Source organism: Aristolochia californica, unplaced genomic scaffold (assembly GCF_029961685.1).
Source record: "Aristolochia californica isolate CCGP_79_NKW_82.1479 unplaced genomic scaffold, dmAriCali1.0.hap1 SCAF_13, whole genome shotgun sequence".
Taxonomy (NCBI): Eukaryota; Viridiplantae; Streptophyta; class Magnoliopsida; order Piperales; family Aristolochiaceae; genus Aristolochia; species Aristolochia californica.
Window position 1 is genome coordinate 2,737,029 of NW_027181804.1, and position 55,268 is coordinate 2,792,296.

The window sequence follows — 55,268 nt, forward strand, 5'->3', positions numbered from 1 at the left end:
CAATCCCCGTTACAATATATTGAACACTTTGAGCTGTTGATAACAAAAAAGAAATTCCAAGAAATAGGGTCACGTAAGTCCAAAATAGCAGCTATAGACATAGATAAACATAGAACTAGAAATGGAGATGAATCCAAAAGACGATTGTAACGTTCAAATTGTCTGCAAAATCGGGGAAACAATCCCACTTTTACATAGGAATGGGGTCTCATTTGGTCCTCTCCAGGTGATTAGAGAGGACTAGTGATGCTGTTAGTACACAAACTAAGAAATTATAATTCTATTTAGATGGATCAATAGGTTCCGTTTATCTTTTTCTATACGATAGGAGGAGATCAAACCAATGCTAGTACATACACAAACATAAGATAAAGTTTTATGCCAATAATATGTGCTTGTTTAATGTTGGTGTTTTTTATGTCCTTTTGATACGTGGAAATTATAGGGAAATGCCCCTAAATATCTTTTGAAATCAGGAAATTAAGGTGTATCATATGCTTACACTTAATCACAAACAACCCTATTTGAGTCGTAAGCTCATCCCTAATTTGATTCTTTTTTCCTCGGGATGATTATATGAGTAACAAATGATATTTTCTCGCTTGTGTTTCTTCGTTATATGGACACCAGATCAGAACACTGCTTCCTCCATGGAAAGCAACAAGGGAATGCTTTCACTAGCTTTCTCTTTTATTGGCTTCTAGGGCTGTCAGAGGTAAGACACAGACCTCAACCCACTGACGATTCACTATGGATGAAAATCTCCCAATAAACTGTTTGATGAAATTCATCGCTCAAGAATTCCTACATCTTCATCGACTGTAGAACAATTTTGTTTTCAAGCAGCAACTAGTGTCAAAACGTTTACTGAAATAGAGATATGAGAAATGAAAATCTTTCGACTTTCAAAAGTAACAGATGGTCTTAAACAAGCAAAAAAGAGCTTTCTAAAGCCAATTCAAACTCGCTCTTGATAGATCATCCGATTTCAAAGGGTCATGCTCTCATGTTGGCAGGCAACGATCAGGTAGAAAGGACCCACAAGTGAACCACTCAAGCTACAAGAGAACCATTTGGAGAAGCCTACTGTGCTTCTCTTCGTCCAATCCAAAGTTGCTGAAAATCCCTTTTTCGTTTTCTTCCTATCAATCAATGGCTTCAATGAAATCCCTGAATCCCTTTTTTGTTTTCCTTCCTATCAAGTGTAATATCCAATTATATTTATCTCAATCTCTCCCCAAGAGATTTTCTTACAACTATCTGGTTGTAGTTCACTAATTTGCTAGCAAAATTACAAAGAGACTCAACGATTCTCTTTAAGTCAGGTGTAATAACCAATTATATTTATCTCAATCTCTCCCCCAAGAGATTTTCTTACAACTATATGGCTATAATAGACACTCCCCTTCTGGATTCAAAGTTCTACAAAACCTCTTTAAAATAAAGCGAAAATACAAAAGAGAAATGAAAGTTACACCTTTCTTTTGGAGAGCTAATCCCTAATGAGATCCAAGTTTCCAATTCTTTAAACATGTGTAATGAAGTATGTCAAGCTTGATGGAACTAGGAGTACCAAGAGATATGCAGAGAATTGGGAAAACTTGGCAAATTTGGACTTTTTACTCTTTGAGAGCGAAAATCTAAATGATCGATCGTGCTTTATTAGCAATGATTAATCATATATACACTTGCCAACAACATTCTAGATGATCGATCATATCCATAAAAGATGGTCAATCATGTTTTATAATTTCTACATTGCAACATTCTAGATGATTGATCATGCACATAAAGGATGATTAATCGTATTATGCTGTAAATTTTTGTTGTACATTGGATGATCGATCATAGGTTTAGGATAATAATCAATCATACCTTTTGTCAATGTATGTAATTAAGTACTCTAAACAAGGGTTAGGCTAAAACTAAGGGATTACTTATTTTTAAAACATTTGTATGAAATTTTACAATATGGTTTTCAAAATCATTATATATACTAATGCTCCAAAATAAACTTTTACCTAAGAATTGAAATTTTGCTAGTTGTCCTTTTACATTGTTAGAGTTTTTGAGATTTTCTATGAGACTTCGACTCTAGATCTTCAAGTTTTCATCCTTCCTTCTTTGTAGGTGCTTCTTCAAGATGACTTTATCTTCGCTTAAGGTCTTTTATGTTGGTTGGTCTGGTTCTTCCTCGTAGAATGTGTGTGTCTCTTGAAGGCAATGTCATTTCTTCATCCTAAAATACTCAGTTTACTAATATTAAATTTTATTGATTTAAGTTTTTTTTATCATCAATGTCGATGACCTAAGTTAACCTGGGCCGTTAAACTCCCCATTTTTTTATGATGACAAAACATAGGATATGGAAAATGAAAGTTCCGACAACTTTGTACACGCATGTTAATTTACTCCGCCCTTAATTTGTGCATGCATGGTATTTATTTTTAATGCATTCATATCAAACTTACTCTCCCTTGATCTACTCATAAATCTTTCCCTCCTTTTTGTCAGCTATCAAAAAGATAATAAAGAAGCAAAATACGACATAGAGGCCAAGCATTCTATTAATTTCAAATTGTCTTACAAAATGGGATATGAATTTGATTTACTAAAGTAGCACTATCCATAATGCCAAAATATTAAAAGCTTTCAGGATACAAGTAATGTCAATGTTAGGTCAAAGAGGGTATGGAAAAGAACAAGAGTCTTAGGCTCTACTCCTAAGTTGGAGGTGAAAGTGGTGGAGGGATAATGTGTTAAATATATGCTAGGATGATGTAGAATAATCCTTCAATCTGAGCTTGTTTTGATTTAATCTTGGCCATGTCCTCTTCAAGCTTTGTCAACCCGTCTGTGCTTGAGGATACTGCTCCCTCTTTCTCCTTTCAAAAGCATAGTGCTTGGGTTAGTCCCTATTAGGACTAGGCTCATAAGCCAAACACTCTACTTCCTGGGGTTCTTTTCCTTTCTGGTGCTTGGAGACCCATTGCCCCCTAAAATTTTCAAATCTCAACTTCTTAAACTTGATCTCCCCTATCACCATCTTCTTAGACTTCATAAGAGAGACCTCATGATCAAACTCTATCCCATGGCGCTTAAGAATCAACTCTAATATTGTTCATCACGTCCACCATCTGATACATCATTAAGACCAATAATCAATCTTGATTTTCTGAGTCAAGGCCCATAGTCAATAGATATTACTGTTGTAAAACTTAAGAAGGTTTCCTTTCTTGTATTTGAGTATATGGGTTACTATCTTCATGAAGAGTGGTAACTCCATACTCAATCCTTGATTTTAATCTAACTGGGTTGATAGTATCAGTGATTATATGAGGGTGGTCTTGATCCGAAAAGGTACTCATCCAATTTCCCCTTTCCTTTTCCTCTTTCCCACTTTTGCTCAGTGTGATTTCCTTGTTTCTCTCCCTTGGTGCATTTCATATCCCTCTTTTCTTGTAAGCGTGATTTCCTCGTTTCTATCCATCATTGCTCTTTCTTATCTTTCTTTGAACTCAAGATTTTTGGTGTGGATGTTCTTGCTTCTCTCTGATATGCCCATTTTTTCGCTCTCTGCTGGTAAGTCCTTCCTACTCTCTACCTCTCTCTCTTGTCTGGCTCTCTCAAAGTCTCTCTCAAATCCTCTATTTGGCCCTCTTTCAGCCCCTCTTTCTCTATTAGTCTTCTCTCATTCCAATTTTTTTTCTCTTTCATCCCCTCGCTCTCAACCTCTTGGCCCCTCTTTTAGCGGTTCTCTCTACGTTTCTTCTTTTCAGTTTTGTTTCCTCTCTCTCAACACCCCCCAGCCGCTTTCTCTGCCTCGCTTCTTATCTTGGTCATTTTTCTTGTTTCTTTTCTGTTGCATCTCTCTCAACCCCTTCGGCTACTTTCTCTACTGTTCTTCTTCTCTTGGTCGTCTATCTCTCTTCTTTTTTCTATCTCCCTCTACACTTTTCTCTACATCTCTTCTTCTCTCAGTAGTTTTTTTTGTCTGTTTTGTGGTTTTTCTTTTAATCATTTTCATTATGTGATTCCAAAGCTGTATATTGTCCAATGGAACCGGATTCGAAATTATTACTTCAGGTAGTTTTTCGGATATCCAGATATTTACTAACAAATATATTCAAAATTTCAATATTCGAAACAAATTTGATTCATTTACAGGTGTAGCTTCACATATCTCTGTAGCTTATTCTTATTGAGTACCTAACATATCATTTGGCTCGCTCAGAGTCATTAAGATCTCTACGTGTTTCTCATTTGAGGTGAACCTCAGTTCTTCACCTCTTCTTTCACTAGCCGAGATTGGAACAAAATACTTTTGACTCAATTTGCATAGATCTCACAGCTTACCCTCAATATAGTCTCATAATGCCCAAATATATTTAGTCAAACCACTAACCTTTCTCTTGTAGCAGCTCGAGTCTAGTTTGGTACGTTCAACCATGCTTCTATCCAAGAATAGTTCCATCTAATAATATCCTCTCTCTAGTAGAAGCTCATGTCTAGTTTGGCAGGTTCAACCATGCCTCTCTCCAAGAATAGTTCCATGAAATAACTGATAGAGATAAAGAAGATAAACCCGACATCCTCATCATCGTCACCCCGCTGCCGTAGTCGTTCGCTCTGCCAGCAACTCCCTCGCCAGCACCACACCATAATCTCTCTCGGTCGATCTATTTTACCCCCCTCCCCTCGAAGCCACTATTCACCCCGACGGCCATCTGCCCAGACTCTCCTCCTCCTCCTCCTCCCCCCCCCCCCCCCCCCCCCCCCCCCCCCCCCAGAGATAAAGAAGATAAGGATAAAAGAAGTTGAGTATCTCAACTTGTAACTCTACAGTCATGTACACTTGTAACTCTACAATCATGTAAACTCTCTACGAGATCCTGATCATTCTGTAACTATAAATAATTGTATCAATGAAGGTAAAGTATCGGAAATATTTATTTCTAGTTGGAAAGCTCAGACGGAGGTTATTTTTTTCAGCTTCTATTTGTGGAGGTTATTTTTTTCAGCTTCTATTTGTGGAGGTTATTTTTTTTAACTCGGTCAAACTAACCTCCAAAAATTATTTTAGCTGGCAAGCTCAGATGGAGGGTATTTTTTTGTTATGATCTCCTCAAGTTCGTTGACGGTTCTTATTCTCTACCTTCCGCCACAAAGATGATCAATTAGCCTACTTTTGTCTCAACGTTGGTATATCTGTGATCTCCTTGCTCGCACACGCACGACCAATGCAAAGCCTGTCGCTACACCACTTGCCACATCATTTACACTCAGACTTCAGTTTGGCAAAACACTCTCCGATACATTTGAATATCAAACTGATGTTGGAAGTGTGCAATATTTGTTTCTCACTAGCCCTAACATTGCTTGTGTGGTAAATAAGTTATCTCAGTTTATGCATTGCCCCACTATTGATCATTGAGATGCTATCAAGTGTTTGTTATGATATCTCTGTGGGACTTTGGATCTTACATCGGCAATCTTCTTTGTCCCCTCATGCGTTCTCTGATGTTGATTTGGCAGGTAACAAGGACGATTTCACTTCAACCGGTGCCTCTATTGTTTACCTCGGTCGCAATCCTATCTCTTAGAGCTCTAAGAAGCAACGAACTGTGGCTCGATCCTCTATCGAGGTGGAATATCGATCTGTTGCAACCACTGCAGGTGAGATCCGTTGGATTTGTTCTCTTTTCACTGACCTTGGTGTTTTTCTTTCACAACAACCGGTCTTTTATTGTGACAATATAGGGACTATAAATTTATGCTCTAATCCAGTTTTTCACTCGTGCATGAAACATGTAGCTTTGGATTATCACTTCATTCAAGAACACGTTCAGACTGGTGCTCTTCGGGTGACTCAGGTATCATCTGTTGATCAATTAGCATAAGCTCTCACTAAACCGCTTCCCCGAACACGCTTCCTCTTCTTGAAGACCAAGATTGAAATCTCTTCTCGGAGCTTCATCTTGCGGGGGCATGATAGAGATAAAGAAGATAAGTATAAGAGAAGTTGAGATTGTCTCAACTTATAACTCTATAGTCATGTACACTTGTAAATCTACAATCATGTAAACTCTCTTCGAAATAATCCTTATCATCTTATCATTCTGTAACTATAAATAATTGTATCAATGAAGGTAAAGTATTGGGAAATTATTCATTTATCTATTTCTATAATAACATCTCTGAGTTTTTTATTGAAAATTCCCCTTACAATCTGGAAATTCGGAGGGCTCATTTTGCCCATTTCTTCCTAAGCTAAATTTAATCTATGCCATTGATGTTATAATAACTTTGGGAAAGGTAGAGACCTTGACTCTTATCAAGAAATCCTGTAAGAGCTACTAGGCAAAGTGAAAAGATAAAAAAAAAAAAAAAAAAAAGAGGTCACTCCAGGGCCAAGAGGGGTTTTAGGGTTTTGATAAGGTAAAAATTCGTTGAGAAACACTTCAATCCAGTAGCAATTGATCATTGATGGGAAGATAGGAAGTTTTTGGAGAGTTAGGGATTCAGATTTGTGTTTAGGAAAGTTTTTAAATAAAAACTAAAGCCTATTTAAAAAATTGGTCTTTGCAACAACGATCAATCATACAATGTAAGGTTGTTGATCATCAGTAACATGATCGGTTATTTTGCATGAATGTTGATCAATCAATCTTAGGATGATCTATCATTAACTTAAGTAAATGATTGATCATGGGTACATTGAATTTTCAGGTTTAATACTTTTCAATTCATTTCAAGCTTTAATTTTATTTTAATGGGGATACCTTCATTTATCATTAATTTTGAGCTAGGTAGGCTTAGTAAGGTTGTTCAACCCTAGTTCTCCTCTTCATTTAAAGAATCTATTGAATTCTAAGCATTTTCTCGGTAGGAACAAATTCATTCTTAATTCTCCGAGTTTGAACCAATCTTTCAATGAAGTAATGTCTATTTTCAATGTGTTTAGACTACTAATACTAAATTGGGTTCTTACTTAAGCTTAAGCTAATGAAACTCATATTGTCAAAGGAATTTAATTTTGATTCAACCTTGAGTCTTCTAACTGTTATTTCATCCAATAAAAGTTATACACAACAACTTCCAAAAACTATATAATTAGCTTCATTCATCAGTAATGGAAATGGCCACAAAAATGTTATTTCTTAGAAAACCAATATAGCAATCTAGTATGTGGCAACTACCACTAATACTCTTCCTATCAATTTTACAACCGACAAAATCGGTATCAGAGCACCCTAACAAGTCTATGGTTTCCCAAGGGACCGAATTTATTTGTTGCTTTAAAGGGATGATTTCTTTTTATCTTGGGGGTATATCTTTGCGCCAAACACCCAAAAAATTATGAATTTTAGATATTTCTTTTTATCTTGTGGGTATGTCTTCAAGCCAAAACACCATAAAGTATATGGATTTTGGATACTAAAACTAATGGTATATAAACCATTTTTCTTACATTACAAAAGAAAATTGAAAAATTGAAAAATTCCTTCTCTTATGTGGGCAATTTTGATTATGAAATAAGCCTTCTACCATATTCATTTCATTTAGTTACTAATAATCTTTATATGAGCAAATCTTGTACCATTTATATACAAATCATCCAGATTAGGGTTTAGGGTAGATGACTAATCGATTATGCCGATCTAAATGGAGCCACAACCTGTAAACTTAAATAAAGTTCACGGTCTGTAAGGATTGGAACTTGCTGAAATAGCAAATCCTCGTATTTACTGCTTCGGCCAATCCGTTCTTGCTCTGAAACACACAGGTCGAGTGGATAAATCCGCCCTTCGTTTCTCTATTTTAATCATTTCGATACAACTTTCCATCATAATCTTCATCAAGAGTCGTGAACGAATGCATGGTTTGGTGGCGAGGTTAGAGCAAAGTCGGTATCTCCTCCATAGACAGAAACAAGAAACTCGGCACCGTCTGTTAGGAGGAGATTGTTTTATTCGCATTCCGGAATCGTTACTGGTCATGGATTGTGCTGTTTGTCCGACCCCTTTCACATCAAGCTCTCCGCTGTGAGTTCTTGTGGTAGACAAGGAGGGGATCCGATATTCCAAACTCCTTGGTTTTACTTGATAATGGATCTAATCTGGTGAGTTGTGCATGTCCGACCTCCAATTTTGAGAAACATCTTTTCAGAACTTAATTCAACACGTAAGAGATTCTGGGTTTAATTAACAATCCCAGCAAGGTCAGACAATGACTTAAGGTTCAGATAGTGGTTTAGAGTCCGGACAAAAAGCATCTGTTGGGTAGAAGATGAAGGACGTGCCAAAGATTCTTGTTTCTGAGCTAAACCGAACAAGACAAAGGCATAAACATTCTGCGTTTCTCCAAAGTTATAACATTGACGGCTAGTCCTTTCTTTCTTTGTGATTTTGGAATGGAGGCGACGGTTTTCAACAATGGAGGCGTACTCACGATCGCTGCAGGTAGCAGGAAGTCCCACGACGTAAAAAGACTACAGAGAGTGCAGGCAGTGATGTCGAAGCCCAAGGAGAAAGCTGAGCTGCAGGCGACGGTCTACGACGATGGCTGGTTTAGCCGTACCGCAATCCGTCATCTCTCTCAGAGTGTCCAAGCCACCACTGGTTTGTCTCCTTACTGCGAATTCTCTTTCAGATATGAGCTGCTTCAATAGCTTTAAACGTGAATTAAGCAGCCGAGAATCTCATCGCTGCATTCACGATTTGTTTCTTCAAGACCGACTTGTTATAGAATTGAGATGATACTCATGAATCTATCATGATTCCTGGCCTATCTTCCGTTTTTCCTTGTTTATTGTTTGGCATCCCTGTGGATTTTGGGCTGAAATCTTACATCTCTGTCGTGCATGTATTACTACGATCATCTTCCATTTCTGCTCCCCAGTTCCCTTTATTCCAAACACGAGCACGTCTTGATTCTGTAATTTCCATGAAGCTGCTTTTTGACAATTGAAACTTAATTTTCAGGGATCAGTAGTAGCAAAGAAGGCTACGAGAGCTTTCTGGAGGTTACTTCTCTGATGTGGAGAAACATCAAAACAACAGATCAACAGCATGAACTAGTCCTCAAAGCTCTCCAAAAAGCCTTTCCAAACTACATCCTCTCCCTGGTAAACCATCTCTCTTTTTTCTTTCCCTAGTAAGCAATCCCCATTACAATATACTGAACACTTTGAGCTGTTGATAACAAAAAGAAGTCAAAGAAATAGGGTCACGTAAGACCAAAATTGCAGCTATGGACATTTATAAACATAGAACTAGAAATGGAGAGGAATCCACAAGACGATTGTCACGTTCAAATTGTCCGAAAAATCGGGGAAACGATCCCACTTTTACATAGGAATGAGGTCTCATTCGGTCTTTAAGAAATTATAATTCTATTTAGATGGATAAATAGGTTTCGTTTATCTTTTCTATACGATTTGAGGAGATCAAACCAATGCTAGTACATACACAAGAGAAAGATCAGGATGTCTTTTCATGTAGGATCCATCTTCATTCATATGAAACTCACATAAATAAAAACACTAATTGAGTCATAAGCTCACCCCTAATTTGATTTTTTTTTCTTGGGATGATTATATGAGTAACAAATGATATGTTTTTTGCTTGTGTTTCTTCGTTATATGGACACCAGATCAGAAGACTGCTTCCACCATCGAAGGCAACAAGGGAATTCTTTGCCATCTTCACTACCTTATTCTTTTATTGGCTTGTAGGGCCGTCAGAGGTAAGACACAGACCTCAACCCACAGACGATTCACTAGGGATGAAAATCTCCCAATAAACTGTTTGATGAAATTCATTACTTAAGGTGAAGGCATTAGAGGTTGATGGAAAAACAGAGAGAAGCCTGGTTCATATAAAAAAATGCAGGTAACTTGAGAATTAAGCATGCAATGAATGAAGCTTAATGAGCTGATTACTGTGGTAACATTTAAGCTTTTGTTCAGGTTTTTAGTGGGTAGTAACTGTGTGGGGATGTGTACCAACCTTTGCAAGATTCCTTCTCAGAAGTTCCTCAAGGATTCGTTTGGAATTCCTGTCACCATGGTCCCAAGTAGGTTCCTAAATCCAAAGTTTCAGAAAATCCCTTTTTCGTTTTCTTCCTATCAATCAATGGCTTCAATGAAATCCTTGTCTCCTGACATGTCTCAATCGTCACCCGTCGCCAGCAAATCCGCCATTGTTGCGGCTCTGGTGGCTCTGCCAATTTAGATTGTTTTCAGATTTTTTAAACACAGACAGAAACGTGCTTGTGTTTATGTGTAGGAGAATTTTTATGAAAAGAACACCTGAAGGATGTGTTATGTGTTTGGATGTAGATTTTGAAGATATGAGCTGTGAGATGAAATTTGGTGTAGAACCTCCAGCAGCAGAAGATGACCCAGCAATGAAACAACCTTGCTATAGCTTCTGTAATCACTTAATTCCTCTCTTATTATTTGTTTTTTTTTTTTCTGTTATTCTGGCTTTTGACAAAGAAATCATACTCTTGAAGTCATCCTTATCAAATGAAATGAAACTCATTCGATCTTTTCTTGCAGGTAAATTAAAACGCAGGCATAATAAAGAATGTTCAAATATTTAAAAGAAGAGAAGGTTGAGGTGGTTTGGGAGACAACGTTCTCCCCTCAGTCTAGAGGGGACACTAACACACTCTTCAACTGTTACTTGCAGTTTCATAGTTCTGATCATGTTGATGTCAGATTTCTCATCGATACACAAGTTTTTCTTTTCTCTTTTGTTTCTCTTTTTATAATCAAATTAGATATCTGATGTAGTGATATCTTTGTGTTTGTTCATCCCATGAAATACTGGTTTCTGCTATTGAGGACCAAGAAAAACATCTTGACCCAAAACAGGTATTTTTTTTTCTTTCTCCACCATCTTCTGCCCATCACTACCTATGAAACCCACAAGCATAAATAAATCTAATGACTAGTAAAAAATACACTAGTTGTACCTTTGACGTACTTGGGAATATATTTAATAGCTTGCTAGTGCGACTATCGTGGTTGCTCCATGAACTGACTGACTATCCCAATGTTGTACACAATGTCTAGGCGAGTAGTGGTCAATGGCACTCATTTCTACTCCCCATGATCAGCTTCAGTCTCTCTTTCATAGAAGTGAGACTTTGGTCGTATATTCAACAAAATTCAAATCATCCACATACAAATAGATAAGTAACTTATGTCACACTCATTATTTTAATGTATAAAGTGTGCTCATGTGGGAATTGCTCAATCCTGCCCTCTCTACATAAAATACTCATCAATCCATGTATACTAAGCACAAGGATCCGCTTAAGCCCATAGAGTGCCTTGTTCAACTTAGACACCTTGTGCTCCTTATCAACTTGAACATATCTATTGGGTTGGTCAACATAAACCTCCTCCTTCTCCATGTGCTATTGCTCTTTATCACTCTTCATCAATTGAGTCTGCTAGGCTTGCACAACCTCTTCTTTATTGTCATCTTTTAACTAAATATTACTCTCTCCATTATCAATTAATGGTTTCCCTTAAATTCGGTTATTCCCATGGAAAATCAATGGTTAAATTGGTCAATGGGAACTTGATATTCCAATCATTCGATTTCCCTTTAAAGACGAACTAGCTTGCTTCATGAGAAAACAAGCCTGCAGTTGCTCAAGGGCTAACAAAGCTATTCAGTTAGAAGTAAAATATTAAAATTATCATTACATTTATAGCGTTGTCCTACTCTAAACAACACGTATCAGAAACTCAAAACGATTAATAATGGGATTTTCTCTGCTTCTTCGTTTGCAAATGGCACCTCCACGATAAATAATCATCTTCATGAGAAACAAATTGCATCTTTCTCCTAATTTTGAGAACTAAATATTTTGATCCAACTTGTAGAGAGAGTTCTAACTCATTCCGAATCCTCCGGCCAAACAGAACTAGATATACACTTTATATACATTGTTAGACGTCAATAAATAAAACAGCATAGGAAACATTAGCATCCATGCACTAGATGAGTAACAACCAGCTTCCTTCAGCCATTAGCATGGATGCCGATATATCATACCGAGTATTCGATCATCAGCACCCACAGCTGACCCATCAAATTTGAAGAACACCGTCCATTGTTTGGAATAAAAGTGGAGATATCAGCTGGTGACGAATCAAAGATTTACTGGGTTAAGAGGTACATTGGAAACATTAATTCCTACAACATTGGACCATTGATACATTCCTTCACTGACCTTATACAGGCTACGGCTGCAAAAAGGGTTGAAAGCCAAGACTTTCCGCACTAGATGGTTGAAACAAAAAGCAGAGATGTCATTACAAGTGATCATTCATTCAGCACCAAGAAATGAAATTTTTTGAAACCAGCTAGTACTTCAGGAGGATCAACGGATTTCTCCGTCCTCTCCAAGCTCCCCATCTTCCAGATCATCATTATTCCTACGTGACCCATCTCTATCTCGCTTATGCCTTTTATGTCGGTTTTCACTATCAGACTCAGTTGTGTATCCATGCTGTTCACGGCAGAAGAACAGTTAGACTTCAAATCACACCAAAACCTTTGGAAGACCAACCCTGCAAAAAAACTTTTCCAAAAGCCCAAAACCCTAAGATGCCTAAGGTGCTTAAGATGTGCCAATTATTACTTAAGGTCAAAATATCAGTTTTGGAGAAACTTTTGATCAATGATGATCAATAGAATGAAAGAATACCACCTTGGAAGCTTTCTTGATGCAAGTATGATGTCTTACAGAAGGAAAACCTTGGGCGAGTCTCCACAAATGCCAAAATGCACAAAAGAGAAGAGTTTTACCTTTCTTGACTTCTTGCGGTCACTGCTATGTCTACGGGACTTTTTATATTCTTCCTTCTCATCTTTGTCGGAACTACCATCCTCACCATGGTGGCGCCTCCGGTGCTTTCTATCTTTCTCTTTGTCCTTTTCCTTCTTCCTCTCGTCCTTGCTCTCAGACATATCGACATTTTCAATATCTGTTTCTTCTTTTCTTGAACGATCCCTTCCCCTGTCCCGCTCTTTCTCCTTTTCCTTCCTCTCTTTGTCCTTCCTCTTTTCTTTATCTTCTCTCTCTTTCTCTTTTTTTGCCTGCAAGTAGAAAAGAAGACAAATATATTAGAGAAGATGTTCATGTATCCAACCAAAAGAATCGAGAAAAGGCCTAAATCAAGAAAGAAATATAGTTCCAACAGGAGTAACTCAAGATGGTTATCTTTCACTGGTTTTACAAAGGTGTATATGATGAATCAAATATAAAGTCAAGGACCTTCTCCTCATCTCTCTTCCGTTCCTTCTCTTTCACTTTTTCTTGTAGGCGAGTGACATACTCCTCAAAAATCTCCTCCTTCAAACTCTCTTCACTAATAGATCTGGATAAATATATACAAACAACATATTAAAAAATCACAGTATGACAACTCCTGCGGATAAAGACAACACAAGTTCAACAAATACCTATATTCTTGGGTGTCCTCAAATAGTCCTTTGCTCTCCTCCCAAGTTGAAAATGCAGTTATTTCCTGTAACAAAGATTAATCAGAAAGGATGAACCATAGAAAGAAAGTTACTTGGGGTCCAATAATGTGAAACCCTAAACAGCCAAGCCTGAGATTTTAGCCAAGGCTACCCTGTTTTTGCCAAGTATAGTTGCAGATTGGATTCATTTCTTCAAGTCAGTAAGAACTGTATAGAATTTCAAATTGAATGCTCTGTTCAGTAAGTTCATTTGGTTCACACAACCATAATCGCAATAACTAAGGTCCCCATCCCAGCCCACCCCACCACCACCACCGAAAAGTTACAATAACCAAGTATCCCTAGCAGAATCAGGAATATCAACAGCAAGACAATTCCTGGTTCTCAAATTGAATGGAGCCCTAAGGGTAACTCCGGCCCCTCTGTCTGTGGTGGTGTTTTTCCACCCCCATGAGGCTGAAACCCACCCTACTCATGTCATTTGGGTGTTGCTGGTTCAACGGAAGCAGATTTAAGATAACTTCTTCATGATTAAAGATCTTCATAAGTCATTTAGCTCAAGTTGGAAGGAGATCCCATGGTGGCTAGCAGTTAGTGTTCAACGAAGAGTGACTTCCTAGCATCATTGGAGTTGCTTGACCAAGATGTAAGGGGCCAATAAACATTCACTTAACCATTTGGTAACTGGAAATCTTTTTGGCTTATATTGTATATATGTTCAGCTTCATCTGCTGTAATTTCCTCTAATTCAATAAAATGTTCCCATTTTTCTACAAAAGAATTGGCCATACCTTGATGGTGTTTAGAAGGTCAGAGAAATCATCCACTAGGTGCTGACGCTTTTTAGCTTCCTTCTCTTCTTTTTCTTTAAGCCGCTCAAGCATCTCATCATACACAAGCTGCAATATCAGAATATGGAGGTTATCTTCATCTTGGAAGCAAGGCTACATTCACCTTGGAAAGCATAGAGCAGGAAACAAATCAATGAAAAACTTATTTAGAAAAGGAGAAAATACCAAAAAAACCATCTGAAATAAAAATTGGGTAGAATAAACATAAACATATCTGACAAAAGAAAACCTGAAGCTCCAAACTTTTGTCCAGAGCATCCACAGTACACAGAATTATGACACTCAATATCCACTTCTCAAATAATTCCTCCTCTAGTTGATCACATACAAAACATCTCCACTGCATCTCTAGTAATATAAACGCATTCTAGAACATACTAAGTTCATCAAACAAAAAAAGACAAAAAAATAATTGCAGAAGCAATTCGTGCAGGCTAAAACAACAAAACGACTTCACCTCAACAAATAAGTAAAAAAAGTATGATGAGATCAAGAGTAGATGAAGCAGTACATGGGCCTCCTATTGGATAATCCAGCATTTTTGCTTTTAGACAATATAGACATCATTCCAAAACCCAAAAATTAATGACTTTCAGACCAATCTTCTGATATTGGTAACCATATACCTGATTAGCAAGCTCCTTTTAACATCACAAAAAACAGACTAATCATGTGTATATGGTCAAAATTTCGTTTTTTTCAGTCTTAAATACTCAAAATTGAATCTTCTCATGGCGCATTCCTTACAACAAACCCATATACCAGAAATGCTATTACTCACTGATCTGATCAGCTTGGATTCAATGAAAAGGAAATCTGCTTGAAACAAATCCATTTGGATACTGGAATATAGATCAGACAAACCCTCAAACACCATAGGCAGCAGCCTATACTGTGCCAGATAGGGGAACAAAGGAAAAATAAATGCTAAATTCTTTAAAAATAAACATACCTTCAGGTTGATCTCTGAGATTTTTTGACAGGCAGCATCCTCAGAGATTGCAGCTTTAAAATCTTCAAACATCCATGTCAATGACATATTTATCTGAAGAACACTAAAATATGAGAAAAACTGTAGTTAGGTCTGATATGTAAAAAAGTATCAAGGACATCACCTTCCCCATCTTCAGTGCATCTTTTATTTGGGCCTTGTCCTCGTGGAACTGCCATGATGTATATGGTACAAAAGTGAGTCCACAGGTAAGTAAATCAATACAAGGAAAGATCCAAACTAAATAAATCAGGTATAGGCAAAATTCCCAATTAAAATACAGATAATTTAAGGAAAATGGAGTTCATCAGCGCATCGAATTATGTATTTTTCAACCATGCTCGCTTTTGGCAACATAATCAAGAAATCATGTTGTAAATTTGGCATATAAAGCCAAAGATGGTCCTCAGAGATCTTAAGGGAAACATAACAACAGTATATACAACATACGTCACCCATGAAGAAGTAGACATATATCACCCAGGGAGTGTTCCCCTCATAAAAGTACTCCCATTCCAATAACCATTGCACAAGCTCAGTTTGTACTTATGTGACTATATAAATGAAGAGACTGATGGAACTTAAGAATGGCATTCTCACCTTTTTTCTTTTTAATAGTTTTTTTTTTAAATGGAATACAAATCGCAAGAATGGCATTCTCATCTAAAGAGTTTAAACACTTTTTTTTTTTTAATGATGCTGATTTTTATTAAGACAAAAGCTCAAAATAGCATATTACAAAAGAGGAAATCCTTCCCAAACAATGAGAGATTGCTGGGAAGTTCCGAATTTAGCCAATTTATCAGCCAAAGAGTTGGTTGATCTAGGAATGAGATTCCAATTACAATGCAAAGAAGATACAATGTCAGCAATACTATCAGTGATGGGCCAGTGACGCCAAGGGGGGAGGTTGTCTTTGGAACACCAACTAATAACCGTCTTCGAGGAGTTTAAAGACTTTAAGAAACCATGATTGAGGTTTTGATAACTATGACACCAAAATTACTTTTATTTTTCATCGAAAGGAAAGCTACAACTGGAAAAGACACCAAAAATTTGCTGAATGCAATCTTAACACAATCTAGTTTCGAACAATAGGCATATCCAATTCAATTCCAAGCTCCTAGAAAAGTATGGCCTTTAACTCATCCACATTTTGCACCAAATAGTCCATACCTTTTCTTTTTTTTTTTTTGAGTAAAAAGGTATGGATATATGACTAAAAAAAGAAAAAATAACAAATACAAATACCTTATAGAACAATGGCTTCCTCCACAACAAAATGTTGGAGGGAAACGCCTAATTTAGCCTGATTATCTGCTAGGTGATTAGTGGATCTTGGAATATAATTTCAATTACATTGCAAATAGTCCATACCTTTTTTTTATATAAAGACAAATAGTCCATACCAGCCAAACCAACATGGCAACTAGTGTACTTTTTAACAAGTACTATTTTCAAATCTGTTTTTTTCAAGTGAAAGGCATGTTCTATTCATCCATCTTGACCTTCAAAGTATACAAGAGATTAGAAAAAGCACAAATCATTATAGTTAATTGAAAAAACCAACTTGGCAGTGCAAAAAACTAAGATCTTTCCTTGAAAGCAATTATTTTGAAGTTTTCATGCCAACCCATCCTCATTCCAGGAACCATACTTGCAACCACCCATCAATCATTGATCAAAGAGATCTGGCAATATGTGACATGGGATTTGAATGCATCTACTCAACAGGAGCCTTGAGGAGAAACACTCCTGCTGTGGAAATGTTTCAGCCTTCAGTTACTTCATGTGTGGAAGGGTCATCAGGGGTCATCACTCCTACCATGCCAACATCGTCCAGAACCTCGGGTGCTGTTTGAGACATTTATAATATTTGGGGCCCTACCTGCAATGGAGCCAGGGAGGATTTTGGACTGAATTGGTCATTATCTTTATTGCTCAGTCCTACTAAAGAGGCCCACTACTCATCATCACAATAAGAAAATCTGCTTACTTTGTTAGTAATTATTAGATGGTGGAGATTTCCCCTCCAGAGCAAGATACAGTTATGTCAATGGGTTGTCCCTGCTCAATGTCCAAGCTTGGAATTTTCCCAGTGACCTCTGATTGGTTCAACTTGTTTCTCAACTCTCAAGGTCGAGCACTTCCTAGACCAATTTCTGACCATTGCCCAATCTTTCTCAATTGAAATCATAAGTCTTGGTCCTCCCTTCAGCTTGTAACAGATGTAGCATGAGGATCACGGATTTCACTACCTGCTGAATGGCTGGCAGGAAAGTCTTTGTGTGGTTAACTCCCAACATTTTTTTTTTTGGAATGAAGCTCTCAAGAAACTTTTTGCAGCATGAAGAAAAGGAAGTCTGACATCCTTTCATGATACAGAATGCCTCTTCAAGGCATGATTGATCAAGAGAAAAGAACCCAGTTCAAATGGCCAAAACAATTTCATGCCAACTCAATCATTATTCAAGTTTGAGGCCTTAACCAATGAGACAAGCAAGTCCACTTCCTTGAGAATCAATGGGTCTCTTACCTGTCATAAATCCGCGTCATTGAAAACTTTGATCTACTATTGCGAGGCTGTACTCGTGACTTTCCGCAGAGATGCTTGACATGCAGCCTTCCTGTCACCTCCCTGGCCCTCTCTGTTGCTACCTCCTTAGAGCTTCCATTCACCCAAGTAAAGATTGAAATTATGACCTTCATGATGCCATGCCATAAAGTGTTTAGTCTGCACTAGATCATAGCTGATTTCTATAAGCGAAGTAGAAAATTCTCGAAAAATGGCAAGGTGAATTTATTTAAGGAATTTTAAGACAGATGCATAATCAACAGCATAATGGCTGCCTATATCCTTGTTCTCAAGTCTTAAGGAAAACGAAGTTGAATGCCCAGGTGACTAGCATCCAATTAGTCACATTTGTAGTGCTTATAAAAATAATTTCTAAGGTCCTTTCCTATAGATTGAACATGGTAGCCACAAATACAATTAGCAAGGTCAAGGGTACTATCATCAATGGAGGCACATCTTGGAACCAGTCTTCCCTACCTTGAGCTCCATCATTCCTTCAAGACAAGCAGTCGCCGTGAGGTCATCATCAAGCTTGATGTAGAGAATGCCTTCATAGAGTCAATTGGTCAACTGGTCATGATAACGGTGAGCTTCCAAGAGAGGAGCAAATGGATAAACAGCTGCCCCTTGTACCTCCTCTCTCTTGATTAATGAGTCTGCCCATGGATAATTTCCAATGTGCCCATGGACTCAAATAAGGTGACCCCCTGTTTCCATTGAATTTCAAGGAAAGTTGTATTTTTTTTTTTCGAAAAGGATGTATATATATTAACAGAGAAAATTTACAAAGGCAGAGGGAACATATCCCTAACAACAAGAGATTGAAGGGTTGCTCCCTGCATGGCAAGCACATCTACTGTTGAATTTGCAAATCTCGAAATGTGAGACTAAATACAAGAGAAGAGAGGCAATTTCTAGAATATCCCGAAAAATGTTCCAATGGCGCCATGGGGGAGAGGATGCACAATTGCACCAACCAATAAACACCTTCGAGTCCCCTTCAATGTGGAACGGACCACTGCAATTGTCTCTGAAAACGTAAAGTCCATTTAGGAAGCCAAGGAGTTAAGCTGATGTTGAGTTAGAAATACCTAATGGGCCAGCATACGAGAAACACTAATTACTGGAGGGACCCGAGATAACTCCCCCAAAGCCAACAATCCCGGGATTACCGAGAGAAAAACCATCAAAATTCAACTTTAGGAAACCAGGCTCTGGAGGAGTCCATTTCTGTATGACTTGGACCTTGGTTCCAATCCGCATCTTAGCCATGATTCTCCAATTATCTCGGATAGAGGAACCCACAAAGGAGAAAAAATTCAAGGAAAGTTGTTGCACGCATTCACTTGCTCATGATAAGTTTTAGCACTCTATGCCTTCCTTCTCTAACATCTTAACGAGAGTATCAACACTTCAATTTGTAGATGGCTCAATTTGCTTTGTGATGAGAACCTTTAATAAGTCATGAACATTAAAGTGCTAGTCTCTACTTTTTATGAGATAATTTTTGGTTGTGGGTGAATTTATTAATTTCCTTATCACATGGTCTTAATTTGTCCATGACTACAATCATTGGCTAGACTTTGGATTTGAAGGAGTAGCTCCACTCCTATGGGAATTATCATCCATCCTTGACTGCCAACAAATTCAAATGGTGCATACTTGAGATTGTTGCTTTGTGAGTATTTTTAAAGAAACACTCCTGACAATTTGGAGGTTCAGAGTGAGCTCTCATATGGTTGATACCTGGTAAATTACCAATTTTTATTCTCGGTGGCTTTTCCAACTGATTATTGCCAAGATTCAAGACATGCCACAAAGCTCAGCATCTCTTTAAATAAATTTAGTCATTCCAAAAAGAAATGAAAAGGCCATGATCCTCATATGTAGTTTTACCTCTCTCCCTTATCCATATTGTGAATTACCCTCTTTGTCTCAAGCCCACCAAACTGGAATCTGATCCTTGGGACTTTTGAGAAAGATTGGCAACCTGGAATTGGAATCATCCCTCTCTTGCAAGCCTAGTTACTCTTGTCAAGCCAGACAATTCTCCCTCATTTCAATGTCAAGTGAGACTGGTTAACTGCATTGCAGCTATTATATAGAGATTACCCTAGAGGGGAACCTCCAAACATTTAAGTTCCACTTGGTTAACTTGGTAGAGATTGGTCCAAATGCACTGGCAGAATTGAAGTTTAACCAACAAAACCATGAATTATTCCCTCCCATCAGAGATACTATGGAGGTTTGGCTCGGACATAACCAGAAAGTGGAGGAAGCTAATTGCCAAAAAATATAACTACAATGTTCACTCCCAGCTTCCTCCAGCTCCATGCCTTCCAATGCTTAGTGCTTGTGGAATCTGTTCACAAGCTATTCTTATATTGTGCACAAATTTTTCATTTTCCAAGATTGATTTGGAACATTATTTTGAGGTCCACATTTTCTGATTCTGAGGCCTCTACTGTAACTTACTCTCCCTTGACACTTATATTGGAAGATTTGGTAATGATCTGATGGGATGAAAAAAGAAATTCCTCTGAAGCATTCATTGTCACCAGGAGCATGAAGATAGTTGAAAATCAAGCTTGCAAGCCTTGAAATGGGAAGGAGGAAACGATTGCTCATTTACCCCTCACTCTCAAAATTTGAGTTACTGAAATTTTATTACAAGTTTGGCCTTCAACTGAACTTCCCCAATACTTTTGCCTACCTTCTTGAGCAATCAATGATGTTTCTCTAAAATATGAAGAAAGCTCTAGCTAGCTTATTTTTATGAGCAATCAATGGCAATTCTAAATAATATGAAGAAAGCTCTAGCTAGGTTAATTCAAATTTCTTGGAAGCATTCAGTGAGAAGCACAAAGTCTATGACAGAATCTTTGGCATGTGTTGGTGTTACTCCCAAAAGCCTCAAAGTAGAGAGATAGTTATCCTTTAGTTGTTTCTTGATTTGTTTTCGTTTTGTTTGTTTGCTTGGTTAGGCACCTCCTACCTTGATTTGTATCTTGAATATTCTTCTCTTCTTAAAAAAATTTGCATCTGTGACAGAAAACAGTACCATTTCGTTGAGATAGCTACTCTGCTTATCATCATTTGGGTACGAGCATTTCCTGAGCTGAACAACCTACCCAACTCAGCTATTCATGGCAGTTGGAGATCAATGTTGTCTTTTCTAACTACAAAAACTACAACCAAATCCCCTTGGTTGGCTTGCTCAAGCTTAATTTTCACACCAAATCCGAGGCAACCCCATAACTGCCAGAGATGGAAGTGCTGTCAAGGAATCTGTGGTAGCATTCTTCTAGTTTCCTTTTGCCTTTCAGTCATTGAACTTCACAAACTCTGAGTAAGTGACCCTTCTCCAAGGAATGAAGGTTTGGATTGACAAATTTTCCAGTTCTCTATTAAAAGGAGATCGTGCAATAGCCTCATCTGGCCACCAAAGAAAACCTTCCTTTCCCCCATGGTTGTTTTCTTCACCTCTTTAAAGATATCGAGAACAACATCACCGTTCTCACTATCACTTGAATACTCATACCAAAAGATGCAAATTGTATTGCTGGTTCTATAGCTAGGATGGGCACCTCCCAGCAATGGCCACATGGAGGGGTTTCCTGTATGAGGTCTTGGATTCAAGTCTCATGGGGGGAAAGGGTGTAGTGCGCATGTGTAGTCAACATTCAAAAAAAGATAGGTAGCTCCCAGCAGTATCTGGTAATGGGCAACACTTTCCACTTTCCCCACAGACATAGATTTGCTATTCATTGTTCTCCGGTTTTTTCATGTGGTTTATATTTTCTGTCAAAATTAAGGGGTTTTCTTTAACTATTCTTAATGAAACTCTTTTTCCAATCTTAACTGAAAAAAGGACTGATTACTAAAAGCAATATTAGAAAAAAAATAAAAAAGGTTAAGCAAATACGGATGAGATGCCAACCACATGCATAAAGAAAGGTACATAAGAAATAACAAATTAACCTGCTTCTCTAATTCCTCAGCAACATCTTCAAATAAATCCTTCGGTGTCGAACCTGAGGTGTTAGATGCCACAGCCTCATAAGCAGACAAATCCTTAACCTGCTAACAAGCAATCAAGAAGAAAATATGACATGAAGTATAAAAAAAAGCATTTAAAGGTGTCAAAAAACTTGTCTACAAAAAAAAAGCTCTTTCAGGCCCAAAGTTGTTGCACGATGGATGATCAGTTTTATCAAAAAAAGATATCAGAATAGAAAATTCACAACAACCAAAAAGGGCAGAAAGTTCCCTAGTATAACATTGTGACATCATAATAAAACAACAAGATGTTTCTTAGCTTTTTTTTTTTTTTTTAAGAAAATGTTGTGCTTTATTGAAGCAAAAGGGAACAAGCTACACACAATCAGGTATGGGATCCTGAAACAACAAAAGATTGGAGGAGATCCCACTCCTAGCAAAGTTGTCGACCAAGGAATTGGCCGAATGTAGAATATGAGTACAAATACAAAAAATAAAAGAGGAAATATTCTTGATGTTGTAGAAAGCCTTCTAGTGACACCATGGGGGGTCAAAAAAAGAGGAAGAACACCCCAATATCACCACCTTGGAGTCACCTTCAACATTGAGGGGTCCGGAGAAGTGGTCACGGAAGAGATTGAGACCCTGACAGAAGGCCATGAGTTCAGCAGTCATGGAACCCGCAGTTCCCAAAGGTCCCTAGTAAGCAAGAAGGGGGATACTATCCAAATTTTGGACGGCACCTCCAAAGCGGGCTGGACCCAAATTACCAAGAGAACTGCCATCAAAATTGAACTTGAGAAAGCCCAATGACTGGGAAGTCCACTCCAGGACAGGTTGGTTAAGCAATGCCGCATACATCTGAGCAATGAGACGCCAACTATTACAAACAAGCAAGTCATTCAGGTGGCTGAATTCCTTTATGGTGAGAGCCTAAGAGGATATCTATCCAATGATGTCAGTAGCAACTTCATCGTTGCTGGCAAACTTGAAATTGAATTGGCAATTGTTTCTTTCCTTCCAGAGACCCCAAGGTATGTGGCCCAGGCAAGTAGAGAGAAGGATCTTCCCCAACCGCGGGAAGGGGTAGCCAAAGAGCTGGTGGCAGGTAGAAGTGAGGTCACTGGAGAGGCAGATCTAAATACCAATGAGGTTGAGCAGCTGAGTCCAAACCCTCCAAGCAAAAGGGTAGTAGAGGAGTAGGTGAGAGACATTCTCCTCGAAAAGACCACAAAGGAGGCAACTGATAGTCAGTCTCGTATCGCCACAATTAAGGTTATCAACCGTCAGAATTTTGTTGTGAATTCAGCATGATTGAGAACCCGTATGAGGTGAAGATCCCAACATCAGCCCCTCGAGAGTCAACCACAAAGATGGAAACATTGCGTCAAAGTGTAGCAAGAGAGGGGTATGAGTCCTTGAGGGGCCAAGGGTCATGCCACCAATCTTCCCAAAAACGAATGAGACAGCCATTCCCAATCAAAAATCTCACAGCTTCCTCAAAGGTGAGTAGAAGAAGAAATATAGATCGCCAAATGGGAGAGAGTTTGTGCCATGGTCTGCCACTAGTCCATAACTATCTCCTCCAGTTAAGTCTAGCGTCCATCATACACCTCTAAATGGAGTCAGGGGAGGTGTTAAACTTCCATATCCACTTAAGAAGGGTCGAGTTCATTGTCTTGGTAAGGTGGATACCCAATCCACCAAGGGCCTTCAACTAGCAAACCTTATTCCAATTCACGAGATGATACTTGAAACTGTTGTCCACTCCCCGCTAGAGGAATCTTCTCTTGATGTGGTCCAAGTGGTGACATATGGACATTGGGCAATGGAGGAACGAGATAGTGTGTGGGGAGTTTGGTAAGACATGATTTGAGGAGGGTGAGGAGGCCGGCCTTGGAGAGGAGTCTTCCACACCAAGTAGCAAGTCTAGGCTGCATCTTTTCAACCAGAGGGGCCCATAGATTTTTGTGGGGGCGGCAGTCAAAGAGGGGAAGGCCCAGGTATGTGGCGGGGAGAGTGGTTGTAGCACATCCAAGGCAATCAGCCATGGCCTAGAGAGCCTTAGGAGTTAGATGGAAGCCCATTATGGTGGTCTTGCACCAAATTGATTATCTGCCTGGACAAGATCTCAAACAGCCTAAGAAAGGCCTTGATCGTTTTAACTTAATCAAGGGATCCGTCCCCAAACCAAAAATGTCCACGAATTGCAGTATGGGAATATCAAATTCCTGTCGCTTATCAACAGGGGACAGCCAATCAGATGCCTTTGCTGAATAGACTTAGGAGAATAGGTATTCAGCAATGAGATTGAATAGGAGAGGGGAGAGAGGGTCTCCCTGGTGGATTCCTCTTGTGTTGTTGAAGTAGCCACAAACCATTCAATCGAGGAGGATGGAATAAGAAGCCAAGGAGATGCAACTTCCAATCCAAAACCTCCAACGTGAACTGAATCCCATCCGATCAAGGATATTATCTAGTAGCTGCCATTTGACCTGGTCAAAAACTTTTTCAAGATTTAGCTTTATAACAATCTTGGGCCCAGTTTCACACTTCTTCGAAGCCCCCAGTTAATTTTGGGTGGACCCCGCTGCCTGCCGGTATCCTTTAACTGAACTTAGACAGATCCTTTTTTGGTAACCCTGGCTTAGCTGGTTTTGGCGGAGTGATTCGTAACTCTCTTGGAAACCAGAACGTCTTCTTCTCCGGCCCTCTCGGTATTGCGGATTCGCGACGGCCGAGCTCCACAACCTGCTTAATGGGCTCCATGTTTTCCGCGATCATTGCTCCAGGCCCATCCTCATCAAGGGAGACTCTAAGGTGGTGATCGGCTGGTGTGAGAATTCCTCTGCACCTCCGTGGCGCCATTGGGACACCTTTTTTGAAATTATGAAAATTGTCAATTTATTTGACTATTTTTTATCTCTCATCTTGAGATTAGCAAATTTTGTGGCTGATGCTTTAGCCAAGCAAGGAGCTTTCTTGCAATTTCTTGTTGTTAGGAGTTATCGCCTCCTTTTAGTTCTCTTAATAAAATCACATTTCATAAAAAAAAAAAACAATCTTGGGCTTCCTTGACCTCTTAAAATGATCCATGAGCTCATGGGTTGCCATGGCCGAGTTAAGGATAGAGCATCCTTTAATGAAGGCACTTTGTCCACAGCGAATGATGGTGAGGAGGACAGCCTTGACACACTGGGGAAGTAGCCAAGAGATCATCTTAGAGATCAAGCTAATAGGTCTGAAGTCATGGGGATGCTCCACTACATATTTCTTGGAAACAACGGCAATGAAAGAAGCACTTAAAGCACAGTATGTGATCCCCTTGTGATAAGCACGGTTTCTTAGGAATATGACTAACTTGGCTACTCAGATAAGTTAAGAAGCCTCAAAGAGGCTTTAGCAGACCAACTATTATTGCTGCAGTCATTACAAATTCTTTTTTGGAAAATGCACAAATATTTTAAAATAAAAAATGCAATAATTAAATTAGAAAATGTGTGAATATCATTAAGAGAAAAGAGGTTCTGGGACACAAAAAACAAAGAAAAAAGAAAATCAAAATTAAACAGAAAAAAGGCAAAAGCTGGGAATTACCAAAAGAATGCACCAGGCTACAGTCTGCAATTACACACAAAATGCATATTCTACTAATAGGACCGCAAAGCAATCTTCTAGAATAGGACAGGAAGGAATTAACTTAATCATCTCTGGAAAGAGAGCAAATATCAAAACACAGTCCACATAATGACCCATCAAATGGCAAACCTGGTGAAAAAGTCTAAAACAAACAGTTCAGCATTACCTTCATACAGTAGTCACGCCAGTGAGTTTTGGCTGTAAGAATTCCTGCAGCAATATGCTCTTCCAGCAGCTTGCGAAACTCATCCCGATTTCTACGTTCAGCTCTCCTCAGTTGTTCCTGCAATTTTATCGTAACAAACTTAGATAAAAATCATTGCTCCAATATCCTTCAACTCAATCATCAGTGCCAGTATCACAGTTGACACAAGAACTAAAGCACCTTCTGTGATTTCCTCTGCTCTTCTTCTTCCTTCTCTAAGTCACGTATATATTCCTGTAGAAACATCAAAAGTGAGACAAAGCGATAAAATATAGCTAAAATGAGTCTAAAAGTAAAATGAGAAAACTTACTTGGAAAATTTCGAAGCGATCAATCTTTTCAAGGCGCGACCACCTGTCATCATCATCCAATCGATCCTGCACCTTCCGCCACTGGCTACTTGCCTGCAGCAGAAACAAAGGAGAAAAACAGATATAGTGAACAAAATGAAATTTGATTTCTGAACCACAACACATGGTACAGCTTTGCAAGCAGGTGAAAATGAAAATGCACCATAAATCTCAAAGTGCAAGCAAAATTCCCAGAAAAAAAAAAAAAAGTTCAAGATCAACAACTTTGCAACTAAAAATTTCTTAGAGATGACTTTGTTCAATTTCACCCATCGAGGTGAGAGGTTTTGTTAGTGCTCACAGACTCCCACGCAATAGTCATTTAATTTCATTTCTATTTCTACTTTTCATTAGTAAACTAAGACTAAATTACTCAAAGCATACTTTAATAAAATCACAGGATTTGAGAAATGCTCTATATTCTGCTACACATCGCTTATGCTCCTCGTGTTCCTTTGCACGTTCCTGCAACATGATCCACAAAACAACAAAAGAAATGCTTAATTGCAAAATGTACAATAAAAAGAACCACAGAAAGCACAAGGCAAAAAGAAAACTCCTCTAATTTTATTTTATTTTTAAATGAAAAAATTCCTTTCATCTTACTCAACAGAAAAAAACAATTAGACATGGTAGTTAATCCCATTTCAAAAAAAAAAAATGGTAGTTAATCACTTTATTTTGAATGTTAAAACCCTTATCCTAGTGACATGAAACCAAGACCTCACACTAAAAACCCACCCGTGTGGCAATTGAACCAGAGACCCGAACTATTTGGCCCCTAATATTGTTATTAATAAAGACCAGTACACCAATTTCTTTGGGTTGCATTTGCACCCAAGATCACATTGTTGTAGAGAAAAAATAAGGAATAGCTTGGGTAGAAGTTTAAATTATTCTTTTAACAAATGTAGTGATACAAGTTTACTCATCAGTTTCACAATGGTCATGAATGGTGTTGAAATTTGGAATGGTGTTTCCACAATTATCTCACTCCACCAGTGTTTCCAGGCGAAGAGATCAATGCCATATCATCAGCAATTTCAAGTGGAAATAGTAAAAGCAAAAGAAGTAAACTTCCACATAATAATAAGCTTTAAACAGCATATCAAGCAAAGATGGATATCAGCTCCTCTCTCATTTCTTCAATGTTTGTCTCCAAAAAGTAGATGTAGAAAACGTTTTCACAAAAATCTCGGCAGTAAAGGTATAGCAAAATGATTAAGTTTCTACATACACACAGAAAAAGTTTACCTCCAGAGTGGATATAGAGAAAATTTTCCAATAAGGCATATTTAAGAAAGAGAATTACATAAATATCCTCAATTAATTCAGGTAACCAGGACAGAATACCTCCTACCAACTTTGCAACGTAATTGAACTCAAATGATTGCCTTACTCACAGGACTAAAACCGAGATCAATAAAAGTAGTAATCAGATCAAATTAGCAGAACATTCATACAGGTAAGATTTTCCCCATCCTAATAGTTTCCCTAACCAAAAAATGTCTTCCTTCACATCAGATAACCAAAACAGCATGGTGCTTCAATGAAATAAATTGTCCAAAAGCAGTGCAAAGGTATTGCAGCTGACACCCTACTGAGGTGTCAACTTATTTCTAAAGACGTTAGTTGCCAGAAAACCTTATAAGAAAGTAAAAAACACATTTCAGAAGAAGTTGCTATTCAGAAACATGATTGGCATTTTCTACAGCATCACAAAACATGAAGATGAAGGCTAACCACACAATGGATAATTTCAAACCACATCTCCACTGGTCCACACTTACTTTTACGTGCTTTAAGAACTCTCCACAAAACACCCTATAAGATAACCAATAAATGTTTTTGATAATGATGACAAATTTCATTAAAGAGGGAGCCAATTAAAATTAATAAAACTAATCTTTTTTCTGACAAAAATAATCTAAATTATGCAAAAAATACTAATATTTAAAAGGTCCTACCTGATATCTAATTTTTTAAGTTTGGAAAGAATTGAAGAGACGGTTAAAGAAACGAGAAATTGAAGTTTACCTTTTTCTCAAGCTCCACCAAATAACTTTCAAAAAGATCCTCCCTGTCTCTGGCACGCTCCACAGCATTAAACCGCTCATCAGCCTCGAACAATGCTACAGCTTTGCTGAATGGAGACGACAATGATTGAAGTAACATCATTATAATCAGTAAAGAAAAACTAATAAAACAATCACAAGCAATTGCGGATTTCTATGTCATACTCCACTACTGAACTCCGATCAGTTCAACTTGTTAGAGTTCAAAACACCCCATGAAAATTAAAAAAAGGAATTTTCTGTTTATAAACTGTTCTTAAAAGTCCAGAGTCTTTCTTTGGGTCACAACTTTCAAACTGCCCAAATGAATCTTTTGTGGACGACCAGGTTTGCCTCCATATAAACCAGTAAAATGTAGCTCTTACAGCTGCACAGCATTAAGAGCAATTTCAAAAGCATCCTCAGTCATATTGAGAAGCTCATTATTAGACCGTACTTTGCACCCTTTGGCTGATGTGATTCTGCTGAGGCAGAACTTTGTGCCACTCTATTCGTCCCCATTGATCATAGAGGGAGACTCTCCAGTTGTCAATCCTGCTTTTATTCTGGAAAGAGGCCTCCATGATTTTTTTGCAAAGTTTTGAAGTGACTGAGGACTTCTCTTCTCTGCCAAAGAGTTGGACTCATACAGTGCATACTGCCAACTATATCGAATTTTATGGCTAGACATGGGATTTCTCTAGATGCTATTCAGGAATGAGATTCATTTCCTAGTGATGCTCACTAATTATATTTTCTTCATTCTTGTTTTTTGTACATGAGATTTCTTATACTCATGCTTGAGTTTTTTGGCTCTTTCTGGTAATTCTTTCCACTCTTGCTCTTAATAAAATTCTCACTTTAATTCATCATGCTGATTTCTGGCCTTGCAACAGGATAGTTCAGTCAGTACCACAATATCAAATTTCAAATTTTTCATTTGTTCTGTATGCCTCCAGGATATCAGTGTATCTTATAATTGGATATTTAAGTAGAAGATATCTCAAGATAACAAATACACCCTCACTGGTCTTCTACCTAACAGAATCAAGCACTATATTAAAGGAAGGACCAAAAACAAACAAATAAACCAAAAAAAGAAAAAGAAGAGTTTCAAATCTGCAATAAAAGCTATAATTATTTAACAAAAGAAACCCTCTTAAAGACGCAACCATCTGGAGTCATCAACCAAACACACAGTAGAATGTAAATCTCCTTCTTGAAGGACGGCCAAAAACTAAAACGCAATGCCATGAATACTAAGAAGATTTTCCAAAGCCCAATGCCAATCAACTCATCCACCAAATGCTAGACTAGCCACTGTTTTCTAACAAATTATCAGAAGATTCCTAAATACATAGGAAAGAACATATACCTCCATCTAGTAGTCGAAGTGAGCTCTTTACATTCCTGTGAAAAAAAAAATATTTACAGTTAAAAGTTAAAAGAAGATAAAGTTCTCCACCCCCACATCATAAATAAGATTAATCAAGTGATGCACAGCATACTTCCAACATTTTTGTGAAGTCTTCTCGAGCTTTCTTTTGCTTGTTCCGCCTTTCCTCTATCTCAAGCTTCTTCCGTTGGCCCAAATACTGATTTCAAAACAAAAAACTCATTAAATAGATAAATAATAAAAATAGATACATAAGTAGCAGACAATAAGCTATTCCACAGGCTTGTGAGGACTAACCTCATTAAATGCTTGTTTCCGCTCTCCTAATGTTTTCAAAGCACCATACCTTTTGTCATTAATTATAACCCTCATAGCCTAAAATGTCCTTCCATGTCAAAATCAAACGCCAACCAAAAGAAATTGAAACACTAAAACAAGTATCAAAGACAAATATGCGTACTTGCTCCCATGTCCAATCAGATTCAACATTTGCAGATTCAAGGAGAGCTTTGAACGCATTTTTTGCTTCCTGAATCGATACCAAAAGTTGTAATTTATAACTCAGACACCCTTAACAAAATTGATAAAAGCAGATCAGAAAATCATACCTGTTTAGTAGCATACATCAAGGGTTCATCATCAACCACTTTCTCGTCCAACGGACTAACATTAACCCTTCCAGGAACTGGCATGCCTCTTTTGGCTTCCTACAATGGTATGCCAAGCAAACATGACATAAACAGCCTAGCATAATAACTAGCACAGATTACTGGACTCTAAATACAATGACAATCACAGAATTGAGAATTTCAACAGCAGAAACAGATAACCACCACTAAATTATCAGAATGGAAATGCAAGTTGTGAACTTGCAGAAAACTGGAGAAAGAAAACCAAAAACCAAATGACAATGACCACAAAAACAACATTGCCAACATAAACAAAAGATTAGCAGAAATAAGATGAAGATGATGACAATAACGATGATGATGATGACGACGATGACAACAATGACGATGACAATGACGACAAGATGACGATGATGATGATGATGACAGCAATGATGACGATGATGATGATGATAACAATGACTATGACGATGATGATGATAACAGTGACTATGATGATGATAACAATGACTATGACGACGATGATGATGATAACAATGACTATGATGATGATAACAATGACTATGACTATGACAATGACGATGACGATGACGATGATGATGATAACAATGACTATGACTATGACGATGATGATGATGATAACAATGACGATGACAATGACGATGACTATGACGATGATAACAATGACTATGACAATGACTACGACTACGACTATGACAATGACGATGATGATGACAATGATAACAATGACTCTGACTATGACGATGACAATGACGATGATGATGAGAACAATGACGACAACGGTAACGGCAATGATGATGAGAACAATGACGACAATGATGACAGCAATGATGATGATGATGTTGGCAACGATAATGATGATGATGACAACAATGACGACAACAACAACGATGATGATGATGATGACAAAGATGAAGATGATTACTGTGAGAGAAGTAGTGAGGAAGAAGAAGAGATTTTTTATTTTTTAAATGAAAGAGAAGTTAATTTTGATAACTGCATGATGGAATCAGTTGGAATCAAGTTCAAATTTATTTTTTTACCTCCAAATCCTGAGAAGAAGTTCCTTCTGAAGCATTTACAGAATCCGTTGTATCCGCAGGCTCCAAATTAATCCTGAAAAGCACCAAAAAAAAAAAACAAAGAATATTTAGTTCAAACACTACCATTGAAAATTGAAGAACTATGCATTAGTTGTAGTAACTCATCCATACTTTGTCCCCACAGTCATAGCATCCACTGCTGCAGGAGTCATTCCCAAACTAGATGGAACAGCAGCAGGCATTGCAACAATAGGTGTTACAGGAGGATTAATGTTTGCCAGCACAGCTGAATTTGTTGTCCCCAGAGGCAAAGAGGTTATAACTGCACCAGAGGGTGATCCCGAAGCCACAGCAGGAGGATTAGTAACAACAGGGGTTACCAAAACAGGGCTAGGAGTTCCCCCAGAGACTGGCCCATTAGCATTTGTGGCATCAGATGATAGTGGTACTTCAGTTGGAACAGTTGTGCTAGTAACAGTGGAAACAGGCGGAGTAGTTTCTAAGTTTGTCAGCTGGGCAGAAGCTTTGTCTGCTTGATCACGAGCTAACTGAGGAGAAAGAACAAACCATGATTTTTTTATGGTTAAAGTAAAACAAGATGATGCAGTAGTTTTGTAATAAAAAGCAGTCATAAAAACCTTGAGTTCATCAGGTATCACCCATTTGGATTGCTTTGTAACCTTGTTGTAGTAGTACCTACAAAATGTTTTACATACTAAACTGATTAAAATAGTAAACCGCACTATCACAACCCCCCTGACTACTTTCAATTAATCATGGGATTGACCAAGTCAACAATATGAATACCAAAGCAAGTAGATCAAATATTATAAAGACACACTGAAAAATCATCCTACCAAGTTAAAAATCATTTGACTGCTCAGTCGACAATTGAACAAATCAACAAAACTAGCATTCCAACAAGGCCATAAAATCAAGCATAACACCATAGCTAAATACTAAAACTTCAACATGTTTGTATAATGGTATATCTAGATAATATTACATGTAAAAAAAAGACTATTAATGACAATCACTCACTTCTTTCCATCTGCCGTAGTAAATTCCTTCCAGACAGTTGACGCATCAGCCCTCTGTAATAAAAGAGAGCAATTAATGAGATAGAAACAGATGATAAATATAACAGTTGTCACAGAAATAGGTAGGAAAAATAACATAAGCAAAATAGTCATAATGACCAAACCACATTTAGCCAAGAAAGTAGGCTGGAGTCAAGTAAAAAGTTTGGACACGAGTTAGATCAAAGTGATATTCCTTCTGAAGGTTTCCTTTAGAATTATATAGATACAAACTCTTAAAAATAGTATACTACATGCTTACCTGGAAAGTAGTTATAAATCAAGAAAATTACAGGTACCTCCATCATCTATCTGTGTAACTTATGAAGTGAAAAAGATGGGAAAAAAAAAACCCATTAAAGGTACTACTATCGCTAGTATAATGCAGAGAGTCCACCATTTAATCACAGCCCTTGTATCTGATGCAAAACTTGTGCACATGCCCCAAAAATTTGAAACAGTAAGCTGACACTGGAGCAATAAGCTCAATTAAAATCTGTGACCACTTTGGCCTTTCAAGACGAAGATTGCCATGAGAAAAGAAAAAACATAAATATTTTTCTTGGAAATTTGCTTCCAAGAAAGTTGTTCTCTTCACTATTTTTACTAATTTTTCTTTTTGTCCTTTTTGTTGCCTTGATGCTTTGTAGCTAGCTTTGCTAGCATTTTCTTGTATATATTTTCCTCTTAAATGATTCTTACTGTTTTCAAAACTAAAAAATAAAATCTTGTTGTGTGCTTATACTTGAAAGAGAGAAATTTGCCCGAGCTATTTATCCCTATATGCATCCAGATAAAAACATCAATGTCTATTTTTAGCCAAATATAAAGATAAGGGCAAGAAGTTGTCTTCACCCAGAATCCAACCATTTTCCACTTCCAGGTACGAAAAATGAGTACTTGATATTTTCCCAGCATATCAGAATTGAAAAATAGAAAAAACATTCAAATCTCCAATTCTTTATCTCCCTTTTTTTTCAAGAAGACGAAACCTCTGATTTTAATCTTAAAGTGACAAGAGTCAAGCTGGAAAAACTTTCATACAGCAAAAAGGTCATTTCCATCAGTCCACATATCTGTTTCTTGCTCTACAATCTTCCTTCTACACACAGTAGTAACATTCAGTATATGTTATTCTACATTGTTCTGAACTAAACACCATCCAAACCTAACTACTGTACCAAGTGCAGGACATTTCCACTGCAGTAGAAGAAGAAGCAGATCCTTAAAAGCAAAGGCTTAAGGATAACAAAAATCACCACCCACTTGCTTATTATCCTACATCACACCACAGACAATACACCTATAACAAAGGGTCCGTGTACATAGATCGCAATATTTTCAGTTTACAGTTGAAGATCAATAACAAGGTCATGGTAGACTACATATCACAAGTATCATAACCAGCTACTCCTGCCTCACAATGCTGATGCATTAATATATATATATATATATATATAATGCAAGTAGGAAAAGAACCAAGATCTAAGAGAATGTTTAGTTTGCATTTGAAAAGCAAGAAAGAAACAGCAACAACTACAAAAGGCCTGAGTATGCCATCAATCCTTACTTGTAAAATAAAATAAAACCTCTTTTTAGCCACAAAAAGAAAATCAAACCACCAGAACAACAAATGGGAAATATGATTAATATGGTACATTAATGCCTCAAATACCTATCAAAGCATGTGTGTCTGTATGCAGTACATTGAACACCCAGATATATCAAAATGATGTCACTTGAAGCAAGCCTAAAAAAATAGTCAACAAACTTTGGCATATGGTGTTGATAATGCCAAGAAAGGAGTGATAATTTACAAAGGCCCCAAAGGATAAAGACACGAAAGGTAGGCAACCACCTACATGAGCATAACCAAGGAAAGATAAAAACCAGAAAAGAACACAAAAACAAGATAGCAAAAACCTAATCAGCAAAGAGGAGGCAAAATGCACAAAAACTTTTCTCAGAATAGAAACAGGATGCAAACTGTCATACAGAAGTAGTATCTCAAAATGGCTCTTTCAAACAATATAGCACATCAAACATTCATGTAAATATAACATTTGCCCTCATGATTAATTACTAGTCAGGTAATATGATGTGTAATTAGCATACATCCATACCTCTGAAATGAGTGCCACATTTTGTACCTGTCAACAGGCGTTTAAAGCCATACAAATGAAACATTTGACATCTGCTAAGTTTAAATGTAATAGCAAAAGGGTAAATGGGTCAAAAGAAAGATTCATATGCCAATTTTCACAAACTAGAAACTTACGAGGTGGACCGGACAGTTGATAAGTTTATGTTTTACTTTTTCTTTTTCTTTTTTTTGAGAAAAAGGTGTGAATGTATTACTAGAAGAAAAAGTACAAATACATACCTTATGTCTTACTATTACCAGTCCAAACAAATAAAATAGAAACAAAAACATTCTCTCAATTCTGGAGCAATGAGAGGTGTATATATAAGTAGTAAACAGGAATTAACTCATAAATTGCATAGTCAGAAAAGCCCCAAATAGGACAATATAAATACAAAGGTTCACCTTTACAAAATGATTCTTTATTTTTTGAATGTGGTGAACTTTATTAAAAGCAACAAGACCACAAAGTGATTAATAAAGCAGCAGATAAGAACTGCACCTAAGACAACAAACACATGGAGACGCACACAAATAATACTACATAGAACCACCAGGTGAGCGCATACAACAAGGAGTTGTCATTCCACACCCTTGAACAACTAGGATCCTTGACAGGTGCCAGTGAAAAGAACATACAACTGGACCTTTCAATTGATAGGTCCAATTCTTTTGGCCAAGGACCACTAGCACCATTCAGGTACATGCAAACTAGCACTGACCCCAACTTGAAATACTAGTCATCAGAAGCCATGATGAGTAATCTAGATCTGAAAGCAGAGAACAATCTCATAACCCCTGCAGACAGATTTAAGAAACAAACAACTGTATAGCCACGTCTATGTTTGAGAATCAGGGTCTTCAAAGGAAAGCATGTTTATGATAAGGAAAGCATGTTCCCAGGTCTGCCAACTCTATGGCTGATTCTCTTGCTAAGAATGGGGTTTCCTTACAATCCTTTATTGTATCAGGATTGCTCCCCTAATTGTGTTTGTGCTTCCTTATCAATAAAACCTCATCAGTTTAAAAAAAAATGAAGGCATCCACCTCCAAAATCCAAAATCTTTTCAATCATTAAAAAAAATGTAAACATGATCAATGCACATCCAGTTTAAACAGCCAGCACAAGTAAAAAACAGGAGATTAATGAAAGCAGTAGATATGCACAGTTTAATGGAGTATATATAGCAATTTCCCTCACAACCTGACCATTTTAAATTGCACCTTACAAGCATATATATGGAAAATGGCCCTTTATCATGAGAAAAATAAAAAGTAAATAGCAATAATTGCCTGCCTTGAGCAAAGTGAAATCCCGCCTTCATTAGAGAGCATATAGAGCAGTCGTATTTTTCTCCTGACGTGCCAAATGACATCTCTACAAACCAGTAGACAAACATGCAAAGAAACAGAGAATCCGCATAAAACAATTTTGATCAATTAAGTACAGATTCAACTGTCAACAACAACCACATAATGCAATACATTTGTTTAAACAGACTTCCAAGCCATTCATCCATGTAATTGGCACTGAGACAGAACAACTAAATCATTTGAAAAAGAAAGGCAGCAATGACTCACCTCAATAGGTGTCATTAGTTCTAAAGGTTTCTCCCAACTAGACTGTCTTGTCTTTTTGTTGTAATAATACCTGAAGCATTTTTATAAAGATAGATAACATTAACAACATGTAGACCAAAACCAGAGAAGTTTTCGATACTTAAAAATCAAAACATGCCCTCCCACCAACCCAGCACAAAATACTAAATGGAAAAAGAAAGGTAATGGGATGTTTAATATTTCTGAGTTAATCATCAACTTGGCCAATCCTACCAGGTCTAGTATAAAAGTCTGGCAATGAAACTTCTAGAACCCTGCACAAGCAACAGGAAGAAGTCGCTTTTCTGCAGAAGAATTGGTGTACTCAACCTTGTTAAATAACATGCTAATGTTGTTCAATTTTGATTATAAAGCTCTAGAAGGCATTCCAAGAGAGACTAATAGTTCACAAGTGTGGCTCTTTGATGAAGAGCAGCACTCCGAATCTTCTAATTCCCCCAACCTAACTTCAGAAGAAGTGGCCACCAACTCCAATTGCCTCTTATGACGAAATTTGCCAAGAGGTGCAATCCAGGATTTTTTTAAAAAAAAAAAAAAAAACAAAGAGAGGAGAATCTGCTATAATGGATATAATAGAATTAACTAATCCATAATAGGATATGAAGAATGATTTTCTCAATCAAACCTCCCTTGCAGTGAGATTTGCTGTCAAAGGTTCTCTCAAACTAGACTGACCAAACTACTGCCCAATCACTAACCTCCAGAGAATCCCACTATTTTTTAGGAAGGGTCAATCAAGGCATCGCTAGACCAAATTTATAAGAGAAATGGAGTAAACACACTTTGAACCAAAAATGCACCAAATGGCTTCTTAAAAGTCAACAACAAACGAGCAGTGGATGAAGAGATAGTCCACCAACTCCACTGCTATTGAGCAGAGACTAATATTTTACACATGGTGACCCTTCTGATCAACTAAATCAACAGTAGAAATTTTACCTTTATTGTACAATAAAGAAATTTGTGATCTTGGACGGGGCTGCAATGTCTAGGAAGGGCACAAGAGGGATTATCTATATACTTCACATGTTTATACTGATTCACACAACATCACAAGATAATACATGTCTTGGAAGAGGATCTACAATGCCCTGATCGATGATCCTTTACACCTACAGCATCTGTATCTTTTTTTAATATCCCCATATTATATGAAACAAATCCTCATACTCTATCATTATAATACTAACAGATATGCATTTTTCATTCAGTCAAAATTCATTTCACAATGTAGACAGTTACGACTCCCCAACCCCCCCAACAAAGTCGTAAAAAAATATTATAATTCAAATACCTTCTTCCATCAGCAGCAGTATGCTCCTGCCAATCAGATAAAGCCTGTTGACTGGGCTGAACATTGGTTGCCTGAAATTTCCAACAGTGAGCATCAAATCTGATTATACTGATGAAAGCAAACAAAAAGGTATGAACAATAAGAAGTCTGCACAAGTAAAGAGATCACAGAAAATGGACAAGTTTCTCACAGGAGCAGCAAGGGTTGTAACTGAAGTTTGTTGGCTAGGGTGTGGCACAGGGGTGACAAACTGAGCAACATTCTGGCTCCATTGCTGTGGACCTGCCGGAGTCACCGATGTATGTATTTGTGATACTGATTGATATGAAGAGGGGACATTAATATTATGGGTCTGCCCATATGAAGGTGCCGCAAACTACAAGAAAAGTAAAGAGCATTAGTAATGAACATAAAGGGCAGATCTGGTTCAGCTATAACATCAGCAATGAAACAAGTAGTGCAAACAACTTACAGTATATGATGATGAGAGAGGCATCCCTAAGCCTGGGACATGACTATTAACCGGTTGTGTACTCTGGTGTGGTTGGAAGGATGGAGGACCAGATGTGATGGATCGGTTTGGCTGACCGTAAGACAATGGCATTCCTTGCGATGAAGGTGGACCCTGTCCTGGGGGACCTGGCAGAGGTTGGGAGAAGTGGGATTGTTGTGCCTGAGCGGAGACAGCTTGCCCAAGTGGTCGGAATTGTTGGGAAGCTCCAGGCAAGAACTGTTGTGCAGGCTGAGCTTGCACCGTGGGTCTGAACTGCAATATGTGCACACATATTTCTTTTAAAAACATATTTCATTTAAAAACATATTTCATTTAAAAACATATTTCATTAAAACATGGTCACTAAAAAATGGCTAATGCTGCAAGTAGCACCAGAATAGCCAATATCTTTCAACCGTGATGTACATTACAAGATCAACAACCAATCACTAAATCTTTAAGCAAAGAAGAGCTACTGTAAATTCTTATATAGACTGTTGCATTTACCTGCATAGACATAGGTGCACCAAAGGTTTGAGGTGGACCTGCAGATCCCACCATTGGAGGCCCAAGGGGCTACAAATATTTTCAGCATGAAGCAATACATCAGAATCATAGCATAATTGTGCACAAAATAAGTATTTACATGAATGGAAGATGTTTGTACCACCTGCTGTGCACTTTGCTGGTTATTAGCCATAAGCAAGCAGCCTCAAACAATGATCAAATTAAGCTGCAAAATCCCCAACAATTCAGACAAAATGTAGAAAGTTTTCCCAGCACTATGAAAATAATCTGGAGGAATAAAACGGGAACAAGAAGCACGACAAAAAAAGAGAGAACAACAAATGAAACAGTGGATACAGATGAAGAAGCACCGGCACAAAGAAATCAAAAACCTTTACAATTTAATTAGTCAAAGAACAATTTTCAAAGTACATTAGGTAGTAAAATGCCTATACAACAGATAGAACAAATGTGGAAACCATAGAATTGACCTGTTTGCATACGCAAATCTCTTTAAATGGATCAGTCAACAAATATGAAATTACCATATTTCAGAAAAAGAACACCGATTCTTTAGACCGCATTCAAGATACTCTGCACAATGCTGAATTATGTTGTGGAAAGAAAAGTGCAGAACTGAGTTGCAAAGGCTCATACTCGACAACTATAGAAGCCCACCAGTTCCTTGCTGAAAATTTAACTAAATTTTTCTTCGGAGTTTAAGCATTTTATTCCTTCATGATAGTTCCAGAATATAAGCATAAAAAACATGATACCATTGGTGAATGACAGTATCCCTACAGAGCAAAATAAATACAAAAAATGATGAAAAAATAACAAAACTATGCCAAATCATCACAAATTTCATCAGGATATGATTGAAGTGTCCTTAAATCATAAAGCAAAGTCCATGCACTTCTCCAATACAACCTGTTACAAAAATTTCAGCACCTAAAGCAACTGCAGCTTAAAATCTTGGATTTTAAGAACCGTCAGCACAAAGCACCTAAAATTAATGTAGAGTGTTGCCTGGTCTTCCAATAGAAAGTCACAATAGCTAAGAAGTACAATATAATACATCTTTTCTTTTCTAAATGGTGCAGGAACACTACATTGGCTAATAGTAAGCCAAAAAGGATCAGAAGTACAAAACTAATACATTGCCCCAAACAACATCCAGATGCTTAACCCTTTTGCCCAAACATTTTAAGATAGCAAACCAAAACCATTGTACAAACCTATCTCTATGCAACAAACCATGTATTAGGAACTGGCATATAAAATTAGGTTTCACTCAGATATGTAAAAGAGAGGGCAGTTAAGATCCTGTTGGATCAGAGACCTAGAAGGAAATCAAATCCACCTGTGTTTATCTAATCAAGTTCAACTCAAATGGGCTTATAACAGTCAAAAATGAATGCAATCCAAAAAAAAAGGAACTTAATAAAGATGTACTTGAGACTAGCTGGCATCCAGTATTATCAATGCATGTTGCCTATGTTTTCAGGATATTGAAGAGTCAGACCACCGTCAATATTTCCCACAGTTCCAGTACTAATGTCGACTAATGGATATAAATTTTGTTAATTCCGTTGCCGACAGCACTTCATTCATCAAAAAGTTCAGTGCCCAAAGGAACCCCGGCTAACTCTAACTGGCATACCACCCTATTGACATTATTTGAGATCATGAAATCTCACGAATTCGACAAAAAGGTAAAATTTAAACAATTACGCACGCAGGTTTAGTAGTCGACAACAAAAAGCTCTCCTACTCACGTCTAAAGTGACACTACCTTAATAAATAGATATGAAAGTGAATCACATACAAAAAGCACCTTTAAAAAAAATGAGAAATAAAATGAGCAGACAACCTAACAATCAGTCTACACCGAAAAATGTCTAGCTTCAGTTCCAGAAGTCATGACGTCGAAATAAAAACAGACCGCAGACTTACATTTTACAGCAACGAATGAAGAGCCACAAAAAGTGCACGAAGAAAGCACCAACTAGTAGCGATTTAAAGGAAAGCAACCAATATACAGAACAATTTTATAGACCAGAGTTATCTGTGTATCAGAAACCCAGTTCCTAACTGCTGGCTTGCCTTCTTGGTGTCGATCGAGAATTGAGAAACGTAAACCCTAGCTGGAGATTAATCTCTCTGGGTTTTTCTCTCCTTCGCTACGGATAACCAAAATAAAGAGGTGAAAACTGAAAATGTACTCACGGCGCCATAAGGGATGATACCTCGCAGTGTGGGACCAAGGTACTTCGAATCAGGGTTGCGCGCGAGACTCGGTCTCAGCCTCGTGAACCGAGCACAGTTTGTGACTCGCCTGAGTTGTGTCGACCCAGCTTTGAGTGAATCAAATCCATTTTGGAGAAGAATTATTAAAAATTATTAACCTGTAAAAATTATAAAATTTTATAGAAATTACAAAAAAAATAACCTATCCATAAAAATACTTAGTTTAAATAATTGCATTCAATGATCTATTAAAAATTTTATAAACATGTAAAAATTATAACAAATTCTTCCAAAATTCAAAAATAATAACTACCATGACAAAATCAAAATTAGAAAAATTAAAGGCACTTTACTTGGAATATCAAGTACATAGATATCTTATAACATCAAATTAAAGTCATAAAATCCATAATATCAAAATTTTAGGGCTTATGGTTTAGGGCTTAGGGCTTATGGTTAAGGATTTGGGATTTAGGGCTTCGGGATTAAGGGTGAAGGGGTTAGGGTTTAATGTTTAGGGTCTTAGGGTTTTAAGGTTTAGGTAAAAATTGATAAAATTGGGGAAAAAGTCTCAAAATAACATCAAAATAAATACATAAAATAGTAAATAAATGTAAAATAAGAAGAAATCAATTTTCAAGTCACTCAATTCAATGATGATTGTAAGAATGAAAATTAGGTATACCTAAACTTATATGGGCCTAAGTTCATACTAAAATCCAAATGTCGAGGTGCTATGTTTTCAATTTTTTCTTATTAAATGTTTTAATCAATTTAATTTTTAACTTAATTTTGTAAGCAAAAGGATAATATTTTATTTAAAAAAGAATCACAATATCTTACATGAAGCACAATTTTTTGCATATTAAAAGTTGTAAATGGACCGAATAGAGTAGCATCTAGATCTAATCGGTTCACAAATATCAATAAAATGCAAATTTCCAAAAAATAAAATTTTAATTGAAATATGATATGACTCTAAGAATATTAATAATAAAGTAGACGACTTCGAGCTCCAGAAAATGGTTGTAAATATTTTAACAAGAAAAATAACATCTAGCTCAATGTGTTGTATTAGTCAATAACCACAAGACGGAGACTCGCGATTCGCGAGGCAGGTTTTGCAGGGATAAATTTTAGGGTGGGCTCGGTTCTTGAGCCGTTCCGTCCAAGAAGCTCTCTCATTTTTGTTCCCGATCAGATCAGGCGGAGGAGGCAAGCTGCAGGCTCCTCAATTCTGGACTCTGATCTCTTCATCTAAGTACTCGTCCTTCCTGCGCCGCAGCCGTAGAAGGAGAAGGAGAGAGCGGGCCTCTCCCGATAATTTCGGGAAGAAATCCCGAAAACAGAGCCGTTGTCGCATATCTTCCTCTGTCGCCGCTGTCGTTACTGGCGACGGAATCTCATTGCTGAAAGCCCGTGCCGCAGATACAGGCCTCCAGAGTCGAAAATTTTTCGGAACGATTCCGAAAATCAGAGATCCCGAAAATCCTGCCGTTGCCGTTGCCGCCGTCGGTACCGTTGGTATCTGGTATTTTATTATCTCGCTAAATTTTTCAGTAGAAATTTTTTTCGTTTCGTTTGCCACAGAAATTTTTTCTCTCACGCTCTGGTCCAAAGAGAGAAGGGAGAAGACGTGAATTAAATCAGCGATTTAATTCGAGTCAAAATAGTAGAGCTGAGCCTAAACACTAAGCCGAGCAAATTTTATACAGCCAGCCATTCCACACTTTGATGGTCACTATGACCATTGGAGCATGCTCATGGAAATTTTTTTGAGGTCCAAAAAATATTAGACGATTATTGTTTCTGGAGTAGCAGTAGGAGTTGTGCTTACATATGCAAAAAGACAGAGCTTGAAGGGTTGAAGCTAAAGGATCTTAAAGCAAAGAATTATTTATTCTAAGCTATCGATCGATCAATCTTGGAAACTATTCTTTGCAAAGACACAACTAAGCATATTTGGGATTCCATGAAGAAGAAGTACCCAAGTACAACAAGGGCTAAGAGGCAACAGTTTCAAGCACTTCGTTCGGAGTTCGAAATACTTCAAATGAAATCAGGAGAATCAATTATAGATTATTTTTCAAGAACGATGGCAATCGTTAACAAAATGCGGATCCATGGCGACAAGACAAAGGATGTTCTTATTGTTGAAAAAATTATTCGATCCTTGATACCAAAATTTAATTTTGTTGTTTGTGCTATAGAAGTAGTTAATGATGTTGATTTGCTATCAATTGATGAATGGCAAGGTTCTTTGTTGGTTCATGAGCAAAAACTTAACCAACAGGACAAAGAAGAATAAGTATTGAATGCTTTATTAGAAAATCACTCTACACCCAGTAGAGCTGATAAAGGTCGAGGAAGAAACAACAATGATTGTGGGCACCAACAACAAAATTATCATCAACAAGACAGTCAGTTTCAAAGGAGAGGCAGAGGACGTGGAGGCCACCAGTCCACAACTTATATATCAAAGTCAGTAGATAAATCCAATGTTGAATGTTTCAGATGTCATAGGTATGGCCATTATAAATCAGAATGTCAAACGGATTTGAATAAACAACGTGGAGATCAAATTAACTTTGCAGAAACGGAAGAAGAGGTGTCTCTTTTGATGGTGTGTCATGTGAAGGAGGGAACTCAACACAGCATGTGGTATTTAGACACTGGTTGTAGCAACCACATGTGTGAAGAGAAGGAGGCATTTTCTGACTTGGATGAATTCTTTCACAGCTCTGTTAAGTTTGGTGACAACTCCACAATTTCTGTTATGGAAAAAGGAAAAGTAACAATCCAAACCAAAGGAAATTCCACTTACACTATCGCTAATATTCTTTTTGTGCCAGATTTAAAGACCAACTTGCTTAGTATTGGTCAGTTACAAGAAAAAGGATACGAGATTGTTATCAAAGATGGAGTATGTCGGATTTGAGATGCAAAATTGGGCTTAATTGCTCAAGTTAACATGACGACGAATCGTATGTTCCCACTTTATCTCCACAACACAACTCATTCGTGTTTCTCAGCAAAATTAAAAGATGAGGCTTGGCTATGGCACTTTTGCTATGGGCATTTGAATTTTGGCAGATTGAAAACACTGCAACAAATTATAGTGACGGGGCTTCCTCAAATTATAGTCTCTTCTCAAGTTTGTGAAGAATGTGTTGTTAGCAAATAACACTGTAATCAATTTCCACAAGGAAAGCCTTGGAGAGCGAAGAAAGTATTGGAGTTTGTTCATTCCGACATTTGTGGGCCAATAACACCACATTTTAATGGAGGTAAAAGATATATCATTACTTTCATTGATTATTATAGTCGTAAGATGTGAGTTTATTTTTTGCAAGAAAAATCTGAAGCCTTTGTAGCTTTTAAAAGCTATAAAGCTCTTGTTGAGAAAAAGGTTGGCAACCCAATAAAAGTTCTTCGCACGGATCGCGGTGGCGAATATAACTCACATGAATTTGCAAATTTTTGTGAGAACCATGAAATCAGGAGACAACTTACAGCAGCTTATACACCCCAACAGAATGGTGTATGCTAGAGGAAGAATCGTACTATTATGAATATGGTGCGAAGCCTTTTGACTACAAGTGGCATTTCAAAAAGTTTCTAGCCTGAAGCAGTTAATTGGAGCATCCATATATTAAACAGAAGTCCCAGACTTGCTGTTTAAAATATGACACCAGAGGAAGCATGGAGCGGAAAGAAGCTTGTTGTAGATTATTTTCAGATTTTTGGGTGTATTGCTTATGCCCATATTTTAGATGAGAAGAAGAGGAAGCTAGATAACAAGGGAGAAAAATGTATTTTTCTTGGTGTTAGTGATAAGTCAAAAACCTATAAACTATACTATCCTAGCACCATGAAAATTGTCATCAGCCGTGATGTGATATTTGATGAAAAAGACACCTGGTCATGGAATCAACAAGGTGTTAAAGAAAGCATTCCAACAGACTTTGATGATGATGAGAAAGGGCAGCAACCTATGGAGACTGAGCAAGAAGAGGAAGTCACTCAAAATGTTTCAACCAATCAAAGCCCACTTGCAGTTGAATCACAAGGGTCTCAACGTGTTCGAATAAGACCAGCATGGATGACTGATTATAAAGTAACTGGAGTTGACCAAGGTGATGACCCACTTACACATTTTTATCTGTTTTCAGATTGTGATCCTACCATTTTTGAAGTGGTTGTCAAAGAACCAAAATGGAGAAAGGCTATGGATGCTGAAATTACAGCCATTGAAAAAAATGATACATGAGAGCTATGTGATCTTCCAAAAGGGCAGAAGACAATTGGTGTAAAGTGGGTTTACAAGACAAAACTGAAAGAGAATGGTGAGGTTGACAAGCACTAGGCACGCTTGGTAGCTAAGGGCTACAAGCAAGAGTTTGGTATTGATTATAAAGAAGTCTTTGCTCCGGTTGCAAGACATGATGCAATCAAATTGGTGATTGCTATGGCAGCTCAAAACTCATGGCCTATCTTCCAGTTGGACGTGAAATCAACATTCCTCCATGGAGATTTGAAAAAAGAGTGGTGTAATCTTCTACTGGAATTTTTATTTCTCAAAAGAAGTATGTGCAAGAAATTTTGGACAGGTTTCAGATGAAGGATTGTAATCCTGTAAATACTCCATTTGAGTTTGGTATAAAGCTACACAAAGATAATGGAGGAAAGAAGGTTGATGACACTCTTTACAAACAAATTGTGGGGAGTTTAATGTATTTGACAGCAACAAGACCTGATATCATGCATGTTGTAAGTGTGATTAGCAGGTACATGGAATATCCTACAGAGATTCATCTCTTAGCTGCAAAAAGAATTTTTCGTTACTTGCAAGGTACTAAGGAGTTTGGGTTTTTTTTTTGAGAAGAGTTGTAAATGTATTCAAAAGAGATAAAATACAAACTAAAAAACTAAAAAGACATTTCCTCCACAACAAGATGTTGGAGGGTAACGCCTTTTTTAGCTTGAACATCGGCTAAATGATTAGCAGATCTTGGTACATGTTTCCAAGTACATAATAAATCAGAAGTTAAATTACAGATTTCATCATAAATCTTCCAATGACGCCAAGGAGGTTTTGAAGGCTTGGAGCACCAATTTATAATAACTTGAGAATCCCCTTCAATCAAGAGAGCACCATCCTTTTTTTGTTTGAAGAGTTTCAGCCCGTTGAGCAAGCCATGTAATTCCGCACAAGTAGAGTCTGATACTCCAATTGGACCCGCATAAGTGTAGAGAAGATTTGCTTGATCATCGTGAATTACTCCACCAAATCCGGCTGGGCCCGGACAACCGAAAGCACTTCCATCAAAATTTAATTTAAAGTGTCCAGGAGGAGGTCTAGTCCATTCTATCATAATAGGAGCCTTCGAAATAAGAGACATTTTCGCAACATTTCTCCAATTTTCCCTCATATTTGTTGCTCTTAGATCACAGAATTCTTTGCGAAGGAGAACCCAAGAGCTAACTTGACCGACTATCTGATCACAGAGAATATTCCGAGGAATAGATTTCTGATTGAATTTGCGATTATTTCTTTCTTTCCATAAATTCCACACAATGTGTCCAACACAACAAGATATTAAGATTTTCCCTAACTTCGGAAGATGGGAGCTAACCAAAGTATAAATAGTGTTTAGCAAATCTTGCGAAGGGCAATATAATAAACCGATCTTGTCCATTAATTCGGTCCAAATCTTATGAGCATATTCGCAATGCAAAAGCGTATGATCTGCTGTTTCAGGAGATGTGTTGCAAAATGGGCATTCTGGATTGGGAATATTAATGCCTCGTCTTTGCAAAGCGTCAGAAGTTAAAATTTTTTTAAGACATACCGTCCAGATGAAAAATTTGATGCGAGGAGGAATCGGGAGCGACCAAGCAAAAGTAACAGGATGTTCTGCGTGAAGAGGATGGTAGGAAATCAAATGATGGTACGTTGAGGCTGAAGAGAACATACCTTGTTTGTTGGGTGTCCAGATGAGGATATCGGAAGAATTTTTTAAGGCCACACCAGAAAGTAAATTGATCAGGCCAGTTGCTTCAACAGTTTCAGAGTCATTTAATGCCCGTCTGAGATGAAGATTCCACCCACCCGAGGACTGCCAATGGTCAGAAATCATTGAACTTCGAGATCTTGACAGCTGGAATAAAAGAGGATAACTTTCCTCTAAGGAACTAGTCCCGATCCACCAATCGGACCAGAAAAGAGTATTTTCACCACTTCCAATATAGCATTTGACGGCGGCTTTGAAGCAAGGTAAGAGTTTGGCAATTTTCTTCCAAACAGGGGATAACTTGTAAAATCTTCCCCCCTCCGTCCACCAACCTCTCTCTTTTCCTGATTTACTTGCAACCATTCGGCGCCACAGTAGATTGGGTTGCATGTTGTACTTCCAAACCCACTTTAGTAGCAGAGACTTGTTGGTGGTAGCAACGTCACGAATCCCGAGGCCCCCCATTACAATTGGTTTACAAACATCAACCCATTTTACAAGATTAACCTTTTTTTCCCCATTTGGCCCATCCCATAAAAATCTTCTTTTCAAAAATTCAATTCTATCCCGAATAGAAGCTGGACAATTGTACAAAGATAAGAAATAGGAAGGTATTCCATGAAGGCATGATTTAATTAGAACCAGTTTACCAGCTTTGGATAAAAATTTTCCTTTCCAAGAAGCCAGACGCTTCTCAAGCCTCTCAACAACCGGAAACCAGGAATTTTTCGAAGGCAGGAAAGGAGTCAAAGGTAAGCCCAGATATGTACTCGGAATTGATGCTACCTTACAACCCAGATAGTTCGCCATAGAGTTGAGAATAGATGCATCAATATTAAAACCAAAGATTGTGGTTTTCTCCCAGCTTATCTTTTGACCAGACGTCAATTCAAAGATATTCAAGATAGCTTTCATGCGTTTTATTTGTCTCATGGACCCTTCTCCAAAAAGAATAGAATCATCTGCAAACTGAAGAATGGGGACGTCTTGGATTGGATCAGAAAAAATAGGACTGAGCCAACCCGAACGTTTAGCAAACCGGATCATAGAGGTAAGGTATTCTCCAATGAGAGTAAAAATAAATGGAGAAAGGGGGTCTCCTTGTCTGATCCCTCTAGAGGATTTGAAGTATCCTCGGGGTTTCCCATTTACCAAAACAGAATAAGAAGGGGAGGAAATACAACTCCGCATCCAGAATTTCCATCTGGTACCAAAACCCATACGGTCAAAAAGATAATCCACCAGTTTCCAGTCAACCCGGTCAAAGGCTTTCTCAAAATCAATTTTCAGAACAAACCTAGGAAGGGAAGATTTTTTGAACGAATGAAGAAGTTCATGAGCAGTAAGAGAAGAGTCCAGGATGTTTCTGTCTCGGATAAAAGCACTTTGACAAGGATTAATTACCTTGTAAAGGACAGCTTTTAGCCGATTAGCCAACAGACGACCAATAATTTTATATGAACTGGAAATGAGACTGATGGGCCGGAAATCTTTAGGCTCCTCTGAATTTGTTTTTTTAGGAATAAGCGCAATAAAAGATGCACCAATTCCAGAGTGAGTAATTCCCACTTGGTGAAAATTGTGAACGAAGGCACATACATCATTTTTTAACAGATCCCAAAAACAGTGATAAAACTCACCATTAAAGCCATCTGGTCCGGGGGCTTTATCTTTAGGAAGGCCCAACACAGCCCGTTCAATTTCTTCTGAGGAGAATGGTTTTTCAAGATCCATTGCGTCTTCAGTTGAGATGCGCTCGAAATTGAGCTGATGGATTTTTGGTCTTCTGAAACAGACTTCTGAATATAGCTCTGAGAAATACTTCACCAAAAGGTTAGAAATGGAGGCACTATCCGTTACCACTTGGTCTCCGTTACAGAGAGCAGTGATACGGTTAGTCCTCCTCCTGGCCGAGGCGATGGAATGAAAAAACTTTGTGTTTCCATCACCCTCAGCCATCCAACGAAATCTTGAACGTTGTTTCCAACGGACAGAATCAGAATGAAGAAATGTACGGTATTCAGCATTTAATTTATTTCTAAGCAAAAATTCAGTAGGAGAGATTAACCTTTGTTCCTCCAGTAGATCCAGCTCAGAAATGCGGCGGCGAATCGAATCTTTCTGGGAAGCAGCAGAAACACGATGATTTTTATCCCACATTCTGATCTTTGCTTTGAGGGCTTTCAGTTTCCGAGGGAGGGCCCAGCCCGGGTTCGGATGATTTTCCAATTCGAGCCACCAAGATTTCAAAGAAGGGATGAAAGCCGTGGTTAATAACCAGGCATTCTCAAACCGAAAGGGAGATTTTTCCCACGCAAGAGGCCGGGAATTGAGTTGGATAGGCCAATGGTCAGATCCAATTTTGTTTAGGACTTGGCCAGAGGTGTTGGGAAAAAGAAGGTTCCATTCTATATTTGAAAAAAATCTGTCCAATTTAGACAAAATGGGGGGGTTCTGACAATTTGTCCAGGTGAATTTTTTCCCCGAAAGAGGAATCTCGGAGAGAGCAACACTATTGATAAAGTCAGAAAAGGCTCTCATGGTTGATGAGGTTCGGGAAGCAGAGAGGACATTTGTCAGAGCAAGATAATGTCGCATTGAAGTCTCCTCCAATGAGCCAAGGGAGGTCCCACAATTGGACAAGCTGAAAGATTTCCTCCCAGAAAGATGCTCGGTCACGGTACCGAGTAGGCCCATATATGCCAGCAAGAGCCCAACAAGTACCGAGGTTGTGATCCCGGAGCTGGATACCTATTGAGTATCGCCCCGGAAGGACGGAAATAGCATCAAAAGCAATTGGATCCCAGATGACAATAATGCCCCCAGAATGGCCAATTGCAGCTACATGCGCCCACGCTGGGTTGGAGTCATACCATATATTACACACAATTGAATAATCAAAGGACTGTATCTTCGTTTCAAGAAGTATAGCTATTTTTGGTTTAACATCAAAAAGCGCTGCTCGGACGAGAGCACGCTTGGCCAGAGAGCCGAGACCTCTTACATTCCATGATAGAACGATCATGGGGAACGGTGGGAGTTGATGTTTCGCTCCACGGCTCCAGCTTCAGTGTATCCCGCACAAAATATGTTGGCAAGCTCCGTCATTTCTGAAAATTCTTCTCGAGGAAAGGATTGTTCCTGTTCCAGCAGGAATAGGAGGAGCTCATCGCGCGGATTGGGAGTGAAGGCCTTGGCTAGGGTAGATTCAGAGGTTATAGTTGGGGGGAGGTCGGACCAAATTGGAGGGATTCCATAGGGGAAAGCAGGGGGGAGATCGTACCAATCATGGGGAAATTCCATTGGAAGGACAGGAGGGGAATTTGGAGGGGGGGAAGGTGGGGGGGTAGTGTCTTTGATTTTATCTTTGTCCTTGTTTGTCTCGGAAGGTGTGGGGTTACCGAGTTTGGCTTTAGTTTTCCCTGCTTCTTTTTTCCTGGAGTAGGTATATCGGAAAGGGGTGGTGGCAATTTGTTTTTCAGTATTGGTGTGGAAGGGAGGGGTGAAGGGTTTGGGGTTTGAGTTTTCCATGGTGTCGGAGTGGGGGTAAATAATACGAAGGGGGGTGGGGCAGAGGATAGTGGGAGAGTGAATATATAAGGGGGAAGGGGAGTGAGAGGGGGGTTCGAAATCCCAAGTGGATTCATTAGAGAAGAGGGATGGCCTTAACGGGGCTCGAGGGGTGGCCGTATAAGGGGAGATTTGAGTCAGAGAGGGAGGGTTTGATGGGACGGCGAGAGGAGTTGGTTGCTGGGATGGATGGGATGGGTGATGAGGAAGGTTTGAGGTCGGGGGGGTCGCAGAGGGAGATCCTCGATAACGAGCCGAGAATGTGGGTGGAAGTGGGGGGGAAAGGGGATTTATCGAGTTAGAGAAGCTGCGGGACGGGGATGACAAGTGAGGGGTGCGGCTTCGGGAAAAGGAAGATTTAGGCGGCGGAGGGAAGGAGAGGGATTTAAAAGTGAAAGGACGGGAGGGTGGCGTGATTTGGACTGAGGAATTGGCGTACGGTAGGCTTCGGGAAGAGGAAGATTTGGGTGGCGGAGGGGATGGGAGGGATTTAAAGATGGAAAGATGGGTACTGCTTCGGGAAATGAAAAGCGGCGGAGGTGAAAAAGTTGATGTAGAAAGGGAAGGGCGGGGCGTGATGTCGACTGAAGGGTGTTGGAGGTTGATGTATGGCAGGCGAGTTCGGGACTCGAGGTGTGGCGTTGGGGAAAGGGTTGATGGTGGCGTGATTTGGACTGAGGGATTGGCGTACGGTAGGCTTCGGGAAGAGGAAGATTTGGGTGGCGGAGGGGATGGGAGGGATTTAAAGATGGAAAGATGGGTACTGCTTCGGGAAATGAAAAGCGGCAGAGGTGAAAAGGTTGATGTAGAAAGGGAAGGACGGGGCGTGATGTCGACTGAAGGGTGTTGGAGGTTGATGTATGGCAGGCGAGTTCGGGACTCGAGGTGCGGCGTTGGGGAAAGGGTTGATGTAGAAAGGACATGACGGGGCGACGGCGTGATGTGGGCTAAGGCGCTTTGGAAGTTGTAGAGGTCGACGGCTGTGGATTTGATGGTTGAAAAGGTGGTTTGTTTTTTTTTTTTTTTTTTTTTTTGTGTAAGAGTATGGTGCGGGGCTCGAGGTTGAGAAGGTGATGATGGATTTTGGTAAATGGAGAGGTAGGTATGTGGGGGAAAGTGTTTTTTGTTTCGAGGCGGGTTAGAGTTTGACAGTGATGGATGTGAACAAAGGGAAGTAATAATCCCCTTGTCCGGATGTGTCTGCACATCGGTTTGAAAGATCCTATCAGCTTTTGGATTTGGGGAACGGTGTATTGCAGGTGTTTTGGAATTGGGGATTGGCACTGTTGCCAAGGGCGATTTCAGAGATGAGATTTTGTCTGCGGATGCACTTATGTGGATAGGATCTTTTTCGGCGGGGGCAGTGAAAGGGTTACTGTGAACTGGTGTTGATTGGATTGTTTCGGGATATGGGGATTGATGTTGTGTGGTTGGATTTTTTTTTTGTTTTTGTTTTTTCGGAACCCATGTCCGATTGAACTCCGAGTGCGGCTTCCGAGTCGGTAACTGACGGATCTGCTGAGTCTGGGTTGTGTTTCGTGAGGTTTCTTCCGAGTTGGCTGCCGGAAGGGTTTCCAGATCTCCGAATTCCATGGAGACCCAGATCATGGTTTTTCCGCAGGAGATATGAAAAAATTGTAAACCACTTACCGGTGATTTTGGCCGGATGAAAATTTTTTCTCTGTGAAGCTGCGTTGGCTGGCTTTCGGCCCAAATAACCTCTCCGAATTCTTTTGTGAGGCATTCCAGAGTATGCCGGCATCGGATTTCCACCGGAAGACCTTTGACGATCACCCATTGCCCCGAGATGGGGGTTGTGAGTTCTGGGCTCCAATTGGTCATGTGGAGGATCGTTGAAATAGTCTCTGCCTTTAGTGAATGAAGTCTCTTGCGGTCCTCCTCCGAATGGCAGTTGATGATCCAGCTCCTCTTATGAGCTTTGATGATGGCTGTGAACGTGATATTTCGTTTTTGCAGCCATTCTTGGAGTTGTCTTCTGGTGAAAAAATTTTCCGGGTCTTCCAAGAGGACTGCCAGGGACATTTTGCGCTTGCCCTCAGTTTCAATGTGGGCTGGCAGGGATATAAAGAATTGTTTTTTCTGGGGTGAAAATTGGGGGAGTGGTGTTGATGGTGGTATTGGATAATTGGTTTTGCAGGTCTGAGTCTTCTCTAGTGGAGGATCCGGTGGGAGCGACAGAGTTGTCTGGTGTGAAGCGCTAGGTTGTGAGTGGATTTTTGGTGGGGTGGCTAGCTGCTGAAGAATTTGATCAAATCGTTTCCAACCCATTCCAGAAGTGGAGGGCTGTGGGAGGAAAATCATACCCATTATCATTTGTCCACGTCTTTGGTGGATGACGCAATGAAGAAGGCCTCCATGATACTGGCTGTGAACTTGGAATTCCAGATCGCCAGTGAGGAGTGATCTGCTGTATTTTCTTCCCATGTTTCCTACTTGGACTTTCCTAAAAATGTCTAGGAAAAATCTGACTGCGGAGATCGGGAGGGAGATGTATGATTTCTTTTTCCCCTCTTGCGCATGAATCTGGATGGCCTCCCCACTCTTCTCCTTTCTCTTTTGAAAAGTCAGCTTTGCTTTTCCATTCCGGAATTCGTATATGGTCGGATCCTCCACAAGGATCCTTCGGCGTGAGGATTTCGAGATTACAGTTTGCCATCTCTCGCCTGAACTATCTTCAGATTCAATAACTTCCTTTTCCCTCTTTTCTTCTTCTTCCGGTTGTTTACCTCTTCGTTGCTGCTGCTGCCGGTGCTGCTTCCTCAGACTGGTTCGATCTTCGCCTCTTCCTGGATGCTGTCCTACTAGAGGTGCTGGATCAGAGAGAGTGGTCGTTGAATGGGAGTTACTTCGTTCCCCAGATGGTTGGTGGGAGGAAATTACTCCTTGACCGACCTCTCGTCCAGCCATCGTGTTCTTCGTTTGATTCGTCGCCTTTCTAAACCAGAGATGGATCAGAGGAGAGACAAAAATTTTGTAGTCTAAGGAGTTTGGGTTGTTCTACAAGAAAGGAGAAAAGTCAAATCTGTTTGGCTTTACAGATAGTGATTATGCAAGAGATTCAAATGATAAAAAAACCACATCTGGGTATGTTTTTATGATGGGGACAGGAGTTGTTTCATGGTCATCAAAGAAGCAACATATAGTCACATTATCATCTACTGAAGTTGAATTTGTTGTTGCAACAACTTGTGCTTGTCTAACTATTTGGCTAAAGAAAATCCTTAAAAAGCTGCATTTTAAGGAGGATGGACCTACTCAGATTTATTGTGATAACAGTTCTGCAATAAAGCTTTCAAGAAATCCAGTTTTACATGGTCGAAACAAACATATAGGTGTGAAGTATCATTTCTTGAGGGATCTCACAAATGATGGAGTCATTAATCTTATTTTCTGCAGAAGTGAAGACCAAATTGTTGAAATTCTAACCAAGCCTCTCAAGTTTCATGCATTTCAGAAGTTCAGGAAGCTACTTGGTGTTTGCATTTCAAATGATTCAATTTGAAGGATGACGCTTCAAAGTTTGACTCTTATTAAAATGAATGTTATGTCTGGAACATCAGTTTAAAGGAGGGATTGTTGAGTAAATTATTTTTTTCTAAATTAAGACTAGTTGTCCTAGTCTTTAGGAGTGTCAGTTTCATTTTACGTTGTTAAGTGAGTCTATTTTGCCCGTTGGATTTTGCGTGTCTAATTTTAGTTTCTTTTAGTTATGTATTAGTCTATATAAATAAACTGTTAGTTTATCAATGGAATATCAGAAAATTATATCCTCTGCTTCGTGTTATTCATTTCATTTTTATCAGAATAGATGTTAATTGAGTAATTTATCCAGGTGCATCAATGGAAGGACAGGGATTACACAGGGGCGACAAGCTCGTACTCAGAGGATTAAAATTCCATGGCTATCACGGGGTGAAACCCGAGGAAAAGACTCTCGGTCAGAAATTTTTGATCGATATGGATGCTTGGTTGGATCTCCGTCAAGCTGGACAAACCGATTCTCTCGATAATACCGTTAGTTATTCTGATATATACAGGTGGGAATTGGACATTTGGTCTACCCCATTCATTAGAATCTAGAGAAACTAAGTGTTTATCTCACAATGGATTTCAGGATAGCGAAGGCGATCGTTGAGGGCAAATCTCATAATCTTCTTGAATCAGTTGCCCAACTCATCGCCGACACAACTTTGAGAAAGTTCCCTCGGATATCTGCTGTTCGCGTGACGGTTGGGAAACCTCATGTGGCTGTTGAAGGACCCGTTGATTACTTGGGTGTGGAGATTCTTAGATACAGCAGTGAAGTTGATAATCAAAGCTCAGTTGGTAGTGAGATGGAGTGGTAGTAGTTTGATGATCTAAAACGTTTTTATAGATTATCGATGGACTCGTCTATCTTTTTTTAATAATCAACTAGGATATGTTTGGTCACTCTGTACCATTTATACTATGACTTGAAAAAACATTAGGCAGGCCTGGAGACAATTTCTTTGGCATAATTTATCTCCTTTGTACAACAGAAGAAATTTTGCAGTTCAGAGACCTGCCTGTGAAGGGTTGTGAAAGGGTAGTATATCTCGAGGATTATAGCTGACTGACTGCAATTGAAATAGTGGCCCTGAAATAAGGAATTGATGGACTAGTTTTAATTGACCTTATTTATGGATCATTTGCACTTCATTTTATTTTATGAAAGATAGGTAAAAAGTGGAGAAAAAAATATTATTTGGGTGTGTTTATAATAGGTATTAACACCTGGTTTATTCTCATCTCAGCGAGACTTGAATTTGACCTCGAAATATTATGAAGGCTAATTGTTACTTATTTGTTTATTTTTGGTGTATCTATAACAGATTTATACCTGGTTATTCCAAAGCTCAGTAAGACTCAAATCTTTTTGTTTAGTTAATTAATAAAGGCAGTGGATAGGCTCTAGCAATTGCCTGTAGTTGATATATATGGGAACCGATTTGGTGCGACACAACTCGTATTAAAAACATTAGACACCAGTGA

The 55,268-nt window shown here is 38.6% G+C and overlaps 4 protein-coding genes across 5 annotated transcripts; 2 read left to right on the forward strand and 2 right to left on the reverse strand.

The window, feature by feature from the left end:
* Positions 1-8,413: 8,413 nt before the first annotated feature.
* Positions 8,414-10,686, forward strand: LOC137948483 (beta-carotene isomerase D27, chloroplastic-like). Its single transcript, XM_068794565.1, has 7 exons — positions 8,414-8,621; positions 8,985-9,127; positions 9,655-9,747; positions 9,832-9,893; positions 9,971-10,077; positions 10,343-10,435; positions 10,565-10,686. Exons 1-7 carry the CDS (start codon positions 8,414-8,416, stop codon positions 10,606-10,608), a joined length of 750 nt encoding a protein of 249 aa, XP_068650666.1. The 3' UTR covers positions 10,609-10,686.
* A 1,478-nt stretch (positions 10,687-12,164) lies between these two features.
* Positions 12,165-40,580, reverse strand: LOC137947874 (pre-mRNA-processing protein 40A-like). 2 transcript variants are annotated; one of them, XM_068793694.1, is made up of 29 exons: positions 40,357-40,580; positions 38,564-38,626; positions 38,401-38,469; positions 37,873-38,166; positions 37,591-37,776; positions 37,401-37,471; positions 36,068-36,137; positions 32,306-32,358; positions 31,903-31,960; positions 31,436-31,812; positions 31,265-31,337; positions 30,180-30,278; positions 30,032-30,100; positions 29,869-29,946; positions 29,684-29,770; positions 29,551-29,585; positions 28,159-28,264; positions 26,506-26,586; positions 26,083-26,175; positions 25,952-26,005; positions 25,733-25,849; positions 21,910-22,008; positions 15,478-15,525; positions 15,315-15,407; positions 14,303-14,410; positions 13,491-13,555; positions 13,303-13,405; positions 12,834-13,124; positions 12,165-12,534 (listed from the first exon to the last, which is right to left on the reverse strand). In XM_068793694.1, the coding sequence occupies exons 2-29, from the start codon at positions 38,591-38,593 to the stop codon at positions 12,406-12,408; spliced, it is 3,036 nt and encodes a 1,011-aa protein (XP_068649795.1). In that variant the 5' UTR covers positions 38,594-38,626; positions 40,357-40,580; the 3' UTR covers positions 12,165-12,405. The 2 variants fall into 2 exon arrangements, with proteins under 2 accessions (XP_068649795.1, XP_068649796.1); XM_068793695.1 differs by having other exon boundaries at positions 40,507-40,576.
* A 1,167-nt stretch (positions 40,581-41,747) lies between these two features.
* Positions 41,748-54,913, forward strand: LOC137948547 (dihydroneopterin aldolase 2). Its single transcript, XM_068794632.1, has 3 exons — positions 41,748-42,181; positions 54,088-54,292; positions 54,370-54,913. The coding sequence occupies exons 2-3, from the start codon at positions 54,096-54,098 to the stop codon at positions 54,599-54,601; spliced, it is 429 nt and encodes a 142-aa protein (XP_068650733.1). The 5' UTR covers positions 41,748-42,181; positions 54,088-54,095; the 3' UTR covers positions 54,602-54,913.
* LOC137948484 (uncharacterized) lies at positions 49,189-49,689 on the reverse strand. Its single transcript, XM_068794567.1, has one exon. It carries the CDS (start codon positions 49,687-49,689, stop codon positions 49,189-49,191), a length of 501 nt encoding a protein of 166 aa, XP_068650668.1.
* Positions 54,914-55,268: the final 355 nt, after the last annotated feature.

Excerpts from the sequence above, each read along its gene's own strand:
- LOC137948483 (XM_068794565.1), top strand. The coding sequence starts at position 8,414 with ATGGAGGCGACGGTTTTCAACAATGGAGGCGTACTCACGATCGCTGCA. Across the intron at positions 9,128-9,654 it reads CAAACTACATCCTCTCCCTG|ATCAGAAGACTGCTTCCACC; the intron begins GTAAACCATCTC and ends TATGGACACCAG. Across the intron at positions 9,894-9,970 it reads GTTCATATAAAAAAATGCAG|GTTTTTAGTGGGTAGTAACT; the intron begins GTAACTTGAGAA and ends GCTTTTGTTCAG.
- LOC137947874 (XM_068793694.1), bottom strand. The coding sequence starts at position 38,593 with ATGGCTAATAACCAGCAAAGTGCACAGCAG. Across the intron at positions 37,777-37,872 it reads CTCTCTCATCATCATATACT|TTTGCGGCACCTTCATATGG; the intron begins GTAAGTTGTTTG and ends CTTTTCTTGTAG. Across the intron at positions 13,406-13,490 it reads GAGGACACCCAAGAATATAG|ATCTATTAGTGAAGAGAGTT; the intron begins GTATTTGTTGAA and ends ATATTTATCCAG.
- LOC137948484 (XM_068794567.1), bottom strand. The coding sequence starts at position 49,689 with ATGATCGTTCTATCATGGAATGTAAGAGGTCTCGGCTCTCTGGCCAAG.
- LOC137948547 (XM_068794632.1), top strand. The coding sequence starts at position 54,096 with ATGGAAGGACAGGGATTACACAGGGGCGACAAGCTCGTACTCAGAGGA. Across the intron at positions 54,293-54,369 it reads AGTTATTCTGATATATACAG|GATAGCGAAGGCGATCGTTG; the intron begins GTGGGAATTGGA and ends AATGGATTTCAG.